The following is a 72089-nucleotide window of genomic DNA, read 5'->3' as shown; positions in this document are numbered from 1 at the left end:
GAAGACATCTTTGACGATTCCATTTCAGTCATGCTTCATCATCCAACGCTCCATACTCGCCTGCAATGTTGCGGCTGCTGCTCCTTCAAGATTCAACAAGGTCAGTCTCTATGCACCTTCCCAATCGCAGGGTGAATCGCCGATGAATCAACAAACAGTCGTGTATATGGATTCCAAAACAGCAGCCTCCTCCGCTCTGAAAAAAAACCCCCCCTTATCTTTTTCCACGGCAGCCTCCTATATCCTTTTTTTTTCTTTCACCGACCTTTTCCTTCTTTCCTTTTTCGTTTTCTTAATCTCTTCTCAATCCCCCATTCAACTCCTCTCTCCAGCCACGGTAATGGAAGGAACAACAGCCCCTCGTCCTCCTTTCCCTTCTTTCTTTTTAATCTTTTTTTTTTTTTTAATCACCACTGCCTTGAACATGGCTTCACACCCTGTCTATATACATACTGCATCAGCTTCTTTCCACTTGCCAAAACCAGTTATGGAGATTTTTCTTTCATAAAAAATGAGCTCTCTCACCGGATTGATTTCCCCACTTTCCAAAACAGCACCATCTTATTCCTATACACGTTCTGTTGACTCCACCTTCAAGGAAAAATCACTCACCAACCCGGAGAGAGCTAGCAAGCAGTTGCGTGTTTGATTACTACCCAAAAAGTGCTATTTTGCACCTTTAATTCATTATGTTTTAAACACTTTTGTGTAGTAGTTCTCCATTTTTATTCCAATTGGCATGTTAAGAACCTAGCAATGACTTCTAATCATATTTGTGGCTAGTTTTAGTGTTTTGACAGCTTTTTGGATCATTATGACAAGCCAAGCAAAGGAGAGAAGCAAAGAGGAGAAAAACAAGGAGGAAAACAGAGGACAACAGCTGTAGTCTTCCTTCGCACTTTTAGAGCACTTCCTGAAGTCCATTTTCTACATGCTATATACCATTTCAAAGCTCAGGAAGTTAAGAATCCAACGCTTCAAACCGTGTACGATTTGGAGCTGAAATGAGGAAGTTACAGCCATTGGAAGCCAATCACTCCAAGCTGAAGGAAGAATTTTGCACAGTTGCGAAATCACCCTTTTGTTGCGAAATGATTTCGCAGCCATTTTGCACAGTGCTGTGGAATTCCCCCTGAAGTTTCACGACACGTTGGAAGCCAAACACCGTAAGCTGAAAGCCAACTTTGCAGCGTTGCGAAATCAGTCTTTTGCTGCGAAGTGATTTCGCAGCCCTTTTTATGCGTCTGCGAAATCTCGCAGACCTTGTTTTCACCTGCAAAATGGTCCTTAGTGCTTCCCGATATTTGCGACCGAAACTTTTAGATATTTTCTTCAGATATTTTTGTATAAATTTCCATTATCTCCTTGTATTCAGCCACTCATGTAATTCCTTAGCTAGGAAGTATCCAAGGAAGGGTAAATTACCTTCCTATATAAACTCTCTTGTAAACACTAAAAAAGAGACTCTCGGGGAGCTTTCTCCAGGAGATCCATCATAGATATATATCATATGTAATCGACGAACAGAGCACTTGCTCTGTTTCTTCTATATATTTTTGTTTTCTCGTTATTTTTCTTTCTAGCCAACCAAACTCTGAGGATTTTTCCTCAGAGGATGAGAGGCTAGGCTCTTCGTATCTTGGAGTGAGGAAAGCCGGGTAAGTTTCCACATGCATAAATTGGAAGTTTTGTTGTTTTAGTTTTTAATGAAGAGAAAGTGTGACCCGTTAATGGTTTTTATCTTTTTAGTTAACTTAAAACGCCTTTAAATCACCTGGGCCAACACTTGGTAAGGCAAGTGATCTCCGTCCATGGAGATTCACTAGTATACCCCTTGCGAGCCTCTGGGAGGTGACTTGAAGGTAGGATTTTCTAGAATTGCCAACACTTGGTAAGCTTTTGGACTCCAAGGAGACATCCATTAGTTATCTCTTGCGAGCTTTTGACGGGTAATCCAAGGTTAAAGATCACCTTGAATGGCAAGTGCTAGGTGAGAGGTATGAGCCATTGCAAGATGCATCAGTGAGAGGAATTTAGTGTTTGAATCCATTAATGGGAAGCATCTGTATAACACCGGTTGGAGAAGGAACTATATGTTAATTCTCTAATGCGAGGAAAAGAAACAAGTGACCGAAACTCCCTTTTTGTATGAGGAATCTGAGCCTAGTGATCTGAAACTTCAAGAAACACTTTTCTTTGTAAGTAAAATCAGTTACTATTTTTGGTTAGTTTAAAACCGAACCTTTTTCATTCAAACATCTTTATGTTTTCTTTTAAAGCTAACCTTGAAATGAAAAGGCACCAATTCAGCTTTGAATTAATATCAATTGTGAAGTGAAAACCCATCCTAGTGAACAATCCTAGAGCCACTGTACTATAGTAGCTTTGTCTTTGCTACCCTAGTATATGGTGTAATAGGTTATAAATTTTGTTGATTACTCCCTCAATCAAGGAGCACCAGTTGGACACGAATCAGCTGAGACACCAATTGGGCATGAATCAAATGGCGCTGTTGCCGGGGTGATTCGTGCCTAATTGGTGTCTCAGCTGATTCGTGTCCAGCTGGTGCTCCTTGATTGAGGGATTAATCAACAAAATTTATACCTATTACACCATATACTAGGGTAGCAAAGACAAAGCTACTATAGCATAGTGGCTCTAGGATCGTTCACTGGGATGGGTTTTCACTTCACAAATGATATCAATTCAAAGCTGAATTGGTGCCTTTTCATTTCAAGGTTAGCTTCAAAAGAAAACATAAAGACATTTGAATGAAAAAGGATTGGTTTTAAGCTAACCAAAAGTAGTAACTAATTTTAATTACAAAGAAAAGTGTTTCTTGGAGTTTCAGATCACTAGGCTCAGATTCCTCATGCAAAAAGGAGAGTTTCGGTCACTTGTTTCTTTTCCTCGCATTAGAGAATTAACATATAGTTCCTTCTCCAACCGGTGTTGTACAGATGCTTCCCATTAATGGGTTCAAGCATTAAATCCCTCTCACTGATGCACTTTGCAATGGCTCATACCTCTCACCTAGCACTTGCCATTCAAGGTGATCTTTAACCTTGGATTTCCCTTCACAAGCTCGCAAGAGATAACTAATGGATGTCTCCTAAGAGTCCAAAAGCTTACCAAGTGTTGGCAATTCTAGAAAATCCTACCTTCAAGCCACCTCCCAAAGGCTCGCAAAGGGTAAACTAGTGCATCTCCATGGATGGAGATCACTTGCCTTACCAAGTGTTGGCCCAGGTGATTTAAAGGCGTTTTAAGTTAACTAAAAAGATAAAAACCATCAACGGGTCACACTTTCTCTTCATTAAAAACTAAAACAACAAAACTTCCAATTTATGCATGAGGAAACTTACCCGGTTACCTTAGCTCCAAGAGACAAAGAGTCTAGCCTCTCATCCTCTGAGGAAAAATCCTCAGAGTTTGATTGGCTAGAAAGACAAAGAACAAGAAAACAAAAATATATAGAAGAAACAGAGCAAGTGCTCTGTTCGTTGCTTACATATATCTATGATGGATTCTCCTGGAACAACCTCCTCCGAGAGTCCTCCTGAGAGTTTATATAGGAAGGTATTTTACCCTTCCTTGCATACTTCCTAACTAAGGAATTACATGAGTGGCTGAATACAAGGAGAAAATGGAAATTTAGACACAAAAATATCAGAAGAAAAGATCTAAAAGAGTCGGTGCACAGCTATCGGGAAGCTTCAGGACCATTTCGCAGGTGAAAATGAGGTCTGCGAGATTTTGCAGATGTACAAAAAGGGCTGCGAAATTTCTTCGCAGCAACCAGCTGATTCAACACCTTTGCAAAGTGGACTTCCATCTTGTGGTGCTGGGCTTCCATCGCGGCGTGAAGCTTCAGGGGAAATCCATAGCACTGTGCAAAAGTGTTGCGAAATATCTCGCAACAAAAGGGTGATTTCGCAGCACTTTTCTGAAGCCTTCCTTCAGCTTGGAGCAGTTGTCTTCCAAAGGCTGTAACTTCCTCATTTCAACTCCAAATCGTGCACCGTTTGAAGCATTGGATTCTTGACTTCCTGAGCTTTGAAATGACATATTGCATGCATAAATTGGACATCAGGAAGTGCTCCAAAAGTGGCTGCAGTGACTGTCATCAAGAATGCTTCATGGCTGGATCCTCTTTGCTTCCCCTTGCATTCCCACTTTGCTTATGGCAAAAGAGCTTCAAAGCTTTGATTCTTCATGCCTCTGAGCTCTTCATTGCTTTGCCATGGATTCCAAATAAAACTCTCCTCAATCTCATAATGCTTTGGTGATTCAAAATACTAACAAAAACACCAAAACTTACACAATTTGATTAGAATTAATTGAAAGGGGCCTTAATATGCTAATTGGGTTAAAAGGCACTAACTACTACTCAAAATTGTTTAAAAGGATTAATTATAAGCTATCAAATAGCACTTTTTGAGTAGTAATCACGGGAATGGTGCCACTTTGCAGTGATATGATCTTTTGAGAGTACTTGTGATCTTCATTACAAGTTTGGTGACTTTTCTTTTCCTTTTCCTAACTCTTTTTATTTCTTTATTTTTCTTTGTTCATATGTTAGTATATCTTTTATTTAGTTTCTAGTTAATCTTAATAATTTTTTTTTTCTTTGAATTGTTTTTCTTTTGTTTTCTTTTGTCTTCTCTGTTTTTAATTCACAATTTGCTAGTTGTGCATGCCATATTGAATACGAGATAGCAGAGGAAGCCATGAACTTCATCAGTTATGTGGCTGAATTTTCAAGAGAATGGGGTGAACCAAATGCTATAGATATGGGAAGAATGACGTCTCAACCTAAAGTTAAGGGTGAGATGTATATTTTGAATGACGGCATGGACATGAAGGCAAAGATTGCAGCTATGGAAAGGAGATTGGAAGAGCTGGAAATGAACCGGATGCAAGAAGTGCAAGCCATCTCTCAGACACCATTGCAAGCTATGCCTTGTGCCATTTGTCTATCTTATGAGCACTTGGTGAAGGAGTGTCCTACCATTCCAACGGTGAGAGAAATGTTTGGTGATTGCAACACCTACAATTCCAATTGGAGGGACCATCCAAATTTCTCTTGGAAACCACAGCCGCCTCAATACAAGCAACATGTTTAAGCACCACAGCAAGCCTCAAACCTTGAACAAGCTATGATGAATCTTAACAAGGTCATGGAAGACTTTGTTGAAGCTAAAAAATCCATCAATGCTCAGCTCAGTCAAAGAATTGACAGTGTAGAGAGTTCATTGAACAAAAAGATGGATGAAGTGCAAAATGATCTATCTCAGAAGATAGATAATCTCCAAGATTCAATCTCAAGGTTTGCCAACCTCAACACAGTGCAAGAGAAAGAAAACTCTCTTTCTCAACCTTATCAAAATTCCATGAGTATCCATGAAATGGAGGCTAAGGAGGGAGAATCTTCACAAAAGAGGGAAGTCAAATAAGTGATCACTCTGAGGAGTGGTAAAGAGGTTGATCTGCCCACATGCAAGCTAGAGCATGAGGTAGAAAGTAAAGCAGAGAAAGAAAAGAGGGAGGAAATCAAAGGAAAGAGAAAGGGGAAAAGTACAGAGAAAGATGGCTGTGATCTTAAATTAGATGAAGAACCACAGAGGATAGTCATCAAGGAAGAAATGATGAAGAAACACATGCATCCGCTTTTTCCCCAAGCTTTGTATGGCAAAATCATACAAACCAAGTCTCAAGTGAGAGATGCAAACTTCATATGGGATCCGAGCAAGCTAAATCAGGATCAAATTTTTTGATGGACTTAGTCTTTCTAAAGACTAGCTAGTCCATATCTTTTTGTTTTACTTATTACTTTTTTTTAATTTTGATTTCAATGTTTTAACTTTTGATTTAAATGCTTTAATTTTGATTTCAATCATTTAATTCTAATTTGTTTTGATGTAATATAGGTTTTTGATGATCAAAATTAGGAGGAATTGCAAAGAAATTGAAAGGAAGTCTTTCGGAGCGAGAAAAGTGCAAAAACAAGGCAAAAACAGGGCAAAAATAGGGGTATGCGAGATTTTGCAACCTCTACGAAATCGACACTTTGCTGCGAAACCATTTCGCAGCCTCAGGCCCCTCTCTGCGAAAATTTTCGCAGCTGTGAAACCAAGTTTGGCACACGAGTGCCACTTCGCAGCACAGGAACCCCCATTTCGCAGCTGCGAAACAGCTGCGAAGCTCCAAAGCATGAAAATTCCCAATTTCGTAGCCAAAACTCCATTTCGTAGGGTATTTCAAAGCTGCGAAGCCAACTTTTGGCACACGAGTGCCATTTCGCGGCACAGTGACCCTCATTTCGCAGCTGTGAAACGGCTGCGAAATCACAAAGCGTAAAAATTCCCAATTTCGCAGCCAAAGCTCCATTTCGCAGGGTATTTCACGACTGCGAAACCATTTTTTGGCACACGAGTGCCATTTGGAAGCCCCGTACACTCATTTCGCAGCTGCGAAATGGCTACAAAACCTCCACACCTTAAAATCCTTCAGCGCGCACACCATGAACAGACATGTCACAGTCGCACCCCCATTTTGGCAACTATTGGACACGTTTCGATCACTTTCCGAAGTTCATTTCATGCATACCATATATCATTTGAAAGCTTGGTAAGTCAGGAGTCCATAGCTTCAAACGGTGCTCGATTTGGATTTGAAACAGAAAAGTTAGGGCTGTTTGAAGATGACTATGCAAACCATGAGCGGAAATGTCGCACCTCCATTTTGCTACTGTTGGACACATTTTTGAAGCACTTTCTGGAGCTCAAATTATGCATACCATATCTTGTTTCAAAGCTTGGGAAGTCAGGAGTCCAGCGCTTCAAATGGTATGTGATTTGGAGGTGAAATGAAGAAGTTATGGCCGTTTGAAGACGAGCGCGTAAAGCTGAGCGAGAATTTCGTAGTCGAGACGCCTTTTGGAAGGGTGTTTCGCAGCTGCGAAACCACTTTTTGGCACACGAGTGCCATTTTGCAGCATAGTTCCCCTCATTTCGAAGCTACGAAATGGTCTGCGAAAATGCCACTTTGCTGCGAAATGATCTCCAAGCTTCGAAATGGCTGCGAAATCACTTCTAAGCTTCGAAATGGCCTTCAAAATGCGAAATTGACTTGCAAAATGGAGGGAGGTTTGCAAAAACACCTTGCAAAGCCAAGGCAAGTTGCTAAAATGCCAACAGAGCCCCACGACCATGCATATGAAGAGGAGAGCCCCGCGCACCCTGAGATCACACACATGAAGCCTTTCACTCCATTTCTGACCTCCTTAAACCATCAAATCCCATAGCTACCAACTAAGAGCTCCAGTTGAGGAGACTATGCCACCTAAGGAGACTACCAAAGCAGAGGTCAAAATCCTGATCCAATTCACTCAAGAGGCCACCACAGATGCATCAGCTCCACAGGACCCTTCCATTACTTGATCATCTCTTTATTTTTTTGTATTTACTTATTATATTAGTATAAATAATTCCATATTTTGATGTCTTATATTCTAGGATTGGATGTATTACTGATGATGCATCATATATAGACATCATTTTTTGTTTAAACTTGGCATTTTTCTATTTCCTCTACTCACTAACTCTTATGTTTTCTTTGAAACATGTGGTTTCTCCTATACGACTCAGACTCCATGTCACTCAGGAGGTACCACTTCCTCCCTATTTTTCAATCGCTTTTGTCACATTGAGGACAATGTTCAGCTTGGTTGGGGGGAGAGTTGAGGAAGTAAGTATTGCTATTAATGCTAAGTTATTTTGGTAATTTAGTTGCTTTTTGTTTATTTTTTTAATTTTTAAATTTTTTTATTCTACTCTCCATGGTTATTAAGGAAAAATTTTCAAAATGAAAAGGGAGAAATTGAATTTTTGTCTTTTTACTTGACTTAGAGTTTGTATTATGTTTATTAAAGTTGATGAATTATTGAACTCCTATTGATTTCAACCTTATTTCTTCCACTTTAAGCTTATCACACACCGTGCACACTAGGTTCCGTTTATAAGATGAAAAACTATTTTCCCCCTTGACTTAGGAAAATTTTAGACTTGGTACCTTTGACCTCATTTAATAGTGTTGGGACACCTTATAAAAAGCCAATGAGTCTTTGAAAAGAAAGAAAGAAAGAAAGAAAAAATGTTTGCTTGCCTTGAAACCTAAGCAAGGTCTGAGGGGTATATGGTGAAAATCTTTAAAACCTGATGCCCTAAGCCTTAATTGGTTGGGAGTCACCGACCTCAATGCTCGTTACAAGGGTGGATAGGTGGAGTTTAACATACTGTAGGTGCTTGGGTATTAAAAAAATTCATTCTCAAAAGTCCGGGGTAAAATCCGAGGAGTTAGTGGTTGAAAAATCCTTAAAGCTTGATGCCCTAAACCTTGATTGGTTGGGAGTCATCGATGGACCCTGTTACATGGACAATTTAGAAAAGAATTCCTTTAAGCTTTGCACTCCTACAAGAAAAATTGTGAAAGAAAAGAGGTGCGTTCTTAGCCTATTGGAGGTTGATTAGTTTGCTAAGCTTTGAAAAGAACTAGGTTGAGGGGAGAGATTAGTTTGACATACTATATCCGGAAACTAATAAATAACACATAGATTTTTGTGGAAGAGTAAGGATTAGACCTTTGGGAATGGAAATTATTTTGAAGCTTAAATTTGCATAATGCCTACTCTTTATGAATTGTGACTAGGAAAATTACTTGATAGCTCCTATTGAAGTTTGAGTTTGATTTCTTTCATGTTCCATGTGAGAGTTTAATCAGTCACGCCACTTGATTATTTTTTGGAGTGATCAGCATGATTTTATAAAATATTATATTATCTATTTTTCTTTAATTTTCTTTCCTTCATTGCTTAGGGACTAGCAATGTGTCAGTTGGGGGGAGTGATTACTACCCAAAAAGTGCTATTTTGCACCTTTAATTCATTATGTTTTAAGCACTTTTGTGTAGTAATTCTCCATTTTTATTCCAATTGGCATGTTAAGGACCTAGCAATGACTTCTAATCATATTTGTGGCTAGTTTTAGTGTTTTGACAGCTTTTTGGATCATTATGACAAGCCAAGCAAAGGAGAGAAGCAAAGAGGAGAAAAACAAGGAGGAAAATAGAGGACAGCAGCTGCAGTCTTCCTTCGCACTTTTGGAGTACTTTCCAAAGTCCATTTTCTACATACTATATACCATTTCAAAGCTCAGGAAGTCGAGAATCCAACGCTTCAAACCGTGTACGATTTGGAGCTGAAATGAGAAAGTTACAGCCATTGGAAGCCAATCACTTCAAGCTGAAGGAAGAATTTTGCACGGTTGCGAAATCACCCTTTTGTTGCGAAATGATTTCGCAGCCATTTTGCACAGTGCTGTGGAATTCCCTCTGAAGTTTCATGACACGTTGGAAGCCGAACACTGCAAGCTGAAAGCTAACTTTGCAGCACTGCGAAATCAGCCTTTTGCTGCGAAGTGATTTCGCAGCCCTTTTTATGCGTCTGCGAAATCTCGCAGACCTCGTTTTCACCTGCAAAATGGTCCTTAGTGCTTCCCGATATTTGCGACCAACACTTTTAGATATTTTCTTTAGATATTTTTGTATAAATTTCCATTTTCTCCTTGTATTCAGCCACTCATGTAATTCCTTAGCTAGGAAGTATCCAAGGAAGGGTAAATTACCTTCCTATATAAACTCTCTTGTAAACACTAAAAAAGAGACTCTCGGGGAGCCTTATCCAGGGGATCCATCATAGATATATATCATATATGTAATCGACGAACAAAGCACTTGCTCTGTTTCTTCTATATATTTTTGTTTTCTCGTTATTTTTCTTTCTAGCCAACCAAACTCTGAGGATTTTTCCTTAGAGGATGAGAGACTAGGCTCTTCGTATCTTGGAGTGAGGAAAGCCGGGTAAGTTTCCACATGCATAAATTGGAAGTTTTGTTGTTTTAGTTTTTAATGAAGAGAAAGTGTGACCTGTTAATGGTTTTTATCTTTTTAGTTAACTTAAAATGCCTTTAAATCACCTGGGCTAACACTTGGTAAGGCAAGTGATCTCCGTCCATGGAGGTCTAAGTTAGGGCTGCCAAGGGTCACAATAAGGGGTTAGATAATCCCTCAACCAAAGTCTCCGAGGTGGCTTAGAAAAGATAGGCTACACAAGTATTAATGGGCCACCATGGAAATGCTATAAATGACATGTGCGAGGAAGACAAAATAGAGGGTCTACAATACCTTTCCTAGTGGAAATAGGATGATCAACATTGTTAACATCATCATATTTGTGTACTTCATTTCTAAGAGTGGGTTCAGATGTTTGGATTTGTACGAGTCTTCGATCACTCTCCTCCTTGAAGTTCCATGGTAATAGGTTCCAACTTTTTTTCTTTTGTTTCAGCATCTAAAATAGAACAGGTTTTAGCTATTTTTGATACTTTTATAGTTATTTGAGGTGTGCAAGAAATTTTTAGACATTTTTCATGACTTTTATACCATTTTTTGGTTCCATTTGAAGGTTTATATGGGTAAGACTTTAATGTATAAGGAATTTCAAGTAAGGACATGTCCTAATCTTCCATAAATGATGTCTCCTTTAAAGATAAGGAACTAAAAAATACCCCTCTAGTTTCTATAAAAGTGATATCCATTGAGACAAAAAAAAAGAAAAAAAAATTATTGGAGGATGAAAACATTTATACCCTTTTGTGTTGATGAATATTCAATAAAAACACACTTTAATGCTCTTGGATCCAACTTTCTTCTATGATGAGCATGTATATGAACAAATACAGAACACCCAAACACTTCAAGAGGAAGCTTACGTGATATATTGAAGCGAGGAAATAATATTGTGAACATTTCCAGAGGACTTTTTAGACCTAAAACTTGAGAAGAAACCTTATTTATTAAATGACATGTAGTAAGAACAACTTGTCCCCATAGGTTTTTTAGAACATTTAAAAAAAAAAAAGACGAGAGCCCTAGTAACATTTAGTAAGTAACCATTTTTCCTCTCGGCTACTCTATTTTGTTGAGATATATCAAAACATAAAGGTTTATGATTAATTCCCTTTTTTAGACAATAAAGTGAAAGTGTTCGATTGAAATAATCTTTTACATTGTTTGATTTAATCGACTTTGTTAACACTCCAAAATGATTTTTTTTACCATATTATAGTAATTTGGAAAAAAGAAATGCTCACATTCAATTTATTTTTTTTAAAAAAAAAAAAATCCAAGTAACATGGATACAATCATCAATAAATGAAACAAACTAACGAGCTTCCGAAATATTAGGAACTCATGATTGCCCTCAAATATAAGTATGAATTAAAGCAAAAGGAAATGATGATCTTTTGTTGCTCAAAAGAATTGAGACATGATGATGTTTTGCAACTTCACAAACATCATAATGAAAAGTGTCTACATCAATATTCTTAAAAAGAAAAGGAAACATGGCCTTAAGTACGTTAAGAAGGATGACCAAGTTGAAAGTGATAAAGCCAAATTTAGTCTTTATTTGAGAAAGAGAATTTGGACAATATATATAGTTGATTCTCATTGCTAATATTGCTACTTACTTGTATCAAGGTAGTAAAGTCCATTCTTTTCCTTAGCATGCTCAATCATTTACCCTAAAACTCAATCTTGAAAAACATAATGAATAGGGTAAAATATAACACTATAATTCATGTCTTTTTTAAGTTGATGAATGAACACAAAGTTGGTTGAAAGCTTGAGAACATGTAAGACATTTTTAAACCTCAAAGAACAGTTTACATTAGCTTTTCCCTTACCTACAACAATGGATAAAGACCCTTTAGCAGTAGTTATTTTCTTATTGTTAGGTTATAAAATATATGTGCTAAATTTTTCTAATGAATGTGTCATATACTTAGTAGTTCCCGAATAAATGATCTAAGAGTTTGAAAGAGATATACTTGAGGCACTAAAAGCTTGGGAGAAGGAAACTTACCTAAATGTGCAAGAAAGAAAACACCCATAAGCCTCTCTAATGAACCCAAAATATTTTTCAACTTTTCATTGTTGTCCTAATTCAATTCTCCAAGTTTTGTGTTGTTGTACTTTGATTGTTCCTTTTTAGAATTATCCACAACAACTACATGCACTTGGCTTCACTATGAAGTTTCCAACAAGTCTCTTTTGTGCGTCGCAGTTTTTTACTGCACCAAACGTTTTCCTTATTCTTAGAAAAATTAGATTTGTCATTGTCATTACTATCACCTTGTCTTAATTTTAGGCATTTGAAATTGTTATTTCTTGGTTTTGTTATAACAAGGGCTAAACCTTCAGTTGGTTGAGAATCAATCATAACACATCATCATCATTCCTTAGCTCAAATATTGGAGAATACCTCATTAATGGATGAAAAATCTTCATGTCCTAAGACTTAAACTCAAACTTGATCAAATTCTATATTAAGGCTAACAAGAAACTAAAAAATTCACTCACTTTCAACAAATTTTCTTAACATTGCAAAGTCTTTACTATATTCATTTGAATATTATGATAAGAACCCCTTTTTTACTAAAGATTTTTTTATGAGAAGATAATAATCAATCATTGATCTTGCTCCCGTTTTAGTAGTCGAATTTTTTTGCTTAATTTAATAGATTTGAGTCAATCATGTACCTTAGAATAGGTTCGTCTTACTATCTCTCAAATCTCTTTGGTCGTGTTGAGGAACATATAAGTGCCACTAATTTCGAGCAATATAGAATTCCATAACCATGACATGATCATGAAATCCTTTTCATCCCACTAGTTGAACTGCAAATCTTTGGACCTTGTTCCTATGCTGATTAGATGACTTAATTTACCTTTCCCTTTCAAAAAAGTTTACATTAGTTGACACCATTAGAGATAGTATCAGTCATTGAATCGATACACTAAATTGATATTCTATAACTCTTTAGTGGTTTAATGAGACAAAGTTTCACCAAATACAACTATGGGTGTGGTAGAAGTCTTAGATTTTTCAAACATGGTGAAATCTCAGAAATTGTAGGTGGAGATTGAAGTAGGAGAACGAATGAAAGATGAAAAATCAAACAAACAAAACACACAATAATGAAAATTGAAAGAATCATGGTGATAAAGGCTTGAAAAATTCAACAATGAAGACTAAAAAAACTTGAACAAAAATTAGCAATAAAGGCTAATGAAGAACATCAAAGTGACTCTAATACCATATGGGAGAAAATGGTAAAAAAAAATTGTTATTCAATCAGTTGTTACAATTCTACTTTATATCTTATCTTAACAGAAAAATAAAATGAAATAAATAAACTAATAATCCCTATAAATCAAGACAATCATTATAAATTAGGAATTATTCTTCCTAATCTAACTTACAATTATACACATAATAACATAAATATATAGAAGAAACCCTTAATAGGAAAATTCAATTTTTTAACATTATGACCAATTAAAAATCATAACATATCATAAAACATATAATGCAAAATACATGTGATATAATAAAAATTATCACATGACAATTTTATTATATTAAATTGCAACATATCACATGATCCCATACAAGAAGAATACAAGTTATCTTGGATTTAACTAAAGAAACATATATTCTAACAATTAAAATATAATTGTTAGAATAAATAAAAATAACAATAAGTCAAGAAATAAATTGAAAATTATTAACCATAATATTTCAAATCTCCTTATATATTATTTTTAATTAAAAAATAATATTTAAATGGTTAAAACTATCAAATATGACCTTTCAAATATTCCTAAATATTAACTTTAATAAAAAAATAATATTTTAAAAAAATGAAAGCTATTCAAATATTATGTTCTCACTTTCAAACCAAATTCCAAATATGATCTTGTCCCCTCCTATGCAAATTAAAACTAGGTGGGTTACAAATGGATGTTTCGTATTAAATGTCACCCTAATGGGAGCATTGATTGTTAGAAAGCACGTATTGTAGCTATGAGTTTTCATCAATGACTTGGGGTTGATTATTACGATACTTTCGACTTGGTGGTTAAACCTACCACTATTTGTGTTATCTAATGCATTGCCCTAGCTAATGGTTAGCCAATTTGTCAACTTGACGTCAATAATGTATTTCTCCATGGATCTACACATAATGAGATATTTATGTCTGAACCACTTGGATTTATTGGTGTTACTCATCCCACTCATATTTGTAAGCTTCACAAGGCCTTTTATGGCCTCAACAAACCTCACATGTGTGGTATCAAGAGTTCACCTACTCAATGTATACTATAAAAAAAATACTTCCTTGTTTATGTGGATGATCTTACAATCACAAGCAATAGCTTTGCCTTCATCGCTCACTTCATTGTAATTATATCCAATCAATTCTCTATTAAGGATCTTAGATTTCTTCATTATTTTCTTAGGGTTGAAGTTGTACCAACCAACAATGGTCTCTTTCTATCCCAACACAAATCTATATGGGATCTCTTATAGTGACATAACATGGATAGTGCCAAAGATGTTGCATTTCCTCTGTCTACCTCATCCCCATTATGTCTCAATGATAATCTCCACATGCTAATACCACTCAATACCGCCAAATTGTTGAGGCTCTTCAATATTTTTCCATTACTTGTTCCGACATATCCTTTACAGTCAACAAATTATCACAATTCATGTACCAACCTTCTCAAAACCATTGGACTACCGTCAAAACAATTCTTTGTTATCCTTAAACACAATATTTATCATGATCTATTTCTCAAAGGCAACTCCCCTCTTCATTTATATGTCTTTTTAAAATGTTGATTTGCCTAGTAATCTTGATAATTGTACATCAACAAATGCATATAATGTTTATCTTAGCAACAATATGATCTCCTAGAGCTATAAAAAGCAACATTTGGTTGCTTGATCATCAACATAGGTAAAGTATAAAACTATTGCTTCCACAGTTGTAGAGCTTACATAAATTGAATCTCTCCTTCTTGAACTCAACAATTCTCTCAAGCGTTCATCTACTATTTTCTAAGACAATGTTAGCATCACATACTTGTCTGCGAATCTTTCTTTTTATTTCTGTATGAAGCACATTGTAATTGATTTCCATTTTTTTCGTGACAAGAAGGCAACTGGCCAACTTCATGTGGCCTATGTTTCCACTAATGACCAACTTGTCGATACCCTCATCAAATAGCTCTCTCATTAACGACTTGATTTTCTTTGCTCTAAGATAAGTATTTTCGATGGAACCACTATTTTGAGAGGTTATATTAGGAAAGAATTCTCACCAGCTCACATCACTAAGTCAATGAAATTCTAATCCTCAATCTTAGCTCAACCGAATACTCCTTCATGATTCACAATAATTATTGTTGTAAACTTGAATGTACATTCCTTTATTATCTCATATAGTTTAGGACTAGATAATTCTCTTTTGATCTCTTTGATTCATCTTTACGTATGTGCGTGTGTGTGTGTGTGTTTGTGTAAGGAAAACGTAGATAATCATTCAAAGCATTCTTAGCATTAGTAGCTTTGGAACAATAGACTCCTAAGATTAGACCTCATGATAGGTTGTACACTCTCTTCCTACCTTATTATTATTATTATTATTATTATTATTATTATTATTATTATATTCTCATGGTTTGCTAACAACACTATATCTTCCTTATTCGAAAGCAGTGAAAGGATTCAGTAGGGAATCAATGGGGAGCTTGAGTGTAGACCAAGAAAAGATCAAATGTTGTCCAACAATCTAACAACACTTTCCTCCTCAACTTGATTTTTAGGACTAGAAGTTGTCATCCCAGTTGCAATAATTAGATCGAGTAATCCAAAATTGCAATTTCTACCCCTTAATTATCCCCATTTTCTAAGTTTTCCAAGGCAACACTTATTGGTACCTGATTTTTGCACTTTATCATGATTCCTCAAAAGAATATCAAGGTTGTGAACAATATTAAACTCAACAAAACTGTTAGTGGAGTCCCCATTACCATTTGACCTTGTTCATCCCTTATAATTAAATTGATTTTAAACTTTTTTTTGGTTATTTTAATTATCTACTAGTTTTAATTATTTTTAAGAAATAATATTTATGATATTTTATGTGGGATGATATTTTTGTTGATTGATATATTATTTATATAAAATTTTAGAAAAATATGTCATATCATGAATATAAGGTTAAATTTATAAAATAAATTATTCAATTATTTTAATTATCAAATAGTTAAATTAAAACTAATATATAAAAATTGCTTTTCACTTTTATGAATTTGTAACGCTTATAATTGAGCATTATAGTTTTTCAATACATAGTGTCAATTTTTTATTTTTAAAATTAGAAACTTTTATATAAAATAAAATATATAGTACAAAAAGTATAAACTTACATGTTTTTTTTTAAATTTAAAATTTTAAGATAGTAAAAAGTTTTAAATATTTTAAAATTTTTAAATCATTATTTTGAATTTTCATATCTTATATAAAACTTACAACTACTTTTTATTTAAATAACACATTTTTTTTAAATAACACAAAATGAAGTATATTTAAACCAACATTTAATTTTTAGTTTTATTAAACAACACCTAACCTTTTTTTTCCTCTTCTAATTGTTAAATTAAACATATTTATCCAAATTGATATATTTATCTTATTAATTTTAGTTATAAAAAAGGTACACATAATTAAGATAAAAGATATTTGAGATTTTATTTTGGCTTATTACTTTAAGATTTTAACTACAAGTTGAAATATTAAATTATTTTAATAATAAGCTTGATATCCTTAATAATTTATATTAAGTTATTAAATTGATTTTCAAAACACCGTTAGTAAACTAATTACTAATGATATTGTAGAGTAGTAAAAAAAAACATTTTATAATTTATCATATGCTCAAATTAAGATAATTATGAATCAAGAAAAAAAAATGATAATTAAGTTAAGTTATAACTAACTAAAAATCACAACATATCATAAAACATGTAATGCAAAATACATGTGATAAAATAAAAATTATCATATAACAATAACTTTATCAAATTAAACCATGACACATCACTTGACCCTCGTACAAAAAAGGACTATAATTTGACTTGGGTTTAACTATAGAAACATATATTCTCAAAATCAAAATATAATTATTAGAATAAATAAAAATAACGATAAGTCAAGAAATCAATTGAAAACTATGGATTATAATATTTCAAATCTCTTTACAGGTTATTTTTAATTAAAGAAAAATATTTTAAAGGGTTAAGACTATGAAATATTCAAATATTCCTAAATATTAATTTTAATTAAACAATAATATTTTAAGAAATGAAAACTATTCCATTACAATGTAAAGAAAAAAATTAGGCCACATGAAGTGATGGATGTGGACATGGAGAAATACATGTTGGGAATTATTTTGCGAGGACCGTTAGTGCTTAGATTTTTCATTTTAAATGATTTATTTTTGCACAAAACTCTAGAAACGAGACAAATTTTCTAAAGGAGAATTGTGTTTTGGGATTAGTTAAGCCTAATAATTAGCCCAAGGTTCTCCTATTACCCATATTTAAACTCAAAGCCCAAAAAAAGAGTAAAAATTGAAATGAATGATATTGCCTTTAAAAATTCCCTAAAATACCCTTGGCTATTAAATAGAAAAGCTAACCGACCACACACCTTTCTCATTCTTTCTTTCACTCTTTCACCTTCTCTCACCTATTTATTGGTGGAACCAAGTTGAATGATTTCCCAATCATTTTTCTCTAACAAATTGAACATGAGAAATAAATGGTTACAAATTATTATTACCAAATATATTTTTGATGTAAATAACTTTTAAATACCTCATCAAATATTTTTTTTTAACTTACATAATATTTAATAAATATTATTATTTATTTCAAACTTATATTATTTCTCATATATATTAAGCATCTCATAAAATGTTAGTATTTTTTGTTTGTTCTAACTTGCAAATTAGACATCATCAATTTTTTTTTCAAACTTATAGAATATATAATAATTTTTTTTAAATACCCTAGCAAATGTTTTTTTGTTTCTTCCTTACAAAATAATAAATATGTTGTACATTATTTGTCCTATATATTAAACAATTTTCAAATACATCATAAAATATTATTATTCCTTTTATTTTTTTGAACTTGCAAATTAGACACATAGTGTTTATTATTTATTATATTATTTCAAAAATAATGTAAACACTCACATGCACTTCAAGATATTCAAAATTTCTCCATTCCAAAATTACCTAATTGTTCCTCACACTATCCTAAATATTTAAAAATAAATATTTAAATATTTAAAACCATTAAAATAAATATTTTCTTATTAAAGCAAAAATTTAAAAGTAATAAGATAAAAATCATGAAATCTTCAAAACTATAATTACAACAAATATTTTTAATTCTAAAACTAATTTCATAATTTAAATTAATGATTTCAAAAAATAAAAATATTGCAAAAATAATTTTTGTTTATTTTTAATTCCATTTAAATATGATTTTTTTTAATCTCTACTATTAACAGTGACATTATGTTTATAAGGGCAAAATGGTAAAATTATATATTTCATTTAGTTTATTTGTAATGAACAATTCAAATATGATTAATTTTATTTTATTTTCTATATGTTAATTTTGGTAGGGAAGGTTTTAATGACATAGTTTGATAAAAATAAAAAAATTAAAAAAAAAACTATCAATTATCATCCTAATGTCAAATTCCAAGTTGTTTAAAAATAGTACAAAACTTATTAGTAACTTTGTACACCCTTGTACACTTTACACTTTCCCCTTGAATGGTTAGTGTTATTCCCTTATACAATGGTGCAAATTCCATATGCCTCTTAGGTTATGTGTCCATGTAGGTGTATTAATCATGTCTTCAATGGTTTGGTCAAGAAAAAGGTGGATGACTTAGGGTTAAATTTTTTTTCCCTAAACATCATTATTGGAACATTGAAATTTCCATGTGGAAGTTAAATAAAATGTATGACATGGGTGTACAATTCTTGGGTAATAAGGAAAATAAAAGAGTGGTTCAAAATTGATTGAAATTTTTCACAAATGATAGCCTTGTACACCCTTGTACACTTAATATATTTCCCTTGTACAGTTAGTGTAATACCCTTGTACAACGACACAAATTTCTTATCCCTCTTAAGTTATGTGTTCACATAGATGTATTAATCATGTTTCTAATGGTTTGGTTGAAAAAATATTGGATGACTTAGGGTCAAATTTTTTTCCCTAAACATCATTACTAGGAAAAGTATTGGAGTTTTTATGTAAAAGTTAAATAAAGCGTATGACATGAGTGTACAATACGTGGGTGACAAGGAAAATAAAAAATAGTGGTTCAGAATCGATTGAAATCTTTTAAAATGGTAGCTGTCACACCCCTGAAGATCACACTAAAATTTTCATGAGTGCGCGGTGCTAAGGACCTTTCCTTAGCTAACCTTCCTTCCTAGCGTTTAGAATACAGAGTAAAAGCAAACTCAAGCAAAGCAAAAGCACAGACATGGACACCAACAATTTACAAGAAACCTTTTCCCAACTTGTATTAATTCACTCTACAAGACAAAATTGTTCTCCTGACTCAGAGTACGATGCTCACACCTAAGCATTACGAGAAGAACCTTATCCCAATCTCTCTCTCTGTTTCAAGGCTGCAGGAGCCCTTTTAAAAGACCTAACCTGCAGTTACATATTTGAATTTCCAAATTCAAAAGTTGGAGCCAATATGATGGTTATGCAACTGGCCAGAACCGCCCATAACTGCCTTGCATAACCACCCACTACCCAGATAGTGCCCTGCACATGAACCACCCACTTGCACCAGCCATCAGCCCTCAGCCAACTACAAGTCAAATGGCTGCTTGACTTGGTCACTTGTTGTCTGAGCTAGCTGCCACTAGCTAGCTGTACTGGTTAGCTGCCATCTCCTCAAGCCTTTCTCACCAAGCTGCTGAAGAGTCCCCCTAACAAGCTACCTCCTTCCCCGTAAGGTGCCTCTTGTGACCAGGTGCGTGTCTTTGATCAAGGCTTTTTGAGCCAGGCAACGTGCACCAACCAGCTGACCAAGTGATTGGTGCATCAGTGTGCCTTCCCCACACTGATGTGTGAGCCCGTGCCATGTCTAGGTGCCCATGGCTTGGGCGTGTTGCTTGCTTCCTCTGTCAGGTTCAGCTCTATAGCAACGAGCCATGACATTGCACCCATGGCTGATCCCTCTTGGTGCACAGGGCATTGCACCCTTGTGCTATGTGTAGGCATCATGGTGCGAGTCAGCTGTTGTCTGGTACCCCATCAGACCATGGCTTCCTCAGTTGGCTCATCGCACAAGGCTTAGACGCCCTTGTGCCTGCGCGGGGAGGAGGTAGGCCGCACCAGGGCCCGTGCCGTTGCGGCCACGGGGTGCACACCACACATGTTGTGGAGCCCATGTGTGCGTGCTCGAGTTGCATCCGTGTGTCCTAGGCAAGCCCAAGGTCGTGCCATGGTGCCCCCTTGGTGCGGTCAAGGCTTCCCTTGGTGCTCCCTCCTTTTAGTCACTTACCCCCCTCCCCCTTAAAAAGCAATACAGACCGTTTTCATTGTTTCTGGAGGAAACATCAATATGTCTGAGGAGACATAATGTAATAATAAATAATTATAAATTAAAATTCCAAAAGTCCCTCAGCCTTCATCTGCACCACCTAAGTCAGGTGCGCGCGCGATGCCCATTTGGTGCGCATGCGGTGCATGTCTGGCTCGCCCGCAGTGCGTGCACGCGGTGCTCGTCTGGCCCGCTCTCGGTGCAAGCGCGGTGCGCGTTTGGCTCACCCGCAGCCTCCTCACTTAACCCTTGGAGTTTGAACCACCAAACCTCCAGGCTTTCCTTGCTTTCTGCCTAGGTTCTCATGGGTGCAAGACCTACCCATGAGGCATTTTCCTCCATGGTTGAGTCAAGAGGCTAAGGGGCTGACAATAGCCTTGTACACCCTTGTACACTTAGTATATTTTTTTGATATAATTATGTAATACCCTTATATAGTGGCACGAATTTCACATCTTTCCTAAGTTATATGTTCACATAGGTGTGTTAATCACGTTTCTAATGGTTTGATTGAGAAAATGGTGGATGACTTAGGGTCAATTTTTTTTCCTCAAACATCATTACTAGGAAAAGTATTAGAATTTCTATGTGAGAGTTAAATAAAGTGTATGATATGGGTGTACAATATGTAAGTGACAAGGACAATTAAGAAGTGATTTAGAATCGATTGAAATATTTCACAAAGAGTAGTTTTGTATACCCCTTATATAGTTAGTGAATACCCTTGTATAGTGGCGCAAATTCCATACCCCTGTAGTGAATGTATACTTATAAGTATATTAAACATGATTCCAGTAGTTTGGTTGAGAAAAGTGCGAAAAACTTAAATTCAACTTTTTTTTTGTGAATATATTATATTTTTTTTATGAAAAATACATAATTGATCAATTCTTTTGTTTTATTGTGAACATATTATATTTTCTTTATTTTATTATTAAAATAATTAATAGAAAAAAATAAAAAAGAATAATCAGTAAATAAAACTTAATTCTTTTTATTATTTTCATATAAAAAAATAGTATTGAAAAAAGTTTTCAATTTTCATTTTTTAAAAAAGTTTTCATTTTTTAATTACACGTATTTTCAAAAAGAGACAATATAAAAAATAAAAATTATTTAAAAATAAATAAATAAAAAATAGAAAAATATTTTAAAATTAAACTCAAACATAATCTATATAATTTTTAATCTTTTTATATAAGAAAATTTCAATCTCTAATATATTATATATTGATATAATCCACTTCTAAAATTAGGTCATATGAAAGCATTTTAATTAGATATTTAAAATAAAATCTCTCTATCCATCCTCTTTCTTTCTTTTTCTTTTTCCTATTTTGATAAATTTTCAATTAATTCAAATAAGTTAAAAAAAAATCTTTAGTAAACAAATTTGCAATATTTCATATAACTTATTACCAAAACTCATATTCAAAAAGTTATTAAAATAAGAAAGGAATAAATTAAAAGAAAATTTAAACTTTTTATTTTATAATAGTAAAAACAATAAAAATAATAAGCTTTAAAATACTTTTTAGTATAAAAGGAAAGAAAATAGTGAATATATTTATTTTAAATAGTGTTTTAATCATTAAATTATTTACCTCTAAAATGTAAAGGATTATTTTTATTTATTTAAATAAATTTTTTTAGAAATTATTTTCCAAAATAGTTTTTGAATCATTAATATAATTTTTGTTTATTTATAATTTTAAAATAGAAAATAATATTGAATTTTCAATTATTATAAAAGAGTTTAAAAAATGATGAATAATTCAAAAATGGTTAAATATGAATGAATTTGTTGGTGTTAGCATGTGAAGAGTGGTGAAATAGAGACAAAAATGAATCAAATTGGTAATTTTATTTATTAAAAAGATGACCTTACATTAATTATCAAGCCCAAGGGGCTGAAGCACAATTCTCCCATTTTCTAATAGAAAAGGCAATCGCACCTCCCTCCGCCAACGTTAATTCGAAAAATGAGCCTTCCCGCCTACACAGCTACCACACCTTCATCCCTTGTCACGCACCCAAACTCAAGCCCAAACTCCAAACCAAATCAACCCACATTTCCTAGCCGTCCTCACAGCACAAAATACCATCTCACTCGTAGCCACACCCACAGTCCTATTGATCCCATTGTCTCATGGACATCTTCTATTGCCCTCCACTGCCGCAATGGTCAATTACCCGAAGCCGCCGCAGAGTTTTCCCGCATGCAAATTGCCGGGGTCAGACCCAATCACATAACTTTTCTCACTCTTCTTTCTGCCTGCACCGACTTCCCTCTAGAGGGTCTAAGATTTGGGGGTTCAATCCATGCTTATGTTCGGAAACTGGGTTTGGATACTGAAAATGTGATGGTGGGTACTGCCCTGGTTGATATGTACTCGAAATGTGGTCAGCTGGATCTTGCCTGGTTAATGTTTGATGAAATGCATGTGAGGAATTCGGTGTCTTGGAATACTATGATTGATGGGTGTATGAGGAATGGGGAAGTTGGGGAGGCGATTGTGTTGTTTGATCAAATGCCTGCAAGAGATGCGATTTCTTGGACTTCCATGATTGGTGGGTTCGTTAAGAAAGGTTGTTTTGAGCAAGCTTTGGAATGGTTTAGGGAAATGCAACTGGCTGGAGTGGAGCCCGATTACGTGACCATCATTTCTGTGCTTGCAGCCTGTGCAAATTTGGGAGCACTTGGTTTGGGCTTGTGGATAAACCGATTTGTCATGAAGCAAGATTTTAAGGACAATATCAAGATAAGTAATTCATTGATAGACATGTACTCTCGGTGTGGATGTATTCGACTAGCACGTCAAGTTTTTGAGCAGATGCCTAAGCGAAGCTTGGTCTCATGGAACTCCATGATCGTGGGCTTTGCTCTAAATGGGCATGCGGAGGAGGCTCTGGAATTCTTCAATTTGATGCGCAAAGAAGGGTTCAGACCGGATGGAGTCAGTTTCACGGGAGCTCTAACAGCATGTAGCCATTCCGGTTTAGTTGACGAGGGCCTCCAATTCTTTGATATCATGAAGAGAACTCGTAAAATCTCGCCTAGAATTGAGCATTATGGGTGCTTAGTGGATCTCTACAGCCGCGCAGGGAGGTTGGAAGATGCGTTGAATGTTATAGCAAACATGCCCATGAAGCCAAATGAAGTTGTTCTGGGTTCTTTGCTGGCTGCCTGTAGGACTCATGGAGATGTTGGCTTGGCTGAAAGGTTAATGAAGTATCTGTGCGAGGTGGATCCCGGTAGCGATTCCAATTATGTGCTCCTTTCTAACATATATGCAGCAGTTGGAAGGTGGGATGGTGCAAGCAAGGTTAGGAAGAAGATGAAGGCGCTTGGTATCCATAAGAAACCAGGGTTCAGTTCGATTGAGATGGATGGCAGTATTCATGAATTCGTGGCTGGTGATAAGACCCATGTCGAGACGCAGAATATCTATGCCATGCTCGATCATCTATTCCTTGAGCTGAGAATCTGTGGTTATGTTCCTGAAATAGAGGTTGGCAAATCTTATGAACATGACTGAAATTTATTTTTTGAAAATACAGAAACAATTTTTCTTTTATTGAGTTCAGTCCACAAATTCACTGCTGGAGGCAGCATACTCAAGATAATGTCCAAAATGTAAAAGGAGAAATGTAATTTAGTCAGGATCAAATGAATATGAATGAGCAGACACATAATTACAGTGCAAGGAAAAATCAGTAGAACGCATGGACGGATTAAAAGTATGTTGACAACAAAGGAAAGTTGAAAGAACTAATATATTGTTTACTGGGTCATGATTTAATAGACTGATGGTTGGATTATGATTGAACCAATCCTGTTAACATAATGCTATAAATATTTAATTTATATATTATTGCAATTAAATATAGTATATGTAATAATAAATAGCAGGAGCAAGTTTTTAGTACAAAAACGTAAGTTTGTTATATTCAATTGTTTCAAAAATAGGCCTGACCTGAAAAAGAAAGTAAGCAAGTCTTGTTAAACGCACCGGGGTTCAAGTCTTAGCCCGCTATAATCAAATGCAAATAACTCTTGTATTAGACACTTTTCATTCATCCATATGTTCTTTAAATCAATTATACTAATTTATGATTTGGAAGAAAAACTTGAGCTTCAAGTGGTTTAAAATATTTTCAAAGAGGTTTTTGAAAATATTTTCAAGGGTTCAAGTCCCCTTGGTTTTGGGTCAAATTTGAGAGATTCGACAATTTTTGGGATTGGTTGACCGCCAAGGGCACTTGACCGGTTGCGGTGTCCTTGCATGGTTTGAAACATGTTTTGGCATGGTAGCTAGTCGGGCTATGAATCAATCGCCGACTTCAATTGGTCGAGGTTCTTACCTCCAAACGGTCACTTGCTATGTTATTCTAGATTGATATGAAATTGGAACCCAAACCTAACAATTGCATAGCCCCCAAGTAGTATTTCCCCCAATAGATGCACAAGTCTGTGGAACCTCTCCAGACGCCATGAAACAGCTTGTACAAGCTTAATAAAGCAAAAACACAGAAACTTAGAAAAGTAAGTACAGAGGAGCCAATTGATTTGCTGACTGACTATTTTCTTTAGCACCAATTCTAGCATTTAAATTCAAACCATATGAAGGCACTAATGCTTCAACAAAGAAGTACAAAATGGATTTGAAAAATAAATTATCTTTGATGCTTGTTATAATTGTTAGGAAATCCAAGACATACTAATCACTAAATAATGACAAAATAATGGTGCAAGTGCTAACCTTAATGCCTCCAAAAAACCATCATATCAACTTTATAAAGAAAACAAGTGTGATTTATTTATCTTACATTTTATAAAAAGTTCATTTCAATCATGGTTATCACTGTTGAGGCATAGCATTGTTATTCCTCATAGTTGCTTGATCTTCATGAATCATGCCAACATTTTCTCTCACCTCAGTTTAGGTAAGCTACTGCCCATAAGATACTCGTTCCTTTCATCTCCCAAACTTGTAAGTGCAAAAACTCATAGTACGTTACCATCACATAACCACTTCAATCCATGTTAGAATCAGAGCCATCGAAAAAGGTTCTAACGATTCGAAGATTCTTCTATCTTTCCAATATTCTCACACTAAATTTCTCCCATGAACTTAGAAAAAATGTCTTTTAAAGAGATGAGATGAGACCAATCCAAAGGTTCCGGGAATGAATTATATTTTGCAAAACTAGCCTGCAATCCCCCCATTTTTCTTCAACCAAATCTGCAATGCTCACACCAGCCCAAGAAGGAAAAAGATCCCTCCCTTCAAAGCAACAAAACCAACAAAATTCATTGAGGTACCAATACCTTCCTTTGCAAATTACAAAGATGCTGCATTCAGTCTCCTCCCATAGACCTTCTCGGCTACACGTTCTGCTACCTCCACTTTTCCATGAATCTTACATGAAGCCAACAAAGCACCCCACAAGGCCTCATCAGGCTCCACCTCCATCCCCTCAATCAACTCCTCAGCCTCCTCCACCCGCCCTGCCCTTCCTAACATATCCACCATACATGTGTAATGTTCGAGCCGAGGCCTCACCCCAAACCTTCCCTCCATCATCCCAAAATATTTCCTTCCATTCTCCATGAAACCCCCATGACTACAAGCTGCCAAAACTGCCGTAAAAGTCACCCCATCCGGCACCTCACCCGCATCCACCATCCCATCAAACAACTCAAAAACCTCACCAAACACACCATGCACCCCATACCCCGCCATCATCGCGGACCAAGTGACCAAATTCCTCTCCGTCATTCGATCAAACACCTTCCGAGCCGCCGCTAAATCACCACACTTAGAGTACATACTTATCAAAGCATTTATAGTGGCCAAATCGGAGGCCAACCCATTTGCCACAACGGCGGAATGAACTTGCCGACCGAGGCGCAGAGCCGACAAGCCAGAGCAAGACTTGAGGACTGCAGGCAGAGTGTAGCAATCGATGGGTTTGTGGGCGAAAAGCATTTGGCGAAAAATGGAGAGGGATTGAGAGAAAAGGAAGAGAGACGAGTAACCTCTAATGAGGGAGTTATAGAGGAAGGTGGGGCGACGATTGGTGAGGGAGAAGATGTAAGAGGCCTGGGACATTTGAGCACATGAGGCGTAGGAGGCGACGAGCTTGGCTCGAATGAAGTCGTGGCGAGAAATTCCGACAGTTATGATTCGGGCGTGAATTTGTTTGAGTTTTTGTAAGTCTCTTGTAGATGCGCAAGAGTCGAGGAGAGTTGCGAATGAGGGTATGTGCTTGAGTGCGGGCATTGCCTCAACAAATTTGAGACAGAATTCCGCAGTGATTTTTAAAATTTTTAGCCACCTTCCCTCTCAACCTAACTACCTTATAATCCTTTCATAAATATATGCGTCATCTGGTTGGGTCCTTGCTACTTCTTGACTAAGGTATCAAATACCTCTTCTTTCTCTTCTTTTTTTTTCTTTTTTCTTTTTTATTTTCCTTAATATGAAACCCACATAAAATAGTAAAAATATATATATATATATATATATATTAAAAATTATTTTTTATAATTTGGTTTTATGATAGATAATATAAAAATAAAAATAAAAATCAAATATAATAAAAATTAATTAAAATTTTATATATTTTAAATTTATTTAAAATAATATATAATTTAATTTATTAATTTTAAATCTTTTTTTAATTTTTGTTTTTTTTTAATCTTCCTCTCTATTTTTACTTTTAGTTTTTTTGGTTACATGATCAACCAGCTGTTTTCTTTTTCTGTCTAACCCTTTCTTTAGTAGTTAGTTAGGGGATGTACTGCATGACGTCAGGTGATGCATATGAAAGGGACCAATTAGCCAAGCTTGGCGTGACTGTAAAGTACGATACCTTTCGACCTGGATTAATTCACTTCTTTCGATCACAGTCTACCTCTCTTCTCTTTCTTCCTTGTTTCTTGGCTTCCAATCAGTACCTTCTCCCGCATTACGATCACCTTGCTTCATAAACACATTTTGATTAAAATGTACCAAGTACGTACTGTGATCTTGTGATGTTTTGTAAACCGAACCATAAACTAAAACAGGCAGTCCTTGAGAGCCTAGAAATGAAAGAGTGACGAGAAGAGAAAAAGGAAATATTTGAGTCGTCCTAGCTATGTATAGCCTATAGCTAAGCATCATTACAGCTAGGGGGCGCCCCCTACGTGATAACTTAGATTAATATAGAATCGCAAGGGTTGTTATCGGCAGACACAGAGATAGAAGGCGAGCCCCAGCACTTCCCATCAGCCTAGACATATTTATGTCAGTCCGAAAATGCTCTCCTCACTACAAATGGTCATATGCTTGAGTGTGACACTTGGGGTATCAAACCACGTCTCTGTCCCACACTGATGTCACTCCTGATCACTCTTCCCTTCCTTCCTACTCGCCACCTTTTTTCCTAAACCAGTTTCAGTACTGTCAAAAGAAATTAATTCAAGAGCACTTCACAGTAGATATACATATACCAACATGCACAGTTGCAGAAAATACATACATTTTTAAGTGTTTGCTCATGGGCAAAAGCAAGAAAAGAAAAGGACAAAAGAACGAAAACATATCTAGCTAGACCAGGAAGAAGGAGGAAGAGAAGAAGAAAAGGAACATAAACATGAGGCTTCACTAGTAGGCAAAAGACCTCGCCCCATTTTGTTAACTAGGTATATATAGTATATATCCACCAACTAATATCCCTACGTAGAACAAAACATTACGAAGAGCTAGCTCTTCATCCTTCACGCTTCTCTGCCACTCTCATGGAGTTCGAGGCTTCTTGGGACCTCCTCCGTTATGATGCAGCGGATCTGGACCGGAAGGAACCTTCCTTAGTTCCCAATCCACCAACTTCTCCGCACCATTTCCAGCACTCCTGCTTGTGGATCCATGCACGTCTTTCGTCAAAGCCTCCTCCTTTGTCTCCACAGCAATCACTACCTGCAAGAGTGAAGGGCAAAAATCGCACTAATATTACAAATCTTTATTTATGTTGAAAAAAAAAAAAAAAAAGAAAAAATCAAACCATGTACGTCATTTCAAATTAGCAAGGGTTAAAACGAGACCTTTCTGTTCTGAATCTTATAGGAAGCTGCTTCACCGAAAATCTGTCCATACCCAGAATCTGCCAAATACAGACATTATAATCATTAAACCAACTAGTGTAATATTAGCAAACAAAGCTAAGACTTCGCCGAGTCGATAAAGAGAGATTCACTCATATTCCATAAGCTCAAGAGTTCATTGGCATTAATGGAGGAATCACAGTTAAATATTTTTCATGGCAAAACTGATACAAAGAAAGGGAGACAAACCAGAAGCTTGTTCCATCAGCACCAAGAACACCACCACCACCACCATTACAACCACAAGAACAAACTTAGTTTTAAACGCCATTCTAGTTGAAGCTTTCGAGCAAGCCAACGTCTGCAAGTCTCAGAGGTATGTAGACAGAGGAGAGACCCAGAGCTATTTATAGAGGCGATACAAATGATTGCGTATGCAGCCATTTGTGGAGAAATGATTAAGACTTGGATACTCTCCACTAATTCGATGACGACGATGACACAGACCCACGACGGCGCTGGCGCCGGCTTTACTCCCACCGCGTCAATCCACACGTGCCGGCCACCACAGCACCACCCTCCGGCAGGTAGTCTCCATCCATCCAAATCTGTCCTAGCATTTCCGTTATGCATTGGTACCCTTCGTAACCGGTTCAGTAGCAGTCCGGTTCAGGAGACACATGGCGTGCAGGGTGAGGCGAGCAGTGGGATTTGGGTGATTTGTGATGATGAGATTGTGTTTATGACTGATTGATGGGTATTATTATGCTCTGTGTGTATTTGCTTTTATTAGGTTTTAAACCTGGAGATGCTTTTCAGTCTCAACTCAGCCTTACTAATTTGTAACCATCATCACGCCTTTTCAAAATCCTTTTTCCCTTCTTCCAATTTACTCCTCGATAAAGTCAAAACTGCCCATTTCCAACCTCATGTTACTCATATTTGGATGTCATGTCTTGCCACTCCAACCACAAAATTTTCTGTTTTGAAATATTTCTTTTGATATATTTGCATAAATTTTAATTAAAAAAAAATTATGGATGTTGGAAATTCTGCTTTGAAAGAGTAGGCTTATGTATCTAGCGAGATCTACGTATTCGTTCATAGGGGAGGCTTTGTTTGTTTTTTCCCCCTCTTTTATTTTCAATAAAGTATTTAGTTTTCCTTTTCAATTTTGTGAATCTCAATGCTCGTTATGAATTGCGACTGCTGAGTGCATAAGCCCAACCATGATAGGTTCGTTTCTAAATATGTAACATGAAGGTGGAGGATCTAGATGAGGAGATGTAATACCATAGTCAAGTTTACTTGGTTTATTTATGTTTGTATTTATTTAACCATTTATCAACTAAAAAAAAAGAGATTTTAGAAATTTACATTTTGTTTTTTAATTTTAATGTAAAATGGGAAAGAATATTGTCATGCACTTCAATAGTATTTTCAAATTCGTTTCACAATTATTCTCAAAAGTAAAAGACAAAGTACAATCATTTATAACCACCTATTGATAAATACATGTATAATTTATTTTTATTATTTATCTCATATCAATATATCTCACTCACCACTTGTTACGTTCCCATTTTTTCTTTTCTTTTCTTTTTTTCTCTTTTTTTTGTTCCTTTCCTTCCACCATATTCCTTTGTCACCTATTATAGTTTTTATTACTATTTTTCTCTTTTTCCTTTAATTTCTTTTTAATATGTTCATGTATTTTATCATAAAACTTCTTTAATTTTAATTTTTTTTTTACTCTCTAATTTCTCCATATTTATTGATTTTTTTTTTACATATTAAACTTAAAATAATAATATATGTATAATAAATAGTTAATATAAAAAATTAAATAAAAACAAAAATATATAATGGACAAAAATGAAAATATTATTTTACAAATAATATACTTGATGATTTTAAATATTAATTATAATAATGCATTTGATAAATTAAGGTTTAAATTTCAAAATTCTATTTTATTATTTAGAGGTTTATGATATAAGATTTTTTATATTAATTCTAAACAAAAGATTTATTTATTTTGTAAATTCTATCACATGTAAGAGTAAAAATATCTTTGTAATACTATTTTATTATTTACATTATTTTTCTTTTAATTTTCATTTTAAATTTATCATATCAAAATCACAATAAGTGATGGTGCTTTTGTCATTTTTCTTATGATTTTAAATTGATTGTGGATCTAACTTTTTGTTTGGTTAAAATCTTTAATTTTAAATTAAAATAAAATATAAAAGAAAATATATTTTTCATAAAAAATAGGTACACCTTAAAAAAAAAAAAAAAAGGTAAACTCATGCTTAGGGGAACCGAAACCACTATCATACTTATCATAGTGTATATATTCATTTGGGACCCTCGATAAGTAATTGAAGGTCCTCGCCTACCCCAAAACAAACTTTGGAATCCTGGGTATATCCATTCTTAGAGGAACCAAGACCCCTATCTCCATTCTCATGGTTCATATATTCCTTTGGGGACCTTCGAGAAGAAATTGCAAGTTGTTCCCCACCCTAGAATGGACATTAGAACCCAAGGTACATCTTAAAGACAATTTAGTACATCTTTTACAAAATTTGGTACATCTTTCACAAAATTTGGCATATTTTTAAAACAATTTGGTACATCTAATCCATGAGCTATTGGGACCTCTATATTATTACCCATGGTTTGTTTGTTCCTTTAGGGATCTTTAGGAAATAATTAGAGGTCGTTTCCTACTTCGAAACGAACTTTGAAACCCTAAGTACATTCTTAAGGAAATTTGGTACATTGTTAAGAAATTTTGGTACATCCAATCTTCGGGCTATCGAGACCCTTATTTATCTTCACATGGTCCATATTATCCTTTGAGGACCCTCAAGTAGTGATTGGAGGTCATTCCCCACCTTGGAACAAGCTTTGGCACTATTGGTACAGCTTTTACAAAACTTGATACATCTTTTACAAAATTTGATACATCCTTCATAAAATTTGGTACATCTTTTACAAAATTTGGTACATCCTTAAAAATATTTTGTACATCCAATCCTTGAGCTATCGAAACCTCTATCTTATTACCCATAGTCCATTTATTCCATTAGGGATCTTTGGGAAGCTAACAAGACACCTATCTTCTTTCCCATGGTCAATCTATTCCTTTAGATAGCCTTAGGAAGTGATTGGAAGTCGTTCCCCACTTCGGAATGGACTTTGGCCCCCTTGGTACATCCTTTACAAAATTTGGTACATGTTTTATAAAATTTTGTACATCTCTCACAAAATTTGGTACATCCTTAAAGAAATTTGGTACATCCAATCCTTGAGCAATTGGGAACCCTATCTTATTACCCATGGTCCATTTATTCCTTTAGGGATCTTTGGAAAGTGATTGAAAGTCGTTTCCTACTCCAAAACAAACTTTGGAAACCTAGGTACATCCTTGAGAAAATTTGATACATCCAATCCTTGAGCTAACATAACACCTATCTCCCTTCTCATGGTCAATTTCTTCCTTTGGAGACCATCGAAAAGTTATTGGAGGTCGTTCCTCACCTCAAAACAGAATTTAGCACCCTTGGTACATCATTTACAAAATTTGGTATATCATTCACAAAATTTAGTACATCCATAAAAAAAAAATTGGTACATCCATAAAAAAAAAAAATTGGTACATCCAATCCTTGAGCTACCAAGATCCCCATCTTATTACCCATGGTTCATTTATTCATGTAGGGATCTTTGGAAAACGATTGGAGGTCGTTCCCAACTCTGAAACGGACTTTGAAACCCTAGGTACATCTTTGAGAAAATTTGATATATCTAATTCTTGAGCTAATTGGACATATGTGTCCCTTCCTATGGTCCATTTCTTCATTTGGAGACCCTTGGGAAGTGATTGGAGGTTGTTCCCCACCTCGGAATCAACCTTGGCAATCTTGGTATATCATTTACAAAATTTGGTACATCAATTACAAAATTTAGTACATCTTTCACAAAATTTGGTACATCCAATCTTTGAGCTATCGGGACCCCTATTTATTACCCATAGTCTGTTCATTCCTATAAGGATCTTTGGAAAGTGATTGGAGGTTGTTCCCTACTCTGAAACAGAATTTGGAACCCTAGGTACATCATTGAGAAAATTTGATACATCCAATCTTTGAGCTAACGGGACACCTATCTCCCTCGGGAAGTGCTTGGAGGTTGTTCCCTACCTTGGAACGGACTTTGGCAACCATGATACATCATTTACAAAATTTGGTACATCCAATCCTTGAGCTATCAGGACCCCTATCTTATTACCCATGGTCCATTAATTCCTTTAGGGATCTTTGGAAAGTTATTGGAAATCGTTCCCTACTTCGAAACAAACTTTGGAACTGTAGGTACATCCTTAAGAATATTTGATACATCCAATTTTTGAGCTAATTGGACACCTATCTTCCTTCCCATGGTCTATTTATTCATTTAGACAACCTTAGGAAGTGATTGAAGGTTGTTCCCTACTTTGGAATGGACTTTGGCCCACTTGGTACATCCTTTATAAAATTTGGTACATCTTTCATAAAATTTGGTACATCCTTAAAAAAATTTGATACATCCAATCCTTGAGCTATAGATACCCCTATTTTATTACCTATGGTCATTTTATTCCTTTGGGGATCTTTGGAAAATGATTGGAGGTCATTCCCTACTCCAAAACGAACTTTGGAACCCTAGGTACATCCATGAGAAAATTTGATACATCCAATCCTTGAGCTAATGGGACACCTATCTCTCTTTTCATGCTTCATTTCTTCATTTGGAGACCTCGAGAAGTGATTGGAGGTCATTCCCCACCTCAGAACAAACTTTGGCACCCTTGGTATATCCTTTATAAAATTTGGTTTATCCTTTACAAAATTTGGTACAACCTTAAAAAAAATTGGTACATCCAATCCTTGAGCTACTAAGACCTCTATCTTATTACTCATTGTCCATTTATTCCTTTAAGGATCTATGGAAAGTGATTATAGTTTGTTTCCTACTTCAAAATGGACTTTGGAACCTTAGGTACATCTTTGTGAAAATTTGATACATCCAATCCTTGAGTTAATTGGACACCTATCTCCTTTCTCATGGTTCATTTCTTCCTTTGGAAACCCTCGAGAAGTGAATGGAGGTTGTTTCCCAGATCAGAATGGATTTTGGCACCTTTGGTACATCCTTTACAAAATTTGGTACATCTTTGAAATTTTTTGATACATCCTTAAAAAACTTTGGTATCCAATCCTTGAGTTATCGAAACCCTTATCTTATTACCCATGATTCATTTATTCCTTTAGGAATCTTTAGGAAGTGATTGTAGATGATTCCCTACTCCAAAATGAACTTTGGAAGCCTAGATACATCCTTGAGAAATTTGATACATCTAATCCTTAAGCTAACGGAACGCCTATCTTTCTTCCTTTGGAGACCCTCGGGAAGTGATTAGAAATCGTTCCCCACCTCGGAATGGACTTTGGCACCCTTGGTACATCATTTACAAAATTTGGTATATCTTTCACAAAATTTGGTACATCCTTAAAAAAAATTGGTATATCATTCACATCATATGCATCATATAGACATATATTTAGATAATAATTCTCATGAGTTTCACGTCTTTTGAGTAGTAATTATGCTTAAAACACTCAATTAACGTGTTTTTTTTCCCTTGCAAGAGTTACTAACAAGTTTTATGAAGTTTTGGAGTCATTTCAAGGTATGATTTTGATAAATTGGTGACAAAAGAGATGAATCAAATTGAAGAAAACAAATAAAGTTGATGATGATCCAAATGCATAATGAAAGAAGCAATGCAATTAAAAATGAAGAAATGGGAGAAATTGTAAGGAGGAATAGGAAAAACATGTTTTTAAATTTTCGCATAGTCATGCAAAATGAAACAGAATAGGCTTGGCTGAAGCACATAAGGGAAATGTGAAAAGTGATTTCGCATGACCATGCGAAATTTTCGCACAGTCATGCGAAACGCTCTAGCAAAACGAAAATGCAGCTAATGGACTTTCCACTTCGCACCATCATGCGAAATTGCTAGGGGCTCATGCAAAAATGCATTTTTCTCCAGATTCCTTGATAAAGAAGCCTCCGGAAGACCTCTTAGATGATGCCAAGTGTCCACTTGACCTTGACCTATAAATAGAAACGTGATTGACTCATTTAAAAGACTTTTTGATACATTTTCTAATTGTAGAACTTTTCAAGCTTCTTTTCTTTATATAATTCTCTACTTTCCTTCAGTTTCTCTTATTTTCTCGATAGCCAAACATGTCTTGTGATATCAAATCTCCAAGCATGATTGGCTAAATCTCGTTTTTCTCGGAGGAGGGAGGATCTAGAGGCAAGATCTATGGTGAATTAGAGAATTGAGCTTGACTTGCAAAGGTAATTTCATTTAAACCGATTTTTAATTTAGCTTTAGGTCTAGATCTAATTTCTCTTCAAATTAGGTAATCTAATCCAAGAGATCAATTTGAATCATATATTCAATTCATCTTAAATTATCTTCCAATGATTTATACTATGCAACTATTCAATCTCATCAAATCTAGCATTAAGAATTTGATGAATCTACCTAACTTGCATTGTAGTAATCATCCAAGACAATTTGAAGAGGAAAATCCCCAAATTTCAATTAATCAATCAATTGGATCAAATTACCTTTACAATTCAAGCTCAATTCTCTAATTCACCATAGATCTTGCCTCTAGATCCTCCCTCCTCCGAGAAAAATGAGATTTATCCAATCATGCTTGGAGATTTGATCTCACAAGATATGTTTGGCTATCGAGAAAATAAGAGAAACTGAAGGAAACTAGAGAATTATATAAAGAGAAAAAGCCTGAAAAGTTCTACAATTAGAAAATGTATCAAAAAGTCTTTTAAATGAGTCAATCACGTTTCTATTTATAGGTCAAGGTCAAGTGGACACTTGGCATCATCTAAGAGGTCTTCCAGAGGCTTCTTCATCAAGGAATCTGGAGAAAATGCATTTTCGCACGAGCCCCTAGCAATTTTGCATGATGGTGCGAAGTGGAAAGTCCATTAGCTGCATTTTCGTTTTGCTGGAGCGTTTCGCATGACTGTGCGAAAATTTCGCATGGTCATGCGAAATCACTTTTCACATTTCCCTTATGTGCTTCAGCCAAGCCTATTATGTTTCATTTCGCATGACTATGCGAAATTGAAAAACATGTTTTTTCGACTCCTCCTTGCAATTTCTCCCATTTCTTCATTTTTAATCCATCTCCACCACCTTCAATTAAGCTCCAAATCCCAATCCAAACTGATTGCATTGCTTCTTTCATTATGCATTTGGATCATCATCAACTTTATTTGTTTTCTTCAATTTGATTCATCTCTTTTGTCACCAATTTATCAAAATCATACCTTGAAATGACTCCAAAACTTCATAAAACTAGTTAGTAACTCTTGCAAGGGAAAAAACATGTTAATTAAGTGTTTTATGCATAATTACTACTCAAAAGACGTGAAACTCATAAGAATTATTATCTAAAATATGCTCTTTTTGAGTAGCAATCAATGGTCAATTTTGGACCAAAAATCAAAATTCCCTTGGCATTGGGCATAAAAAATTGGGGATTTAAACTGAAAATGGCAGGAAGGGATCACAAAAGGAGAAAAGTCAAACTGTGTTGACCGTTGACCAGGCGATTGATCGGATCATGACCGATCAACCGATTAGTCGGGGCTAGGAATTTAAAGAGCCTCCTGTGCTTTGTTTTCTCCACTACTTTCCTCAATTTCTTCAGGGTTCTTCACATTTCCGCTTCCAAAGACCAGTTTAGGCAAGATATTGGATTGATTGCAAGCTTTGAAGTGGATTTTGGGACGATTGGAGGCTAGGGTTTTAGCTTTGGAGTGCTTCAGCGCCTCACAATCGACTTATTCTCCATTTTCGAGTGCCTAGGGCTTTTGATTGGATTCATTTTCTCTTGGTTGTGCTCGTATCTCTCTCTAGCCGCCTCATTTCTTTCATTTCTGTTCTTTTGATGGCTCTTAGGAGAGAAACGACTGCCACAAGACAAGCGCCCTGTTGAGCCGTCTCAGCTTACTCAAATGGAGGCTCGCTGAAAGGCGAGGTTTGACACAACTCTTTTTAGTTCCGTAGAGGATTATCCAAGGTACAAGTAGAAGTTCACTCAAATGAAAGTGGTTCCAGGGAGAAGTATTAATTTCTCCCAACCACGACATTTCGGGCTTGAGGGCCTCTTCAGTTGACCGGGTTGGTTGCCCGTAGTGACGATTTTGGAGCCAATTTTCTCGACTCCGGTGCGTGCTTTCTATTTGAGAGTGACATATGGACTTGGTGGATCGATCATTTCCACCGTTAGAAGTGTTGAGATCTAGTTGGACCTGGAGAGCATTTGCCGCATTTTCAACATTGTTCCAGTTGGACTCAAGGTGTATGAGTCCAAGGCTTGGCCCACTATGCCGGGTTTCAAGCCTAAAAAGGCTATTTAGAGGATGTGTGGACTTGCAGACACCCAAGGGATGGGCAAACCATCGACACATAACTTGACTGTGATCTGCCAAGTCCTTCACCACATGATCTGCTCCATTCTACTACCACAAGGCGGGCACCGAGATGAGGTCTCCTACCTTGAGGCATTCCTCGTGGACTCTATTCTGATGGGGAAACGGATTCACATGGGATATCTGATGATGATGCACATGATTTCACGTTGCAAGAGCTCAACCCGCGTACTCCCTTATGGCAGCTTCCTCACCAGAGTATTTAAGGATGTCGGGGTTGATTTGAGCAAGAAGACAGATTTTGAGGCCTCCAGTATTTATGAAACTTATGATGAGCAATCCTTGGGATGGATGAAGTTTGAGAAGGCCCCCGATGGCTCTTGGATTAGGATAGCAGAGCAACCACCAACATAAGCCCGAGAATAGGGACAAGTGCATCTCGGAGTAGAGAAGGAGGCCGAGATCTGAGAGATGGAGGGTAGGTTAGACCCTCAGAGAGGCTTTGAGTAGAGAGAGCCCGAGCTTGACATCTCTCCATTCCAGTCTGAGGGTGTTTAGTTTGAGGCCACATTTCCTAAGCCGATGATGTCTGAGCTGGCTTACAGCGCGACCATCTTCTCAACCATCCTTCACCAAGCCTCCTCACACTAAGACATCACCTCATCAGGCACCTCACGCTCCTGATCATGCGCCTTTGATGGATTTATCAGCTTACTTGGCACTCGCATGGAGGAGCTTGCAGTAGTCAGTGATATTCGATTCTACTCCATGGAGGATCGCATGGATCAATATCAGACTGGCTTCACTTCTCAGTTTGAGTATCTGTAGTAGAGATTTGAGCGTATGGAGGATCACATGGATCAGCAGCAGACTACATTTGATCATCTCCAACAAACGATTGAGCGCATTGAGAGTCGCTAGGAGAGTCAGCATGAGGAGATGATGGCTTACCTTCGCTCCGTGTTTCCACATCCACCTCCTTAGCCTTGATTTCATCGAGACCCCCTTTGTTTCTTTTTTATGTTTCCAAAGGGGAAGAAATGTCTAAAATCTAGGAGACCTACATGCATATCATTGTCATATCTATTTGGATTAGATTATATGTTTATGTTTCGTGTACATTTGATTTTACTATATATATACGATATGCTATTTTCATGATTTACATTGTTTCCTATTGAAAATTTGCATGTCTTGATTATCTTGGTTTTAAATTCATAAATTTTGATTGATTGATCCATATTTGGTTTGAGGGGGAGATTTTTTCTTTTCCTAGATAACTAAGGTTTGTCATCATCAAAAAGGGGGAGATTGTTAGCCCAAGGGTTCTCCTAATCTGGTTTTGATGATAACAAACCACGGTTAAGTGACTAATTGGTTTGAATGGTAAAGAATCTCAGGTATAAATTCAGGAATTCATCAAAGGACCAAATCATTACAAGATCGAGTATTTCGGAAGACTTTTAATCATAAGAAACAAATGTAAGATGAATGCATGGGTGCACTTAGAGTTTACATATCTTTTTATGCATCTTTGGAAAACTCGATTTGTTCTTTAAAGTTGCAATTTCATTGAAACCCAAGTTTTATGAAATGTACCTTAGGAAAAACATTTCAAAATTGGCATATTAATTTACCTAAAGACCTTGCCTAAGTGTTAGAAAAGAAAAGAAATGAAAAAGATGGGTTTTCGGGGCCAAAAGGTTAAATCAGTTAAGGCTCTGGCCAATCGGCTCAACCGGTTGCCTTTGTCGGGTCAAGGTCCGATCGAGGAGTGTCAAAAACACTCTCTCTCTTCCAGCAGCCTTCCTTTCCCAGTCGAGGTTCCCTCCTTCCCGGTCGACCTCCGATCGAGGTCCGCTCAAGGCAATGGTAACCTACCAAAGCATTAAATGCTCCAACGGCTAGTAAACCAGTCGACCCCCAGCTCAACCGATTGAGGCTGCCTTTTGCTTTTCTTGGCTCCCGAGCTTAGAAACCTATAAATTGAGAGCTCCACTTCATTTATGACATAGAGAACACTTGCAATCAATTTTCTACCCACTTGTTCTTGCCTTAAAAGCTTATTAAATCCTCACTTGCATATCTTTTAGTGCACCCTTGTGAGTCATCCTAGCTTTGATTTGTATTTGAGCTATCTTTAAGCTAGGTTGAGGGATTCATTCTTATAAAACTTGAGTGTTAAAGCCTTCAAGATGTTTGAATCTTGAAGAGATTGTGTAAGAGCCCATTGGAGCCAAAATCCAAGTGTAAAGGATTGGAAGCTTGGTTGAAGCTGTAAGCTAGTGGAACTCTCACTCGGTTAGGAGCTTGAGGAAAGTGGACGTAGGCAAGGAAGTGTCAAACCACTATAAAATCCCGAGTTTGAATTCTCTAACTCTATCTCTTTATTTTTTATTATATTATGCTTGAATTTATTGTATTGAAAAAGTTTTTGAAAAACCCAATTCACCCCCTTCTTGGGTGTTTTTCTCATTTAAGCATATCGTTTATTTTCTCAATTGGTATCAGAGCTGAGGTCACTAGTTTGAACCCCAAGGGTGTTGCTGGGGAGGGAATGAGATTGTTGGCAGATCGGAGGGTTGGATGCGTCCATCAACTCCCCTTGTGTTCGTTGTGGGTGCTTGGATGAATGCACTATAAGGTTAGGGTATACGCTTTTCCTAACAACAATTGTTTTTAGGAGAGTTGGTAGCGCCTGAGGTCCTACACTTTTCAAGACTTTCGATCTTTAAGCTAGACAATTTTTAATGTAAAGGAGGGCATATCCCGAGAGTTATAAACTGATTATTTCCCTTCAAATCCTAATGGGAAGAAGCCTATTTCATCTAGCCGATCAGCGGAGGTAGACTCTATCAGCTATTAGGGACGAATGAGTGTTTCTTCCTTCTTCTATCGATCGTTTAGATAGTTTCATGTTGATAATTCAAGCCAGGTTCCCTCATTCGTAGTACCAGTTTCCACAACCTTTTGTGTAGCCATGGTTGACTCTACAGGAATTACCTTCATCCCAACCACAACAACCATATGGCTGCTTATACCACCGTAAGACTGATTATAGGATATGTCGAAGTTAGGCCTCAGAGGCCTCTTACGCCTAAATTTACGAGGCAATTCTTAGACTTAGGGATGCCACTGAGTTGAGCTTTTTAGAAGCTCTCTAAGGTAGGTATTTTGACTCATTTGTCTTCTAGACCATTACTGCTACCAATTTCTTCTCATTTTCAACTATATAAGCATGGTCTTTATTACCAGGCTTCAGGGCATCTAACAAATCATAGCATTGCTCTTCAACATGATACTTAGGACCTCATTGATCAGGGTTTGGTTAACCTGGCCATGCCTAGTGTTACCACGAACCCTTTACCAACCCACTCTACACACATAGTATCGCCACCTACTAGTTTACATTGTCTTGATTATAATGATGTTAGGGATAGTATCCACATGATGGGTTGGGGGTTGTCGAGAGGGGAGTTGTCCTAACAAGTCAGAGGTCGTATGTTGTTTTGGCCCTAAATGAGGTCATGTATGAGCAGAGGTCATGTTTTACTTTGATTTCAGATGTTAGGGCTCCGCATTAGCTATCAATTCCTTCTTCTACTTCTCATTATAGTGTGACCACCCATTTTATTCTTACTTCTGATCCTTCAAATCTCGATCCCTCCGAGGAGATTCAATATGTGATTCGACGTGGGAGAGTGACCTGACAGCAACCTCTAATAGTGACTAGACCTTTTGATGGAGAGGCTTCTAGCGATGAAGTGAGAAATGAGGATTTTGAGATTGTGAGACAGTTGCAGGCTTATCAAGCCTGCATATCTATTTGGAGCTTGTTAGCCACCTCTACTAATCACTATGAGGCATTAGTTAGAGCTCTGAGTTGGATACAGATTGATACTACCACTTTGTTGAATGGGTTGATACATATGTTGACAATTGGCAGGGCCTTCTACATAATTTTTTCTGATAATGACCTCCCATCTGAGGGCATTGACCATACTAAACCTCTCTACATCACTATTGGTTGTTCAGGTTGTCGAGTCTCATCTGTCTTATTGGATAATGGATCGGCATTAAATGTTTATCATTTATCTGCTATTGTCGCTTTGGCCTTTGGACTAATGGATTTTGGTCCTTCTACACAGACGGTGAAAGCGTATGATAATACGCTCAGAGAGGTTATGGGGACAATGATGCTAGGCATCCCGATTGGGTCATTTATATTTCCAACATTATTCCAGGTTTTGAAAGTACCCACGATATTAACCTATTACTGGATCAACCTTAGATCCATGAGGCTAGAGCGATATCATTTTCCCTTCATCAGAATGTGAAGTTTATTCATTATGGTCAAGTTATCACTGTTCGATCATCTTATGATACTACTCTTTCATCAAAGCCTATATTGGAGATTAGTCATAGTGATGACGACCTGTTTTTTACTAGATTTACCTTTGATAATGATTCATGCCCAATTGGTGTCTCAGCTGATTTGTGTCCAGCTGGTGCTCCTTGATTGAGGTAGTAATCAACAAAATTTATAACCTATTACACCATGAACTAGGGTAGCAAAGACAAAGCTACTATAGCATAGTGGCTCTAGGATCGTTCACTGGGATGGGTTTTCACTTTGCAAAATGATATTAATTCAAAGCTGAATTGATGCCTTTTCATTTCAAGGTTAGCTTTAAAAGAAAACATAAAGATGTTTGAATGAAAAAGACTTGGTTTTAAACTAACCAAAAATAGTAACTGATTTTATTTAGAAAAGTGTTTCTTGGAGTTTCAGATCACTAGGCTCAGATTCCTCCTACAAAAAGGGAGTTGCGGTCACTTGTTTCTTTTCCTCGCATTAGAGAATTAACATATAGTTCCTTCTCCAACCGGTGTTGTACAGATGCTTCCCATTAATGGGTTCAAACACTAAATCCCTCTCACCGATGCATCTTGCAATGGCTCATACCTCTCACCTAGCACTTGCCATTCAAGGTGATCTTTAACCTTGGATTACCCGTCAAAAGCTCGCAAGACATAACTAATGGATGTCTCCTTGGAGTCCAAAAGCTTACCAAGTGTTGGCAATTCTAGAAAATCCTACCTTCAAGTCACCTCTCAGAGGCTCGCAAGGGGTAAACTAGTGAATCTCCATGGATGGAGATCACTTGCCTTACCAAGTGTTGGCCCAGGTGATTTAAAGGCGTTTTAAGTTAACTAAAAAGATAAAAACCATTAACGGGTCACACTTTCTCTTTATTAAAAATTAAAACAACAAAACTTCCAATTTATGCATGTGGAAACTTACCCAGCTTTCTTCACTCCAAGAGATAAAGAGCCTAGCCTCTCATCCTCTGAGGAAAAATCCTCAAAGTTTGATTGGCTAGAAAGTAAAATAACAAGAAAACAAAAATATGAAGAAGAAACAGAGCAAGTGCTCTGTTCGTCAATTTCACATATATTATATCTATATGATGGATCCTCTGGAAAAAGCTCCCCGAGAGTCTCTTTTTTTAGTGTTTACAAGAGAGTTTATATAGGAAGGTAATTTACCCTTCCTTGGATACTTTCTAGCTAAGGAATTACATGAGTGGCTGAATGCAAGGAGAAAATGAAAATTTATACAAAAATATCTGAAGAAAAATATCTCAAAGTGTCGGTCAAAAATATCAGGAAGCACTAAGGACCATTTCGCAGGTGAAAACGAGGTCTGCGAGATTTCGCAGACGCACAAAAAGGGCTGCAAAATTACTTCGCAGCAAACGGCTGATTTCGCACGGCTGCGAAGTGGTCTTTCAGCTTGCGGTGTTCGGCTTCCAACGTGTCGTGAAACTTCAGGGGAAATCCACAGCACTATGCAAAAAGGCTGCGAAACCATTTCGCAACAAAAGGGTGATTTCGCAACGCTGTGCAAAATTCTTCTTTCAGCTTGGAGTGATTGGCTTCCAATGGCTGTAACTTCCTCATTTCAGCTCCAAATCGTACACGGTTTAAAGCGTTGGATTCTTGACTTCCTGAGATTTGAAATGGTATATAACATGTAGAAAATGGACTTCGGGAAGTGCTCCAAAAGTGCAAAAGAAGATTGCAGCTGCTGTCCTCTGTTTTCTTTACTCTGTTTTTCCTCTCTCCTTGCTTCTCTCCTTTGCTTGGCTTGTCTTAATGATCCAAAAAACTGTCAAAACACTAAAACTAGACACAAATATGATTAGAAGTCATTGCTAGGTCCTTAACATGCCAATTGGAATAAAAATGGAGAACTACTACACAAAAGTGCTTAAAACATAATGAATTAAAGACACAAAATAACACTTTTTGGGTAGTAATCACTCCCCCCAACTGACACATTGCTAGTCCCTGAGCAATGAAAGAAAGAAAAATAAAGAAAAATAGATAGTATAATATTTTATAAAATCATGCTGATCACTCCAAAAAATAATCAAGTGGCATGACTGAATCAAACTCTCACATGGAACATGAAAGAAATAAAACTCAAACTTCAATAGGAGCTATCAAATAATTTGCCTAGTCACAATTCATAAAGAGTAGGCATTATGCAAATTTAAGCTTCAAATTAATTTCCACTCCCAAAGGTCCAACCCTTACTCTTCCACAAAAATCTATGTGTTATTTATTAGTTTCCGGATATAGTATGTCAAACTAATCTCTCCCCTCAACCTAGTTCTTTTCAAAGCTTAGCAAACTAATCAACCTCCAATAGGCTAAGAACACACCTCTTTTCTTTCACATTTTTTTCTTGTAGGAGTGCAAAGCTTAAAGGCATTCTTTTCTAAATTGTCCATGTAACGGGGGTCCATCGATGACTCCCAACCAATTAAGGTTTAGGGCATCAAGTTTTAAGGATTTTTCAACCACTAACTCCTCGGATTTCACCCCGGACTTTTGAGAATGAATTTTTAATACCCAAGCACCTACAATATGTTAAACTCCACCTATTCACCCATGTAACGAGCATTGAGGTCGGTGACTCCCAACCAATTAAGGCTTAGGGCACCAGGTTTTAAAGATTTTCACCATATACCCCTCAGACCTTGCTCGGGTTTCAAGGTAAGCAAACATTTTTCTTTCTTTTTTTTTTTTTTTTTCAAAGGCTCATTGGCCTTTTACAAGGTGTCCCAACACTATTAAATGAGGTCAAAGGTACCAAGTCTAAAATTTCCCAAGTCAAGAGGGAAATAGTTTTTCATTTTATAAACGGAACCTATTGTGCACAATGTGTGGATAGCTTAAAGTGGAAGAACTGAGCTTGAATCCAATAGAAGTTTCAACAATTCATCAACTTTAGTAAGCATAATACAAACTCTAAGTCAAGCAAAAAGACAAAAATTCAATTTCTCCCTTTTCATTTTGAAAATTTTTCCTTAATAACCATGGAAAGTAGAATAAAAACTTTAAAATTTTAAAAATTAAACAAAAAGCAACTAAATTACCAAAATAACTTAGCATTAATAACAATACTTACTTCCTCAACTCTCCCCCCAACCAAGCTGAACATTGTCTTCAATGTGACAAAAGCGATTAAAAAATAGGGAAGAAGTGGTACCTCCTTAGTGATATGGAGTCTCAGTCATATAGGAGAAACCACATGTTTAAAAAAAAAACAAAAGAATCAGTGAGTAGAGAAAATAGAAAAATATCAAGTTTAAACAAAAAATGATGTCTATATATGATTCTGAGAAAGTAGAATATAAGATATGATCAATGGATACCTCCAATCCCAGAATATAAAACATCATAACATGGAGCTATGTATAATATATAAAGACAAAAAGTAAAAAGATGATCAAGTAATGGTAAGGTCATGTGGAGCTGATGCATCTGTGGTGGCCTTTTGAGTGGGTTGGATCAAAACTTCAACCTCTGCTTTGGTAGTCTCCTTAGGTGGCATAGTCTCCTCAGTTGGAGTTATGGGCTTTGATGGTTTAAGGAGGTAAGAAATGGAATGAGAGGCTTCGTGTGTGTGATCTCAGGGTACGCGGGGCTCTCCTCTTCATATGCATGGTCGTGGGGCTCTGTTGGCATTTTAGCAACTTCCCTTGGCTTTGCAAGGTGTTTTTGCAAACCTCCCTCCATTTTGCAAGTCAATTTCGCAATTTGAAGGTCATTTCGACGCTTGGAGGTGATTTCGCAGCCATTTCAAAGCTTGGAGATCATTTTGCAGCAAAGTGCCATTTTCGCAGACCATTTCGTAGCTTCGAAATGAGGGGAACTGTGCTGAAAAATGGCACTCGTGTGCCAAAAAGTGGTTTCGCAGCTGCGAAACACCCTTCTAAATGGCGTCTCGACTGCGAAATTCCCGCTCAACTTTGCGCGCTCGTCTTCAAACGACCATAACTTCTTCATTTCACCTCCAAATCGCATACCGTTTGAAGCGATGGACTCCTGACTTCCCAATATTTGAAACGAGATATGGTATGCATAATTTGAGCTCCAGAAAGTGCTTCAAAAATGTGTCCAATAGTAGCAAAATGGAGGTGCGACATTTCCGTTCATGGTTTGCACAGTCATCTTCAAACAGCCATAACTTTTCCGTTTCAAATCCAAATTGAGCACCGTTTGAAGCTATGGACTCCTGACTTCCCAATCTTTCAAACGATATATGGAATGCATGAAATGAACTTCAGAAAGTGATCGAAATGTGTCCAATAGTTGCCAAAATGGGATTGCGGTTGTGACATGTCTGTTCATGGTGTGCATGCTGAAGGATTTTAAGGTGTGGAGGTTTCACAGCCATTTCGCAGCTGCAAAATGAGTGTACAGGGCTTTCAAATGGCACTCGTGTGCCAAAAAGTGGTTTCACAGCCGCGAAATACCCTGCGAAATGGAGCTTTGGCTGCGAAATTGGGAGTTTTTACGCTTTGTGATTTCTCAACCGTTTCGCAGCTGCGAAATGAGGGTCACTGTGCTGCGAAATGGAACTTGTGTGCCAAAAGCTGGCTTCGCAGCTTCGAAATACCCTGCGAAATGGAGTTTTGGCTGCGAAATTGGGAATTTTCATGCCTTGGAGCTTCGCAGCCGTTTCGCAGAGAGGGGCCTGAGGCTGCGAAATGGTTTCGCAGCAAAGTGCCGATTTCGTAGAGGCTGCGAAATCTCGCAGACCCCTGTTTTTGCCTTGTTTTTGCCCTGTTTTTGCACTTTTCTTGCTCCGAAAGACTTCCTTTCAATTTCTTTGCAATTCCTCCTGATTTTGATCATCCAAAAACCTATATTACATAAAAAAAAATTAGAATTAAAGCATTAAAATCAAAATTAAAGCATTGAAATCAAAATTAAAACATTGAAATCCAAATTAAAACAAGTAATAAGTAAAACAAAAAGCTATGGACTAGTTAGTCTTAAGAAAGACTAAGTCCATCAAAAAATTTTGATCCTGACTTAGCTTGCCCGGATCCCATATGAAGTTAGCATCCTTCATTAGAGATTTGCTTTGTATGATTTTCCCATACAAAGCTTGGAGAAAAGGTGGAGGCATGTGTTTCATCATTTCTTCCTTGATGACTATCCTCTGTGATTTTTCATCTATACTTAGATCATAGTCATCTTTCTCTATGCTTTTCCCCTTTCTCTTTCCCTTAATTTCCTCCCTCTTCTTTTTCTCTGTTTCATTCTCTGTTTCATGCTCTTGTTTGGATGTGGGCAGATCAACCTCTTTACCACTCCTCAAAGTGATAACTGTTTTAACTTCCTTCACCATTGAAGATTCTCCCTTTTGAGCTTCCACTTGATGGATACCCTTGGAATTTTGATAAGGTTGAGAAGGAAAGTTTTCTTTCTCTTGCATTGTATTGAGGTTGGCAAACCTTGAGATTGAATCTTGGAGATTATCTATCTTTTGAGATAGATCATGTTGCACTCCATCCATCTTTTTATTCAATGAACTCTCTACACTGTCAATTCTTTGACTGAGCTGAGCATTGATGGATTTTTTAGCTTCAACAAAGTCTTCCATGACCTTGTTAAGATTCATCATAGCTTGTTCAAGGTTTGAGGCTTGCTGTGGTGCTTGAGCAGGTTGCTGATACTGAGGCGGCTGTGGTTTCCAAGAGAACTTTGGATGTTTCCTCCAATTGGAATTGTAGGTGTTGCAATCACCAAACATTTCCCTCGCCACTTGAATGGTAGGACACTCCTTCACCAAGTGCTCATAAGATAGACAAATGGCACAAGGCATAGCTTGCAATGGTGTCTGAGAGATGGCTTGCACTTCTTGCATCTGGTTCATTTCCAGCTCTTCCAATCTCCTTTCCATAGCTGCAATCTTTGCCTTCATGTCCATGTTGTCATCCAAAATATACATCTCACCCTTAGCTTTAGGTTGAGACGTCATTCTTCCCATATCTCTAGCATTTGGCTCACCCCATTCTCTTGAAAATTCAGCCACAGAACTGATGAAGTTCATGGCTTCCTCTGCTATCTCATATTCAATATGGCATGCACAACTAGCAATTTGTGAATTAAAAATAGAGAAAACAAAAGAAAATAAAAGAAAATAAAATTCTAAAGAAAAAAGAAAATTATTAAGATTAACTAAAAACTAAATAAAAGATATACTAACATATGAACAAAGAAAAATAAAGAAATAAAAAGAGTTAGTAAAAAGGAAAAGAAAAGTCACCAAACTTGTGATGAAGATCACAAGTACTCTAAAAAGTTGATATCACTGCAAAGTGGCACCATCCCCGGCAGCGGCGCCATTTGATTCATGCCCAATTGGTGTCTCAGCTGATTCATGTCCAGCTGGTGCTCCTTGATTGAGGGAGTAATCAACAAAATTTATAACCTATTACACCATGAACTAGGGTAGCAACGACAAAGCTACTATAGCATAGTGGCTCTAGGATCGTTCACTGGGATGGGTTTTCACTTTGCAAAATGATATTAATTCAAAGCTAAATTGGTGCCTTTTCATTTCAAGGTTAGCTTTAAAAGAAAACATAAAGATGTTTGAATGAAAAAGACTTGGTTTTAAACTAACCAAAAATAGTAACTGATTTTACTTAGAAAAATGTTTCTTGGAGTTTCATATCACTAGGCTCAGATTCCTCCTACAAAAAGGGAGTTGCGGTCACTTGTTTCTTTTCCTCGCATTAGAGAATTAACATATAGTTCCTTCTCCAACCGGTGTTGTACAGATGCTTCCCATTAATGGGTTCAAACACTAAATCCCTCTCACCGATGCATCTTGCAATGGCTCATACCTCTCACCTAGCACTTGCCATTCAAGGTGATCTTTAACCTTGGATTACCCGTCAAAAGCTCGCAAGAGATAACTAATGGATGTCTCCTTGGAGTCCAAAAGCTTACCAAGTGTTGGCAATTCTAGAAAATCCTACCTTCAAGTCACCTCTCAGAGGCTCGCAAGGGGTAAACTAGTGAATCTCCATGGACGGAGATCACTTGCCTTACCAAGTGTTGGCCCAGGTGATTTAAAGGCGTTTTAAGTTAACTAAAAAGATAAAAACCATTAACGGGTCACACTTTCTCTTTATTAAAAATTAAAACAACAAAACTTCCAATTTATGCATATGGAAACTTACCCAGCTTTCTTCACTCCAAGAGACAAAGAGCCTAGCCTCTCATCCTCTGAGGAAAAATCCTCAGAGTTTGATTGGCTAGAAAGTAAAATAACAAGAAAACAAAAATATGAAGAAGAAACAGAGCAAGTGCTCTGTTCGTCAATTTCACATATATTATATCTATATGATGGATCCTCTGGAAAAAGCTCCCCGAGAGTCTCTTTTTTTAGTGTTTACAAGAGAGTTTATATAGGAAGGTAATTTACCCTTCCTTGGATACTTCCTAGCTAAGGAATTACATGAGTGGCTGAATGCAAGGAGAAAATGGAAATTTATACAAAAATATCTGAAGAAAAATATCTCAAAGTGTCGGTCACAAATATCGGGAAGCACTAAGGACCATTTCGTAGGTGAAAACGAGGTCTGCGAGATTTCGTAGACGCACAAAAAGGGCTGCGAAATTACTTCGCAGCAAACGACTGATTTCGCACCGCTGCGAAGTGGTCTTTCAGCTTGTGGTGTTCGGCTTCCAACGTGTTGTGAAACTTCAGGGGGGAAATCCACAGCACTGTGCAAAAAGGTTGCGAAATCATTTCGTAACAAAATGGTGATTTCGCAACGCTGTGCAAAATTCTTCCTTCAGCTTGGAGTGATTGGCTTCCAATGGCTGTAACTTCCTCATTTCAGCTGCAAAGCATACACAGTTTGAAGCGTTAGATTCTTGACTTCCTGAGCTTTGAAATGGTATATACCATGTAGAAAATGGACTTCGGGAAGTGCTCCAAAAGTGCGAAAGAAGACTGCAGTTGTTGTCCTCTGTTTTCTTCACTCTGTTTTTCCTCTCTCCTTGCTTCTCTCCTTTGCTTGGCTTGTCTTAATGATCCAAAAAGCTGTCAAAACACTAAAACTAGCCACAAATATGATTAGAAGTCATTGTTAGGTCCTTAACATGCCAATTAGAATAAAAATGGAGAACTACTACACAAAAGTGCTTAAAACATAATGAATTAAAGGCACAAAATAACACTTTTTGGGTAGTAATCAGATAAGGTCCAGACCATCGAGATGTTTGATAATCCTACTAAAGATTTGTCCATTACCTTTTGATGAGTTTGGTAGCGAAGCTATGATAGGGATGATGCAGAGTATGGACTACTTGCCCAGTTTGGGGTTAGGTAGGAGGCAGCAGGAAGCCTTTGATTTTATGTCTGATGTAGACTGAGACTTACCATTTGGTTTAGCGTTTGAGCCTACTCATTGAGATTATATTTATATAGCTTGCTTGCATTGAGCTCACCTTTTGGCTTGATTGAGGCACCTACCTTTTGATTATCCTCTATGACCATATGGTTGGGATTGGTCAGATTATTTTGTTCCCACTTCTACTATTACTACACATTTTATGGAAGTGTCGATATATGATCTTTCTACTAATGCACAAGTTACTATAGAGCAACTGTTTAGTTAGATGCAACTTGTTGATGGAGTCTTATGTCCTTCCACTACTATGAGGGCAACTCTATCTTCCCTAGACAAAGCTAGCATATTTTCCTAGAAAGATTGATGAGTATGAGAGTTCAAATCCTGTAAAGGGTTTCTTTGATGGTGCAACTCTCAAGGATGATTATCAACATAAGTTGGACCTATTGGCTGTGACGCAAATGTCGAGATTAGTTAAGATGTTAGTAGTTAGGTTGTCTGACATGTTGGTGTGATGGCTGTTGAGAGTGTTGTAGAGACAGATCCATCGATTCCCGAGGTCACCCCACCATTTGGAGCTCGGCTAATGGTACCTGAGTTTTTTATTATTCTTGTCGTTGAATCTGTTAATGTTGGCCCGTCTGTTGGGCATGATGTTTCTTTTGATGTCATGTTAGGATTTGTCTCCTCTATTTTTTATGATGTACCCACTGTTTCATCTATGGATATGAGTTATTTTGAGTATTTCCCTATGTGTATGGTTCTCTTTTTAGCTTGTCACAACATCCATCCACATCAAATGTTTTTCGACATAGATGATGAGCCTCAATCACCTTATTCAGATTCAAAGACCCTTTCTAGTCATTTAGGTAGCAAAGTTGAGCCTGTAGATGAGACTATTGATTTTGGTACTAGGAATTAGCCTCGAGGACTCCAGATTGATACTTCATTGTCTACAGATGAGAAGATTGACCTTATTCAATTTCTCAGAGCGTATTTAGATGTGTTTACATGGTCATATGAAGATATGCTAGGGTTGGTTTCTTCCATAGTCCAGCATCACTTGCCTATTCTACCACATGCTAGACCGGTTAAGTAGAAGTTGAGACGATTGCACCCTCGTTGGAGTTTACTGGTAAAAGAGAAGATTCGAAAAGAACTTAGTGTTGGTTTTATATTGATGGTTGAGTATCCTGAGTGGTTGGTTAATGTTATTCCTATTCCCAAAAAGGATAACAAAGTTAGAATTTGTATTGACTTCAGAGACCTTAATAAAGCTAGTCTTAAGGATGTTTTTCCCTCCCACATCAATATGTTGGTTGATAGCACTGCAGGTCATTCGATATTGTCTTTCATGGATGGGTTTTTTGGGTATAATCAAATTCTGATGGCTCCAGAGGACATGGAGAAGACTGTTTTCATCACTGAGTGGGGTACCTATTGTTATAGAGTCATGCCATTTGGATTGAAGAATGCATAAGTCATTTATCAAAGAGCAACTACTATTTTGTTTCATGATATGATGCATAGGGATGTTGAGGTATACGTTGATTTTATGATTGTGAAATCCCAAGATAGAACAGATCACTTAGCAGTTTTAGAAAGATTCTTTGAGAGGATCGAAAGTTCAAATTGAGGTTAAATCCCAAGAAGTGCACCTTTAGAGTGACTTTTGGGAAATTACTGGGACATATGGTTAGTGAGTGAGGTATAAAGGTTGATCTAAATAAGATCAAAGTCATACTTGATATGCTAGTGCCAAATACTAAGAGAGAGATTAGGGTTTTCTGGGCAAATTACAGTACATCAATCGTTTCATAACTAGATTAATAGACATATGTGAGTCTATTTTTCATCGTTTGAGGAAGAACCAACCTATAGTCTGGAATGATGATTGTTAGCGAGCTTTTGAGAGGATTAAAGAGTATGTACTTTCTCCTCCAGTTTTAATGCCTCCTATACTAGGACACCCATTGTTTTTGTACTTGTCAAGACATGGCCTTGGGATGCATGTTAGCTTAACTCAATGACTTAGAAAATGAGAGATCTATTTATTATCTAAATAAACGGATGTTGGAGTATGAGATGAGATATTTTATGATTGAGCGCTTCTTTTTAGCATTGGTTTGGGCTACCCAGAGATTTGAGGCATTATATGACAGGGTATTCTATATATTTGATCTCTCACCTAGATTCCTTGAGATATTTGTTTGACAAACCTGCATTTATAGGTAGATTGATGATATGGTTAGTGTTGTTGACTGAGTTTGACATCCGATATGTTTCTCAAAAGTTTGTTAAGGGGAGTATTGTCGGATATCATTTGGCCTCACTTCCAATATCTGACAGTAGAGCAGTGGATGATGCTTTCCAAATGAGGAGATTTCTATTGTGACCGGTTTTTCGGGATGGTGTATGTATTTCGATGTAGTTGCTAACAACTTCAAGTATGGGATTGGTGTATTGTTGATATCCCCTCATGTTTACCATATCCTGAGATCAGTTCTTTTGACATTTTATGATAGTGACCTTGCTACGAACAACATAGTAAAGCATGAGGCATGCATACATGGGAAATGAGGCATGAAGCAAGATTCAGCTGCATAGAAATTTAAAACTCAAAAATCTGATGGCAATATATACTCTGATTTTGAAAGCAATTTAAAGCATTTATCGGAGTCCATTTTATACACACTATATATTGTTTCGAAGATTCAAAAGCCAGGAGTCCAACAATTTAAATGGTGTGGAAATCAGAGCTGAAATGAAGGAGTTATGGTCATTTGAAGACAACTGCACAAAGTTGAAAGGTCATTTCGAAATGATTTCGAAATTCAACTTATGAATTTGAAATCCACTTCGAAATGACACCAATTTCGAATTCACCCACTCCCACTTTGATGTTTCGCCTCCTTTACCTTGGGAATTGCATATGGAGCACTCCATCCGCCCTAAGTGGACCTCACACGACTAGATATCACCATTTTATTATTTTTAATCATTTTTAGGAAATTATTTTTTAATAAGTGACCAATGAGAGTGTGCCATATGTTAGGTAATTGATGATATTATATAAACTCTCTTAATTCTAGGTTTTAGGGATCTTGGATCTTTTTCCGGAGAGTTTGACATGGAAGGTGGAAGAAGACAAGAACTTTGGTTTGTTTTCTTTTTCTTCTTTATTAAATATATTATTTTAGGTTCTTTTGATTCAATTTATGGATTTTTACCCTATTATGGATTGTGAATGTGACATCACCCCCATGAGAGGCTAGGAGCCAACTTGGGGCTTGAAGCATGAAAACCTAAGGGCTAGGAAACCTATAAGGACAATGGGTAAATTATTATAACAATGAGATTAATTATTGGTTGGGTGACAATTTATCAATTTTTTTATCCTATCCTTGTGAGTTAGTTTAGGGAATTATATGATAGGTCATTACCCAATACTAGTGATTCTTAATAATTCTTGATCATTAGTTATTTTCGTCTTCCCTATCTTTTTTGCCCCAAAACAAAGCTATAAGGAGTAGAAAGGGTTAAAAAGTCAAATCTTAAACTAGTAATCAATCTCATTCATTTTATGGTTTTAGGAATTTGTTTTAAAAAAGAAAAATTAGGTTTCAGATGCAATTTTGAGTTATAGAACTCAACTTGATCTAGAGCGGCCAAGGATCCCAAAACCGTAAGATCATATTACTTAAAAGACCCTTGTTTTCTCTAATTTCTATACCCTATGTTGGATTGTGGAAACCCCAAACTTGAATCAGTTGAATTTAAAATCAATATTTATTTTTTTATTAATTTAATTTCTTTTACTTAGTTTCACATTATTCACATATTGTTTTCACTTTAGGATTTAAACATAAGCAATTCAGTTATTTTAGTATTGACAATTTCCATAAGCCAATCCTTGAAGACGATACCCGAAGTACTACAAAATCCGTAGTGACTCTTTCTCTAGTTTTTCTTTACCAGAGTTGCTACGTAAAAAAGCTAAGTATTTTGGTATAAAAAAGAAGTTTAGTCAAGAAATTGGCGTCGTTGTCGGGGATTGGCAACCATCATAACTAGGATATAGTGCATTACTTTGTTTTAGTTTTTTTATTTTTTTTCTTTATATATATTTTTCTTCTATTTTATTCTTGGTTGGGAAAGAGATATTTCAAGTAGACTTCAAAGAACAACTGAGGAATCTCAACCCAATATGGAGGAGACTAAAGAATCCAACAACAATAACAACAAGCCACGACCACTTATGCAGGACCAAAGAACTTTGAGAGAGTTTCTAAATCCTCCCAGGTGGAGTGCTCAATCGTGTTTTATGCTACCTCCAAATCACGATCATGTTACCATTTGGCCTCAAGTGGTATCTCAACTACCCATTTCTAGGAGGACAGAAAAAGAAAACACATACTCTCACATCAAGGAATTTGAGGACATCGTTTCAATTTTTTGAGAAGCCAATACTCCTTTAGAGATTTTCCGCATGAAGTTATTCCCCTTGTCATTGAAGGATAAAAGTAAGACTTAGTTAAACAGTCTTAGACCCTATAGTATCATAAATTGGGGGTGATTTACAATAAGTGTTTCTACAAAAATTCTTTCCAACACATAGGATTAGTGCATTGAAAAATGAGATCTCGAATTTCAAGGCTATAAAGGATGAGAAATTTTTTGCATGCTGGGAAAGATTCAGGGAGATGGTTACAGCATGCCCCTATCACGGATTTGACAACTGGATGCTAGTATCGTATTTCTATGAAGGCATGTCACCACCAATGAAACAACTTCTCGAAACTATGTGTAAAAGAGATTTCATGAATAAAAACCCCGATGAAGCATTTCAATTCCTTGATTATGTTGCCGAGGTATCTAGAAGTTGGGAATAACCAATTGTCAAGAAAACACCTAGAGATAAAACAATGAATAAGGCAAGAGCTAGTGGAGTGTATACCTTACTAGAGGGTTTAGATGTCCAAGCAAAGTTTGCAACCATTATGAGAAGGTTGGATGATTTGGAAGCCAAGGGAGTTCAAGAGGTACAAATACTCAATGAGGGAATAACTCAACCGTGCTTGATATGTAAGTTTATGGAACATGGTGTGCAATCTTATCCCACTTTACCTGCAATGCAAGACATGTTTTCAGAGCAAGCCAATGCCTTAGGGACATACAAACAATATTTTAACAATTCTCCATATTCCACACTTATAATCCAGGTTGGAGGAATCATCCAAATCTATCATGGAAAGGAGGTAACAATGACTAGTTTCAACAACCAGGAAACTGATTTCAAGGTAATCAGACTAATAGGTAGCAAGGTTTTCAACCACAAGGTATGTCATCTCAAAATTTTCAACAACAACATCAAACCTCATCATCTAACTCAAGCTTAGAAGATATGACGAGAGAGTTTATACAGAAACAAGACAAGTGTAATGAGGATCAAAATAGAATAAATGCTCAAACATCTCAAGAACTAGCAGATATTCGAACCACTTTGAGCCAACTTGCTACAAGTTTATCTCAAGAGAAAGGAAAGTTCCCAGTTCAACCACAAAAAAATCCAAGATGAGTAAATGAAGTTTCTAAAATGCAAAAGGAAGATTGCAATGCAATTATCACACTCAGAAATGGGAAAGAATATGAAGGACCCAAGTTATCGATAATTGAAGATATTCCTACTAGAGATGAACCAACCATGAAGAAAAATGCTAGAAATGAGAAAGAGTATGAAAAATATGAGAAAGTCATTGTGAGCAAAGATAAAAGGAGTGTTTCCAATCATTTTCTTTTCCCTTCAGCTTTGCAGAAACACAAAGTGGAAGATAAGACTTTGGAGATTTTGGAAGTTTTGAAGCAAGTGAAGATCAACATTCCACTCCTTGATATGATCAAGCAAGTGTTTGCTTATGCAAAGTTCCTTAAGGACTTATGGACTATGAAGATAATAATTAAATTAAGCAAGAAAGCATTCCTCACCGAGCAAGTCAGTGCCATCATTGAGAATAAGGCAATGGTGAAGTACAAAAACCCAGGTTGTCTTACCATCTCAGTCTAAATTGGCATTTGATTCCGTGCCCAACTGGTGTCTTCTAATTCAGTCCTCAGACGGGAGTAATCAACAAAATTTATAACCTATTTCACCATGTACTAGGATAGCCTCAGCTAACATAGCATAATGGCTCTAGGATCGTTCACTGGGATGGGTTTTCATTTCACACCTGATATTAGTTTAAAGAATTGGATTGGTGTTTTTTCTTTTCTAAGTAAGCTTTACAAGAAAACATAATCTTTTATTTGGAAAAGGTTGGTTTTAAACTAACCAAAAAATAGTAACTGAGTTTTAATTACAAAGAAAATGGTCTCTTAGATTTTCAGGTTACTAAGTTCAGGCCCCTTATACAAAAGTGGAGATTCCGGATCTTTCCTCGCATTGGGGATTTAACCTATAGTTATCTTCCAACCGATGTGTTACAGTTGCTTCCCATTAATGGTTTCAACACTAATTCCCTCTCACTGATGCATCTTGCAATGGCTCGTGCCTCTCACCTAGCATTTGCCATTCAAGGTGATCCTTAATCTTGGATTACCCTTCACAAGCTCGTAAGAGATAACTAATGGATGTCTCCTTAAAGTCCAAAAGCTTACTAAGTGTTGGCTATTCTAGAAAATCCTACCTTTAAACCACCTACCAGAGGCTTGCAAGAGATAAACTAGTGTAACTCAATGGATGGAGTCCACTTGCCTTACCAAGTGTTGGCCCAGGTGATTTTAAGGTGTTTTAAGTTAACTAAAAATATAAAAACCATTAACGAATCACAACTTCCTCTTCATTAAAAACTAAAACAAGGAAAACTCCCACTTTTGTAGTCGGGTCTCTTACCTAGCTTCCTTCAATCCAAGAAACAAAAAGAGCCTAGCCACTCATCCTCGAGGCCTCCGAGGATGTTTGGCTAGAAAGAAAATGAAAATGAAAATGTGAAGTGATTGCGTGCCTAGCTGGTGTACCTTGATTTTGGCCCTCAGACAGGAGTAATCAACAAAATTTATAACCTATATCACCATGTACTAGGATAGCCTCAGCTAGCATAGCATAGTGGCTTTAGGATCGTTCACTGGGAAGGGTTTTCAACTTACTATTGACATTAATTCAAAGCTGAATTGATGTTTTTTCATTTCAAGGTTAGCTTTAAAAGAAAACATAATCTTTGGTTGAAAGATGATTGGTTTTAAGTTAACCAAAACTAAAGTAACGGAAATTACTTATAAAGAAAAATGTTTCTTGGAGTTTTAGGATCACTGGGGTCAGGCTCCTAATACAAAAACAGAGTTCCGGTCACTTGAATCTTTTCCTCGTATTAGAGAATTAACATATAGTTATTTCTCTAACCGGTGTGGTACAGATGCTTCCCTTTTATGGATTCAAACACTAAATCCCTCTCACTGATTCATCTTGCAATGGCTCGTGCCTCTCACCTAGCATTTGCCATTCAAGGTGATTCTTAACCTTGGATTTCTCTTCTCAAGCTCGCAAGAGATAACTAATGGATGTCTCCTTAGAGTCCAAAAGCTTACCAAGTGTTGGCAATTCTAGAAAATCCTACCTTCAAGTCACCTCCCAAAGGCTTGCAAAAGATAAACTAGTGCATCTCCATGGACGGAGATCACTTGCCTTATCAAGTGTTGGCCCAGGTGATTTAAAGGCGTTTTAAGTTAACTAAAAACATATAAACCATTAACGGGTCACACTTTCTCTTCATTAACAGCTGAAACAACAAAACTATCAATTCTTGCACTCGGCACCTTACCCAGCTGCCTTAGCTCCAAGAGACAAAAAGTCTAGCCACTCATTCTCTGAGGAAACATCCTCAGAGCTTGTTTGGCTAGTAAGAAAAATACAATCAAAGTGAGTAGGTAAGGCAGAGCAAAGCTCTGTATATTACTTCCTTCAAAACTATACAAAAAGTTGGTCTCTGAGAACAAGCTCCCGAGAGATGTCTGTGTAATCAAAATTACAAAAAATATATATGAGGTTATTCACCATTTGTTCTTACTTACAAACTAAGGAATCCTATGATTGGTGGATTACAAGGAGAAAATGGGGATTTAAACATCAAATATCTGAAGAAAAAATCTAAAAGTGTCGGTCACAAATATCTAGAAGCACTCAGGAGGATTTCGCAGGCATGCAAGATGGCTGCGAAATTTCACAAGCTGAGGTCTCCATTTCGCAGCCAAAGGTTGATTTCGCAGCTGTGAAATTGTCCTTCAGCTTGGTGTGATTGGCTTCCAATGGCTCTAACTTCTTCATTTCAACTCCGATTCACGCACCGTTTGAAGCATTGGATTCTTGACTTCCCGAGCTTCGAAATAATATAGTATGCATGAAATGGACTCTAGGAAGTGCTCCAAAAGTGTCCAACAGTTGCTATCCTCTTGAATTCTTCATGTTAGATTTTTCTCTTTTCTTTCCTAATTTGCTTTTGGCAAAGGACTATAAAGGTTCAAAGCTTGGGTTCTTCATGTTAATGAGTTTCCAATTGCTTTGCCATGGATTCCATAGAACTCTCCTCAATCTTGGATTGCTTTGGTGATCAAAATACTATCAAAAACACCAAAACTTAACACAATTTGATTAGAAACGATTGCAAAGGTACTTAATATGCTAATTGAGTTAAAAGATAATAAATACTACTCAAAAGTGTTTAAAAGAGTTAATTACAAGCTACAAAATAACACTTTTTGAGTAGTAATCACTCCCCTCAACCAACATATTACTAGTCCCTTAGCAATGAAGGAGAGAAAAAGTAAAATAAACGGTAATATACTTTACAAAATCATGCTGATCACTTAAAAAAAAATTTAAGTGGCATGATGATCAAACTCTCACATGGAACATTAAAGAAATATAAAACTCAAATTTCAACAAGAGTTATCAAATACTTTGCCTAATCACAATTCATAAAGAGAAGACATTATGCAAATTGAAGTTTTAAAATCATTTCTACTTCCAAAGGACCAAACCTTACTCTTCCACAAAAATCTAAGTGTTACTTGATAGTTCCCCACTCCCCCCCCCCCCCCCCCCCCCCAACCTAGTTCTTTTTCAACACTTAGCAAACTGACAAAATTTAATAGGCTAAGAACGCACCCTTTTGTTTCACAATTTTTTTTCATTGTAGGAGTACAAGGCTTAAGGGTATCTTTTTCTAAATTGTTCATGTAACGAGGGTCCATCGATGACTCCCAACCACTTAAGGTTTAGGGCATCAAGCTTTAAGGATCTTTCAACCACTAACTCCTCGGACTTTACCCCGGACTTTTGAGAATGCATTTTTAATACCCAAGCACCTACAGTATGTTAAACTTCACCCATTCACCCTTATAACGAGCATTGAGGTCGGTGACTCCCAACCAATGAAGGCTTAGGGCACCAGGTTTTAAAGATTTTCACCATATACCCTCAGACCTTGCTCGAGTTTCAAGGCAAGTAAACATTTTTTTCTTTCTTTCTCTTTTTTTTCAAAGGCTCAATGACCTTTTATAAGGTGTCCCAACACTATTAAATGAGGTCAAAGGTACTAAGTCCAAATTTTCCTAAGTCAAGAGGGAAATAGTTTTTCATCTTATACTCAAAACCTAGTGTGCACAGTGTGTGAATAGCTTAAAGTGGAAGAACTAAGGTTGAATTCAATAAAAGTTTCAACAATTCATCAACTTTAGTAAGCATAATACAAACTCTAAGTCAAGTGAAAAACAAAAATTCGATTTCTCTTATTTTATTTTGAGAATTTTTCCTTAATAACCATGGAGAGTAGAATAAAAACTTAAAAAAAATTTAAAATTAAGCAAAAATCAACTAAATTACCAAAATAACTTAGCATTAATAACAAAACTTCCTTCCTCAACTCTCCCCCCAACCAAGCTGAACATTGTCCTCAATGTGGCATGAGCGATTGAAAAACAAAGAGGAAGTGGTGCCTTCTGAGTGATATGAAGTTCGAGTAGAATAGGAGAAACCACATGTTTCAAAAACAATAAAAGATATGAGTAGAGGAGTTAAAATAAAATAATGCCAAGAGTACTCAAAAAATGATAGATTTGTATTACTTCAAGATAATACACTATAGAGTAAAACAAGTAATACAACCAATCCCAATATATAAAACATCAAAAGCATGGGATTACTAGTTCTACTATAGTAAAGAACTACATAAAGGAAACTATGTAAATGATCAGATAGTGGTGGGAGGATCATGTGGAGATGATGGCTCGACTGTAGAGGTCGGAATGCTCGGGATGGAGGCCTCTGTCTCTCCTGTAGTGGGCTCCTCAGGGTGCATAGCCTGCTTTGGTAGAGGAGGGTCCTGTGATGGATATGTGGGCTCTGATGGGATAGGAATGGTGTGCTCATGAGTCGATAGAATACCCAAGTGGTACTATATCTGCCTAAGAATGGCAGTATGCTGGGTCTGGGTGGCGATAATCTGCTCCTGATGGGCACGAAGAGCTGTCATCTGCTGAGTCAGGATGCTCTGAGAAGTGGTCAATGTCTGCAAGGTGTGACATAGGCCTCTGTACTCGGAAATGGATATGGCGATCCTAGGCTCAGATGGAGGAGGAGTCTCTGATGTAGATGGTATAACAGGCGGAGTCCCTAGTGTGGCAGGAGGAGTAGAGGGTGCAACCTCAGACATAGGTCCTATAATAGGCACTACAGGGGCAGGTGCTCTCATGTCAGCTAGTATCTCAACTGGTTGTGGCTCCTCTAGATGCTCTGGATGTGGAATCTCTAGATGCTCTGGTCCAGCTAGGCCTCCTAGCTCTGCATCATAAGTTGTCATACTCGTCCATTTGTAGAGTGAATATCTCTCGGCAAATGCGTTTCCGCTCAAGCTAAGGCTCAGATGGATATCCCAAGTGCTCTAAAATCTGACATAGTAATCTCGGGAAGAGAAGTGGAATGGCATCCGCTCTGAGCAGCTTCTTCCTATGGACCTTCTCTTCAAAGTACAGAAGAGCGGCCATAATGAGATGGTAAGGGCCAAATAAAAATCCCTCTGATATCCTGAACAATGCATCTAGCAAAGTGCCTCTCCTCTGCACCATATGCTGAAGTGAATAGATGTTATGGCGCAGGAGTGCATCTATAAAAAACATGCTAGGCGGGAGCTCCTTCCTCAACAAATAGGGGCGTGTGGATGCCCCTCTGGACAGTATATGGACTATGTCACTTTAGGAAGGATGAGCCCAGACTCGATAATCCTCTAGACGTGCTGGCTTGTAGGGAATGTGCAGGGCCTCTGCTATATGTCTGGCTCCCAGGATACCATGGCGTCCATCAATGGTGAAGTGGATGACAGTAGGATCCCGGACGTGATGTGTAGTCATAGACTGATAAAAGTCTAATGCTACATAGGGATAGAAGAAATCCTTGGGAGTCAAGAGGTGCTCCATATGGTACTTCTACAATACATGAAAGAAATCTCTAAGCTCTAGCTGAAGCCTGAAAGTAGCTCTGTCAAAGCAAAGCTCGGAGTAGAATGGCCTAGCCCGACAATCCAAATTACCCTCAAGAGTGACCATGGGACGCCTGATAACCACCTCAGGAGTCATCCCTGAGGGAATCTGAGACTCTGTGGCAGGTGGCTGAGACAGCTGAGGCTCAGATGGGGGCTCTAATGGAGGATCTGATGGCTCAAGTGGAGCTGATACCCTTGCTTTCTTCTTAGGGGGACGGCTACCTGACTTTTTGGCACTAGAAGAGCTTGCCCCGAGTGTGGTGGGTGGTCTCCTCATCTCATATCGCCTCGAAGGAGAAGTCAGAGGCGCGTCCTCTACTGATGGTGGGACGGCTAGTGGCTGTGAAGGCTCAGTCATGGAGCCTTGCACAGGAGTCTCTCTTGGGGCTCTAAGGCGGCTTGAAGGAGATGAGGACTTAGCTCATCTGGTTTTTGCCATGGCTGACTCAGAGAAGGTGGCCGGAGATGCGCGTGACTTGGGCTCAGATGGGAGTCCTCTGGAAGGCTGTTCTGGCTTGGGTCCTATTTCGCACCAAAGGAAAGTTCAAACGACCGGTTTAAAAATGAAATTTGGAATTTAAAACGTTTAAAATGGAGACCAATTGACGGTTAGACTTTTCGTAGCAGAGGGGCGTTTTCGCAGCAGGGCTTAATTTCGCAGCGAGGGGCTATTTTCGCAGGTGCAAAATGAGGGGATGGGGCTGCGAAATAGCACTCGTGTGCCAAGGGGTGGTTTTGCAGTTGTGAAACCAATTGTGAAATGGGGCTTGGGCTGCGAAAATGAGATTTTTAAGGCTTTGGGGATTTCGCAGAGGATTTCGCAGCTGCAAAATGGGGGTATGGGCTGCGAAATGGCACTCGTGTGCCAAGGGGAGGTTTCACAGTTGCGAAAATTTTCATAGGGGGTGGCTATGGGGCTGCAAAATCATTTCGCAGCGGAGGGCCATTTTCGCCGCCATCCCTTGATTTCGCAACAAGCACCTTGTGGCTGCGAAATCATTTCGCAGCAAATGGCCAATTTCACAGGGGCCTCTCTTGGGCTACGAAATCTCGCAGACCTCTGAATTTTTCTTGCTTCTAAGCTCTTTTTGGCTCCCTGAAACCTTCATTCACCTCTTTTGCAATTCCTCCTAAATTAAATCATTCAAAAAGTTTAAGTTACATAAAAATAACATAAATTAAGACCAAAATTAAAATCAAAACAATTAATAAAGCTCTTAATTTAACAACATTAAACAAAAAATATGGACTTTGGTGAAACCAAGTCCATCTAACCCTTTTTTTTTTTATTAGGCTTTTTGTGGCTCAAGGAGGTTGATTTCCTCATTTTCTTGCTTGAATGGCTCAATGAATGGTTTGAGACGATAGCCATTGACTTTAAAGGTGTCAATGCTATTGGAATTCAGTAATTTCACCACTCCATTGAGATGCACTTGGTGAATAATGAAAGGGCCTATCCACCTTGACTTGAGCTTCCCAAGAAAGATATGGAGCCTTTAATCATAGAGTAAGACTCTTTGTCCTTTCCGAAATTCTTTGTTGGAGATTAATTGATCATGTCACCTCTTCATCCTCTGTTTTGCAACTTTGGAATTGATGTAAGCATCATTTCTTAATTCCTCCATCTCATTAAGGTCTAAGCACCTCTTTGCCCAGGCTCTGATCAAGTCCATGTTTAACTTTTTGATTGCCCACCAAGTCTTATATTCAACTTCCACAGGGAGATGACATGTTTTGCCATAGACTAAGCGATAGGGGGACATGTCAAGGATAGTCTTATAAGTTGTTCTATATGCCCATACTGAATCATGGAGCTTAATAGACCAATCTCTTCTGCTCTTGTTCACCACCTTCATCAATATGTTCTTGATTTCCCTGTTTGCTAGCTCAACTTGCCCGAAAGTCTGAGGGTGATAAGGTGTAGCTACCTTATGCTTCACTCCATACTTGGCTAATAGGGTTTCAAAAGGCTTGTTGCAAAAATGAGTACCTCCATCACTGATTATGGCCTTGGGTACTCCAAATCTTGAGAAGATGTTCTCTTTGAGAAATTTGAGAACCACCCTGTGATCATTGTGTTTACAGGGGATTGCCTCAACCCATTTAGAAACATAATCCACCCCTACCAAGATATAAGAGTTACCAAAAGACATTGGGAAAGGTCTCATGAAGCCAATGCCCCAAACATCAAAGAGATCAACTATTAGAATGGGGTTCATGGGCATTTGATTTCTTCTTGTTAGCTTCTCGAGCCTTTGGCATCTATCGCAGCTCCTACACATGGTGTGGGCATCTTTGAAAAGTGATGGCCAATTAAACCTTGATTGCAACACCTTCATGGTTGTTTTCTGAGAGGCAAAGTGGCCTCCACATGTACTCTTATGGCAATGGCTGAGGATTCCTTGTTGCTCTTCTTCAGGGACACACTTCCTGATTATTTGATCTGCACAATACTTGAAAAGGAAAGGCTCTTCCCAATAATAAGCATGAATTTTTGCAAAGAAGTGTTTCATGTCTTGTGCTTTCCACTGACTTGGAACTTCACCAGTAACTAGATAGTTAGAAATATGAGCATACCAAGGAGTTTTTTCTAGCAACATAAGTGATTCCTCTGGAAAGTCATCATTAATAGGTAAGACATGGGAATTGTGTGCTCTAGCCAACCTTGAAAGGTGGTTAGCTATCACATTCTCCACTCCTTTCTTATCTCTGATTTCAAGATCAAACTCTTGTAGTAAAAGAATCCATCTATCAACCTTGCTTTTGCATCTTGCTTTGTCAATAAATACTTCAAGGTTGAATGGTGACTGAAAACAATGATGAAAGACCCTACTAGATAAGCACGAAACTTGTATAAGGCAAACACTACAGCTAACAATTCTTTCTCTGTAGTTGTGTAGTTCCTTTGAACTTTGTTCAATGCCTTGCTTGCATAGTAGATCACATAGGGCTTTCCATCTTCTCTTTGGCCAAGCACAACTCTTATAGCAAAGTCACTGGCATCACACATCACTTCAAAGGGTAGTTGCCAGTTGGGAGCCCTCACTATTGGAGCGGTTGTCAAGAATTGCTTCAGTTGACCAAAACTCCTTTGACATCTTTCATCCCATATAAACTTAGCATCTTTAGCCAAAAGTTCACAAAGAGGCTTTGAAAGCTTAGAGAAAAATTTTATAAACCTCCTATAGAACCCTGCATGGCCAAGGAATTGCCTTACTCCTTTTACAGTTGTTGGGGATGGCAATTTGACAATAAGTTCCACCTTTGCTTTATCAACTTCAATTCCTTTCTCGGAGATGATATGACCAAGGACAATTCCTTGCTGTACCATAAAATGGCATTTCTCCCAGTTGAGCACCAAGTCTTTTTCAATGCATCTATTCAGAACCGCTTCCAAGTTGATTAAGCATTCTTCAAATGTACTTCCATATATGGTGATGTCATCCATGAAAACTTCCATAATTCGCTCCACCATATCACTGAAGATACTTAGCATGCATCTTTGGAATGTAGCAGGTGCATTACATAAGCCAAAAGGCATTCTTCTGTAGGCGTATGTTTCAAATGGACATGTGAAAGTGGTCTTCTCATAATCTTCAACATCGATTTCAATTTGAAAATACCTGGAGTACCCGTCCAAGAAACAATAAAAAGGATGGCTAGAGACTCTCTCCAACACTTGATCGATGAATGGCAATAGAAAATGATCCTTCCTTGTCATAGCATTCAATTTTCTATAATCAATACACACCCTCCAACCTAAAGTGAGGTGTGTAGCAATTTCTTCTCCCTTTTCATTTTGAACCACAGTAATCCCTGACTTCTTTGGTACCACTTGAGTAGGACTCACCCAAGGGCTGTCAGATATGGGGTAAATAATACCTGCTTGAAGTAGCTTCTGCACCTCAGCTCGCACCACCTCTTGCAAATGAGGATTCAATATTCTTTGAGGTTGACGAATTGGTTTAGCTTCTTCCTCCATGTATATATGATGTGTACAAACCAAAGGACTGATGCCTTTCAAGTAAGATATTTTTCATCCTATTGCTTTCTTACACCTCTTGAGAACTTCAAGTAAACACTTCTCCTGAGGACTAGTAAGAGATGAAGATATAACAACAGGGCATTGTTTATTCTCTTCTAGGTATGTATATTTCAACTCCGTGGGCAAAGGCTTCAGATTGAGCTTTGGGGTCTCTTCTTTAGCAGCTTCTTGTGCCTCCTCTTTATTGAACAAAGGTAGAATTTCTTCTCTCCTCCTCCAACCTTATAGAGTTGCAAGCACATCTGAGGGTTCAGGCAGCCCTTCTTCAAGATCCCCAAGACTTTCATTCAACTTGTCTTGCATCTTCTGATTACAGTGCTCCTCCACTAGAGTGTCAATAATACACACCTCTTCTGGACCCTCTTCTTCTTCCAGAGTGATTAGCTTTTTGGACATATAGAAGATATTGAGCTCCAATGTCATGTTGCCAAATGCGAGTTGCATGAGTCCATTCCTACAATTTATGATTGCATTTGATGTAACAAGGAATGGCCTTACAAGGATGATAGGAACATAATTCGTTTCCTTGACAATGGGGTCTGTGTCAAGAACAACAAAGTCTACTGGATAGTAGAAATTATCAACTTGAACTAAGACATCTTCAATTATCCCCCTTGGAATTTTCACTGAACTATCTGCTAGAGATAGAGTGATTGATGTTGGCTTCAATTCACCAAGTCCCAATTGCTTGTAAACAGAGTATGGTAGCAAATTCACGCTTGCTCCCAAGTCTAACAAAGCTTTCTCCACTACTTTTCCTCCAATCATGACTGAAATGGTAGGACAACCCGGATCTTTGTACTTCAAAGGAGACTTGCATTGTATGATAGCACTTACTTGCTCAGTCAAGAAGGCTTTCTTGTTCACATTCAACCATCTTTTGATAGTACACAAGTCTTTTAGGAATTTTGCATATGTTGGAACTTGTTTAATCATATCCAGCAATGGAATATTGACTTTCACTTGTTTCAATACTTCAAGAATTTCTGATGCATTTCTAATCCCCTTTTTCCCATGCAAAGGTTGAGGAAAAGGTGGAGGTGTGTGTTTCTTCATCATTTCTTCCTTAATAAGTACTTTCTCTGGATTTGCATTCACTGTTGAATCATGGTCTTCTTCCGCTTCACTGATATATTTCTTCTTTCCTTTGATTTCCTCCATTTTCTGTCTCTTCTTCTTCTTCTTCTTCAACATGTGGCTTGGGTGTTGGCAACTCAACCTTTTTACCACTCTTTAGAGTGATCAAGGCTTTGACATCTCTCACTTGTGAGGATTCTCCCTCATCAATTTTCGCTTCATGGATACCCTTAGGGTTTTGGTGAAGTTGAGAAGGAAATCTACCCTTCTCTTGCAATGTGTTTAGATTAGTGAGCCTTGAGATTGAGTATTGGAGATTATCTATCTTCTAAGATAAGTCATTTTTCATCCCATCCATCCTTTTATTCAATGTATTCTCTACACTGTCAATTCTTTGACTGAGTTGAGCATTGATGGATTTTTTATCTCCAACAAAATCTCCCACAACCTTGCTTAGATTCACTATTGCTTGTTCAAGATTTGAAGCTTGTTGAGATGGTTGAGCTGGCTGTTGGTACTGAGGTGCTCTTGGCTTCCAAGAAAAATTTGGATGGTTCCTCCAACTTAAGTTGTAAGTATTTCCATACGAAGCATTGTTGTTGGGCTTGAATTGTCCAATGACATTTGCTTGTTCTCCAAACATTTCCCTAGCAGCTGGAATTGTAGGGATGTCCTCCACCAAGTGCTCATAAGATTGACAAATAGGACATGGCTTGACTTGCACTGGTGTTTCAGCAATAGCTTGTACTTCATGTATCTTTTTCAGTTCTAGCTCCTCCAATCTTCTTGTCATAGCTGCAAATTTTGCCTTCATATCAACATCTTCATTCAAGGTGTACATCTCAGCCTTAGCATTAAAGGCATTCGGTTGAGACTTAATCTTCCCCACTTCTCCTTTATTCGGTTCATCCCATCCCCTTAATACTTCAGTCACATAACTCAAGAAATCCATAGCTTCCTCCGGATTCTTACTCATGAAATCTCCTCCACACATTGTCTCGAGGAGTTGCTTCATTGAGGAAGACATCCCATCATAAAAGTAACTCACCAATAGCCATGTATCAAAACCATGGTGAGGACAAGCATTGATGGCTTCTATGTATCTTTCCCAACACTCATATGTTCAATTGTGGAAAGCGTATATAGAATAAACAAATAAATAAAACTCTTTTTCTTATGCATGATTATATGTGTTGATGACCCCTCCACTAAGTTCATTTGTACTTTGGGTAAGTTTGTAGGTGAGGAGATTTCCTTCTTTTGGGTATATTAGGATTGTTCCTGTGAGGATATCTCGTCATGTTTGTGTTGGCGGATTCTTCACAAAGGTCATTGGTTCATTGAGTATCTGCGTGGGTGAGGGTATTTCCATTTTATGGCTATGTTGAGATAGTATTTGATATAGAGTCACATGTGGTTGTTTGGAGTTCTAGGATGTCTCTTGATCAACCCATTCCATCGCTCCATTTACTTATGGTCGATCCTTCCCAACACTTTGAGATGAACTAGTTATCATTTCCTTTTTATGTAACCTTTTCTTCATTCGCATTGACATTATATCCATTTTTGTCATTGTCTTTCGCGTCTTGCAGTTTCTATCCTCATATCATCATTCGTAATTGAAATCTTTTGGTGTTTATTTTCATGTTGTGCATTTGCTTAATTTTCTCACCCATACCTATTTTCTATCCCACTAACAACCTCCCACCTCATTTTCTATTTCTCTCATTTTCTTTCTTTTCTTTTTTCTTTCCATTTCTTTTTCATTTGTTTCTCTCGCTAACCGACAACTTTTCTCCCCTTCCACTAGTCGTCGCATAATCGTCGACCATCAACGATGGCACCACCCACCACTCTCTTCTCACACATCCTTTCTCTCACATCTCCATTTCCTTTTCACTTTCTTTTTTATTCTTTTTTTCACTCCACCCACATCGCCACTTGCCAGTTTGCCCACCTTCGTCGTCGACTACACCTCTGACAACGCCCACTCGCAACTTCACTGTCACACCACCATCAACCACCACTCCTTCGTTTATGGTCGCCACTTTAGTTTTTCCTTGAGGGTTCTTCAAAACTTGATAAGTTTTCCTCTTCTGATCTCTACAATAACTGTTTGTAGATTTGGACCCATTTTTTGGCTTAGTTTTGGGCTTTGCATATAAGATTTAAACCCCTGTTTTGTTTAGGCCTCCATTTGGGTTAGCTTGTTGATTTGGGTTAGATTATTAGATTAATGAGTTTTGTTTTTGGGCCCTAATTTGTTTATACATTTCATTTTGGCTCTATTTGTTGAATTTTTTAATTAGACTATTGGTTTGGATTTGGGCTCGAGCCTTTGTTTACTTATTGGGCTATTACCATCTCTTGAACATGGGCTCTCACCTCTCTCTCTCTCTCTCTCTCTTTGGTTTTGCATGGCTTAAATGATTGAGAGATGACAATCGAAGGCAGCGAGATAGACAGAGGTGGCATATTGGTAGGAGGACGGCTCAATGGGAAACAAAAAAGAAAACAAAACAACTCTACAAGTTTTCATGATGATTTTTGTTTGGGGCTATTAGGCTATTTATTTGGTATGAGATGCAAAATGTAAAGGGGAAAAGGGGAAAACAGGGGAGGGGGTTCTCTCTCGGGGGTGGTTTTTAGTTTTTGTAAATGTGAGAGAGAGTATAGAGAATGTTAGGTATTTCACCCTGGAACTACTTGGGATTCTCTTGCTATGTCTAAGTACATCTCAATCCCTTCCATGTATTTATTTTAATTTATTTGTTTAAGTTTTGTAAACTCAGTTTACATATATTGATTTTTGATTGGTTGATTTTGTTTGATTCATTTCTAGTCATATATACTAAGTTACAGAGTTATTCTTTTGTCTTCATATATACTAAGATGCGGGGTTATTCTTTTGTCTATCTATTGTTTATTATTTATTATTGTTGTTATTATTAGTTATTTATTTATTTATTTATTATTTGTGTGATTGTATTTTGTTCATTGTTTATTATTATCATTGTCATTATCATTATTATTATAATAATAATAATTATTATTGGATAAAACAAAATTTGAAATAATTTTTTTTAGCTAAAGATAAAACTTGAAACTTTTTTAGTACCCTTTTTAATTTTTATTAAAATTTGAATTTCTTTTTTTTTTTTCTTCCAAAAATAAAATCCAAACACCTTTTAAAAAAAATCTGCTCAGTGATTTTTTTAAATAAGTGAATAGAAAAAGAAAAAAAAAAGTAAATAAATAAATGAATTTTCCTTTTTAAATGAAAATATAAAATCTTTAGATAAAATGGAGAATTTGTTTAATAATCCGAAAAATTGATTAAAATGGAATTAAACACCACCCCCGGATTGAATTGAAGGATATTTTGTAAATAATTTCATAAAAATTTTCTTACCTAATAAAAACCTGTTTAAATCAAATGAAAATCACTCTTTTGTAAATAAATTGATAAAACCTTTTTTTCAATAAATATCTTTTTCTTACAAACAAAAATTCAAAATAATTTTCTTTCTTTTTGTTATTTCTTTTTTAAAATAGATATTTGAAGATCTTTACCTAATAAGAATAAAAGTGATTTTTAATTCTCCTTTTAGATCATGTTATGAAAATATCTTCTTTTAATTAAAATTAAATTATGTTAAAATTAAATTCCTAAAAATTCTTTTTTAACAAATAAATAAATAAAATTCCTTTTTTAAAAAGTAAAAATCCAATTGGAATCATTTTAAAAAATAATAATAATAAAGTTTAAATCTTTTAATAAAATCCAAATAGTTTGCAAAGTTCACTTAATAAAATCGAGAAACTTCTTTTTTAAGCCAAATATAGAGAATTTTTTTTTAATATATATATAAAAGATAAAATAAATCATTTTCTTAAAATTTAAAAAAAAAAATGAATTCTCTTTTGTAAAAATCCTTTTTCCATCAAATCTTTTTTACCAATAAATTTGAATTAAATTTTAATGTTTTTGTAAATAATTGTGAGTCTTGTTTCCTAAAAATAACAAAAATCACTTTTACTGTAAATAAAATTGAGTTGAAATATAAATTTATAAAATAATAATAATAATAATAATAAAACATTCTTTAAATAAATTGCAAAAATCACTTTTCTTAGGCAGAAATTAAATTAAAATATTTTTGTGAATGAAATTGTAACAATTTTCTTCCTAATAAATATAAATAAAAATCATTTTCCTATAAATAAAATCGAATTCACTTTATTTATTTGTTTTTAAATAAATTCTTTTGGCAACAATATATGTAAATAACTTCCTTGAAAATTCTATACAAATAAAATTAAATAAATTAATTAATTAAAATCGTTAATTTGAAATTGTTTTTAATAAACTCCTATAACTTTTTTCTTAAACATTTCTTTTAATTAGTTAACTCAATGTGCATAATTTTCTTGTTATTTACCTTGTACGTTATAATAATGTATTTTATTATTATAATCCTGCACATTGATTTGTGTCCATAATCCCCGTATCCAAATTAATTAATTGTCCATAATCTTGGTATCCCGATTAATTAATTAATTGACATGATTTCTTCAATTCGTTTAGTAGAGATCCTAGGTATACGAACTTAGAGGAGTGTTACGCCTTTTCACTATACCTTTCCGATAGGTAACCTAACCTTGAATCTAAATTAATGAAAACATTATAATTTTAAATAAATTTTTTATTTTAAAATAAATTTTTTATTTTAAAATAAATTTTGATTTAAAAATAAATAATTTTGATATTAATTTAAATTTCTAATTTGAAACTAATTTTCTGATTTTCAAATAAAATTTTAATTTTTAAATAATACATAAATTATATATTTATGACTTAATCAGTTCCACCACTAGTCCAACTAGTGAACCATGAACCATAAACCAATAACTTTTCGATTCAATAATCAATCTGATTCTGTAAACATTTGATGAAAAGATAAATATAAGTGTAGGTTAGTATACGAACCTGAGGAGAAGTACACTACTCATCTAAGCAAATCCATGTAATTTTTTTTTGAAAATTAGTGTAGTTCTATAGGTAATTTTTCATATATATAATGGATTTCATATATGATTTGATATTTCTTTTCCTTCATGAATATCATAACCGGATCAAAATAATACATAATCAATCAAAAATCAAATTTTAGATTTTAAAATAAGGATATTAAGGAAAAGAACTTTGTTTATTAATAATAAAAATAACATCCAATATCTTTAATTTAAATCGGTTTTTCCTGTGTTACCTACTTCCTTCTTTGCCTTGACCCACTCTAAAATTGATTTTGAAATCAAAATTTCCATTTCAAGCATTGCCAATGCGCTTCTCTTGTGACTCTAAATCGATTTAAAATCAGTTTTCCAATTTTAGCCACCGTCTTTGGGCCTCCAAACTGAAAATAAAATTGGTTTCAGTGTTCTC

The 72089-nt window shown here is 36.5% G+C and overlaps 3 protein-coding genes across 3 annotated transcripts; 1 reads left to right on the top strand and 2 right to left on the bottom strand.

Moving 5' to 3' along the window:
- Positions 1 to 22560: 22560 nt before the first annotated feature.
- LOC117915842 (pentatricopeptide repeat-containing protein At1g05750, chloroplastic) lies at positions 22561 to 24210 on the top strand. The gene has a single exon (XM_034831562.1). The coding sequence runs from the start codon at positions 22612 to 22614 to the stop codon at positions 24166 to 24168; it is 1557 nt and encodes a 518-aa protein (XP_034687453.1). The 5' UTR covers positions 22561 to 22611; the 3' UTR covers positions 24169 to 24210.
- Positions 24211 to 25397: 1187 nt separating this feature from the next.
- Positions 25398 to 26959, bottom strand: LOC117915844 (pentatricopeptide repeat-containing protein At3g46790, chloroplastic-like). The gene has a single exon (XM_034831563.1). The coding sequence runs from the start codon at positions 26914 to 26916 to the stop codon at positions 25975 to 25977; it is 942 nt and encodes a 313-aa protein (XP_034687454.1). The 5' UTR covers positions 26917 to 26959; the 3' UTR covers positions 25398 to 25974.
- A 1134-nt stretch (positions 26960 to 28093) lies between these two features.
- On the bottom strand, positions 28094 to 29044 carry LOC117915598 (protein CLAVATA 3-like). The gene is made up of 3 exons (XM_034831196.1): positions 28971 to 29044; positions 28722 to 28780; positions 28094 to 28596 (listed from the first exon to the last, which is right to left on the bottom strand). The coding sequence occupies exons 1-3, from the start codon at positions 29014 to 29016 to the stop codon at positions 28417 to 28419; spliced, it is 285 nt and encodes a 94-aa protein (XP_034687087.1). The 5' UTR covers positions 29017 to 29044; the 3' UTR covers positions 28094 to 28416.
- Positions 29045 to 72089: the final 43045 nt, after the last annotated feature.

This window comes from Vitis riparia, chromosome 6, assembly GCF_004353265.1.
Source record: "Vitis riparia cultivar Riparia Gloire de Montpellier isolate 1030 chromosome 6, EGFV_Vit.rip_1.0, whole genome shotgun sequence".
Taxonomy (NCBI): Eukaryota; Viridiplantae; Streptophyta; class Magnoliopsida; order Vitales; family Vitaceae; genus Vitis; species Vitis riparia.
This window is presented reverse-complemented; position numbering and strand designations above follow the sequence as displayed.

Excerpts from the sequence above, each read along its gene's own strand:
- LOC117915598 (XM_034831196.1), bottom strand. The coding sequence starts at position 29,016 with ATGGTGGTGGTGGTGGTGTTCTTGGTGCTGATGGAACAAGCTTCTG. Across the intron at positions 28,781-28,970 it reads GCTGATGGAACAAGCTTCTG|ATTCTGGGTATGGACAGATT; the intron begins GTTTGTCTCCCT and ends TGTATTTGGCAG. Across the intron at positions 28,597-28,721 it reads ATAAGATTCAGAACAGAAAG|GTAGTGATTGCTGTGGAGAC; the intron begins GTCTCGTTTTAA and ends TCACTCTTGCAG.
- LOC117915844 (XM_034831563.1), bottom strand. The coding sequence starts at position 26,916 with ATGCCCGCACTCAAGCACATACCCTCATTCGCAACTCTCCTCGACTCT.
- LOC117915842 (XM_034831562.1), top strand. The coding sequence starts at position 22,612 with ATGAGCCTTCCCGCCTACACAGCTACCACACCTTCATCCCTTGTCACG.